Below are 72,089 nucleotides of genomic sequence, written 5' to 3'. Positions count from 1 at the left end.
AAGTCAATTTCCCAATGTTTTCCGGGGCTGGATCCTTGTGGTCTGGTTCCTGCAGGTACTTTGGACTTTTGTCCTGGATTTACTTGTGAACAAACTTCACAGCACTGTACAAAGTCTTTTGTTAATTTGTCTAAATTATGAATATAATATTTTTTGCAACAATTCAGACAATTTAGTAGCTCTGAGGTGTGTTCCTTGGTAAGGCTGTTCTATTAACTGTGTTCCTAGGGCTTTGGGTAGATAAATCCTATGATCTGGTAAAACTTTCCAATCTACATTATTACCTGAGGCTTGTGATGTTTTTGCATGTATGACTTCTTCTTCAGTGTAGTGTGGGACCGGTGGTAATTGGGGTGCCGGTATGACTACCAAAGAATTTAATGGCCCCACTGGTTTTAGTGTGGCCTCTTTTACTGCTTGGTCAGCTGTGGCATTTCCTCAGGCCTCAATTGAGTCACCTTTTTGGTGTCCTAAACAATGTGTAATGGCCACCTTTTTAGGATACCATATAGCCTCAAGAAGAGCTAGAATTTCCTCTTTTTTTTTTTATGTCTTTTCCTCCTGATGTTATTAGTCCCCCCCACCTTTTTTTGTCTTTTTCATGACTGGTACTCAGCCAGTGAGCACACCGGCCATTCCTATATAGGATCCGAACCCGCGGCGGGAGTGTCGCTGCGCTCCCAGCGCCGCACTCTCCCGAGTGTGCCACGGGGTCGGCCCAGTCCCCTTTGTTTATAAAGGGCCCCATGTATGTGGGCTGTAGCAAAAGCATATCTACTGTCTGTGTATATGTTGATGGTTTTGTCTTTTCCATGTATGAGAGCTTCTGTTAAGGCTATAAGTTCAGCCTTTTGAGCAGATGTCTCTTGGTTTAAAGTTTGAGCCCAAATGACTCATTCCAGGGTTGCTATAGCTGCCCTGCCCTAGCTGATTCTGTTGGAAATGAAGCTGCTTCCATCAGTGAACATCACCTCATCAGGTTTCATCCAGGGCACATCAGTCAGGTCAGGTCGGAGTCCTTGGAGAGCCTCTATAATTTCGAGGCAGTCATGGACCAGTTCCTTCAGGTTATCATCCGGGAGGAGAGTTGCTGGGTTCAAAGTTGTTGTCTTAAGGAACTTTATTTGAGGCTGACCTAAGAGTAATGCCTGATATTGAGTGATGCGGGCATTGGTGAGCCAATGCTCACGTGCACTTTTCAAGAGAGTTTGTTCAGAATGGGGCACTACTAGGCTTATATTCTGCCCTAGGGTTATCTTGTCAGCTTCCTTCACCGGTAAGGTGGTTGCTTCTATGGCCCAGAGACAGCCTGGCCATCTGGTGGCTACATTGTCTAGCCTCTTGGAGAGATAGGCCATAGGCCTCTTCCATGGGTAAGTACTCCCTTGGTGATGACTTGTCTTTCAGCAACAAACAGGGTGAAGGGCTTATTTACATCTGGCAACGCTAGGGCAGGTGCCATGGTAAGCACCTGTTTTAAGTCACTAAAGGCCTTTTGTTCAACCTCAGTCCATAGCAAGGAGTTATGTTTTCCTCTGGTACTGGAATACAGGGGCTTGGCTATTTCAGCAAATCTGGGTATCCAGAAGTGGCAGTAACCCACAGCACCCCAAAATTCATGGACCTCTTTTTCAGTCTTTGGGGTTGGGATCTTTAGGATTGTCTCTATTCTTCTTGAGGATAAAGTTCTCTTTCCCTCCTGTAGTTCATACCTCAGGTAGATTGCTTTTGGGGTACATAGTTGGGCCTTTTTGGCTGAGACTCAGTACCCCAGGGCTTGTAATTCCCATAATAGGTCTCTTGTGGCCTCCTTGCAAGTCTTATAGTCTGTAGTGGCCAACAGGAGATCATCTACATACTGTAATAGGGTGACCTCAGGGTGTTGTTTCCGATATGACATGAGATCTTGGCTCAATGCTTTGTCAGAAAAGGTTGGGGAATTTTTAAACCCTTGAGGTAGACATGTCCACATCAGTTGTCCCAAATATCCCCCCTCAGGATCAATGCATTCAAAGGCAAATAGAGGTTGGCTTACCTCAGCCAGCGGGAGGCCATAGAAGGCATCCTTAAGGTCTAACATGGTATAGGTCTGGTGAGATGGTGGCAGCAAGCTGAGGAGGGTGTAGGGATTTGGAATGTTGTATGGAGGGTCTCCACACACTTGTTCATCTCCTGTAGATCTTGGACAGGCTGGAAATCCGACATGCCTGTCTTCTGTACTGGAAGGAGGGGAGTGTTCCAGGCCAACTTGCATGGAACTAAAATGTTAGCCTCTTTTAGTCTCTGTATGTGGACAGCTATCCCTCATTTGGCTTCCAAGGGGATGGGATACTGTTTCACTCGAACAGGTGTAGCCTGGCTTGTAAGCTGAACCATGATAGGGGGCCAGTGAGTGGCCTAGCCTGGGGGGTTTGTTTCTGCCCACACTCCTGAGATCTCCTGTTGTAGTTCCACTAGGGTGGAACTAAAGTCAGTGGAAGGGGACTCTGTAGCTACCATATATTCTTCACTGATTGGGCATGTTATTGTTATCTGTGTAGGGGGTGCAGGATTAAGAGTCAGTTTTGCTGTTTCCCCCTGGAAGGATATGGTAGCCTGCAGCTTGTGTAATAAGTCTCTTCCCAGCAGTGGTTATGGGCAATCCACCATGACAAGGAAAGAGTGGGTAATTGTGCCCTGCCCTAGATTAGAGATTCTAGCTTCTGTCCAGGGGTAAGATTGGAACTTTCCTGTGGCTCCTTGGACTAAGGTCCTTTTGGCAGACAAATGTCCATCAGTTTCAGTTAGGACTGAGTAAGTAGCCCCTGTGTCCATGAGGAAGTCTACTGATTTGCCCCCTATTTGTAATGTTACCTTGGGCTCCTGGGGGCTCATAAGTATGGAGCCCTGGCCCTGTCAGTCCTTGGAGGTGTCTAATTGAAGGACATAGGGGTCTCTTCCCTTTAACAGGGGACATTCATTTTTCTGGTGGCCTTTTTCCTTACGAAATGCACACTGGTCCTTTTTTTAGAGGGGGCTTTGTCTTCTCAGGTGGGTTTCCATTCTTCCCAAATTGGGGTTTTATATTTTTAGGCCCTTTGGTTATTCTTTGAGATTTGGTGAGGGCCATTACCATTATTTTGGCCATTCTCTTTGTTTGTTCTTCTTCTAGGCTATCTCTGGCATTATAGACCTTCTGGGCTATTTTAACCAGCTCAGACAATAATTTACCATCAAATCCTTCCTGTTTTTGAAGCTTTTTTCTAATGTCTGGGGCCAACTGGGTAACAAAGGCAATGTTCATTGCCTGCCTATTTTCTGGAGCCTTGGGGTCCTCAGGAGTGTAGACCCTATAAGCCTCCATGAGGCATTCCAGAAAAGTGGCAGGGGACTACTTTAGCTTTTGAATGGTTTCACTTAACTTTCAGAGATTAGTGGGTCTACAGGCTGCTGCCCGGAGTCCTCTGCGGAGAGTCTGGTGATACTGATTGAGAGCCTCCTTACCTTGATCTGTATTTGGGTCCCATCTGGGCTGGCTAAGGGGGCACATGTGGTCAAGGCAAACAGGACTGTCAGAAAGTTGGCTGTTCAAACTGGTAATGGTTTTGAGGGCCTCTTGGTGGATGTGCTCATGTTCTTCTGAAGTGAAGAGGGTCTGAAGAAGTTGTTGGCAATAATCCCAGGTGGGCTGGTGGGTAAAGAACATCTCCAAAAGGGAGATGAGGCCTTGAGGTTTCTCAGAAAAGGAGGGATTTTGGTTTTTTCAGTTATACAAATCACTGGTGGAGAAAGGGACATAAACCATGAATGGTGCTTGATCTTGAGGAGTCCCTGGGGAAAGGGGAGCTTGGTGGAGAGAGAGTTGAGGCACAGGAGAAAGGTTGGTAGAGGTAGGGTCAGAGTCAGATTTAAGCCTGGAGTGGTAAGAAGTGCCACTCCAAGTATGTGGAGGGCTGAGAAGTTCAGTAGAATCAGGAGAGGATGGGTAAGGTGGAGGTGCACTAGGGGAGACAGAAATGGGGGGAGAAAGGTCAATAAGATCCTCTAATGTGTCCTGTAGGATGGGGGATACTGAGGACATGACAGTTTCCTTGATGAACCTGTGAGAGGAATAGGTTTAGTCACAAGAATTTCTGTCTTGTTGGTACCTTGTTTAGTTAAGCAATATTTTAAGCATTTTTTTAGCCAGCATGGTTTTTCTGTAACCAGTTCAATCCAAACCTGTATATATGGAATTTTGTCTGAGTGGCCTGGTTAGCCAAAACAAACCTCCCCTACTCAGTAGGTGGTAGGGAGGTCTGTAGTTCCATATGAGGGCCATCCAACTCCAAAAGTTGGCCAATCTAACTCACAAAATTTCCTTAGGTCAAAGGGGTTGACCAAAGTTCCAAAATCAGTGGCCTTCATTTAGAAGTACCTAAAATTGTTAATCATACACTGTAGGGGGGTTGCCCCACAGACCTGTTTGGAGGAATTTTGTCCTATTATGTTATATAGGACCACAGTTAATGACACACAATAACACACAACTGGCAACACACAAAAGACAGAGACAAGCGGCCACGTCCAAAATAAAAACCAAAGAACCCGGCGACATCTCGCAGGAGTCCTAGACCCGGGAAGTAATGCTGCATCTAGCCTTCTGCTTGGGTCTCAAATCAGAGCTCTGATATCCAAATGCAAAACCAAGTTTTTGAGATCTCAAACCAAGGCTTACCTCTGGCGGTCCAAGATGCAGAGTAATAGGACGAACAAAGACTCTGGTGCCAATTGAAGAATTTGGTTGCATTGGGCTGTCATCCGGGGGCCAAAGGACCCTGGGGCCGAGGAACATCTTCTCAGTGGCCTCCCCTAGGGCCTGCAGTGAGAGCAACCCTGGGGCCAATTTCTTTCTTGGTGGCCTTGCCTATGGAGACTTGCCATGTTGCCCCATGTCTGAAGCTGTGGTTTTTGGTTCTGCTGAGTGACAAGATCTTGCTGGAGCCTCCAAATGTTGTGAGGTTGCCACCCAGGAAAGGAACCAAACACTTAATTAAGAATTTTATTTATTTATTTATTTATTTGTCTTTTTCGTGACTGGCACTCAGCCAGTGAGTGCACCGGCCATTCCTATATAGGATCCGAACCCGCGGCCGGAGCGTCGCTGTGCTCCCAGCGCTGCACTCTCCCGCATCCGCCACGGGGTCGGCCCGTCCTGCATCGCCGCGCTCCCAGCGCCTCACCTTGAGTGCGCCACGGGCTTGGCCCCCGAGAATTTTAATAGAGTCTTTATTAGCCAGCTCGCGACTGTCTGCCCTAGATACTTTGGGAGAGCAGCAGCTAACCTTGGTCTGGTGGAGTTTATAAAGGCAAAACCCATATCCCCTTGGCACATGGGTTTGTCCAGGTGCACAAAGCAAGCTAGGTAGCTAGGTTACAGAGGCCAAAAGTGAGCAGTTAAAGCAATCGAGCATAAAAACTTTCATTGTGTATGGTTCTTTTTCCTATGTAATGGTTCACTGTGTATGGTTCCTGTTTCTATGCAATGGTTTTTATTTCTAGGCGAAGGTCAATGGTTTCTCACACAGAGGGGGGTAGTTTGACCATAAGAATGGAAAAGTGCCTACCTAAGATGGCATTGGTAATGTTAAGGGTTCTCTGCTACAATAGCTTAGTGGACTGCCAATGACTTATCAGAAATTGTTTTCAAATGTTTTGAGCCAGTAGGGCTAATGGGTCTCTGAGCCTCTGCTAATTGGTCTGTGTGTGGTTTGGGGAGCACTTTCAAAGTTCAGACAGTTATCAAGTCTTCCCCAATTTTTAATTTCTATCAGGACCCCTTGATTTTTTTCTGCATATGCTCTCAGTCTCTTGCACAACTCATTCTGTGTGGAGAGTTTGGGCCCTTTGTGGTTTCTCCAGAACTTTGTGCAACCGTCCAATCAGTCAGGCGTGTCTGGAGAGCTTATCAAACCTTCTGTGGTTCTCTTCTTTCTAATGTCTCCCTAAAAACCTCTGGCCAATCTTCCTGTCTGCTACTTACCCCAACCAGGACCATAGCCTCTGGTTAAGACGGCTGCAGACCTTTCCCATTTGGCACTGGATATGGGTTTTCCACCCTCCTCTCTAAATCAAGTCAGCCCTTTCTAGCAGTGAAGCTACTGATTTTGCTGCTAGTCTTTCCATTAGAACTCTCACTGACTGAGCTGGGAGTGCAGGAAGTTGAAAGGGAGCAGTCTCTGTCAAGAACAACACAGGATCTATTCCTCTACCTGAAATTCAGCAGCTGTTTATGATGCTTCTCAATTTGTGGTTTTCCACTGGCTGTTTTAACGATGAAATGGGTCTTTCCAAGAATTAAACTATGTGTGTGTGTATATATATATATGTAGTTTTCTGAGAAGAGGATTTATGAATGCCTCACTCTGCCATACTATTTTTTTTTAGGTAAGATGATTATATTTCCTCAGTGTTATGTCTGAGCAAACGTGCTCCATACTTGGGCTCCCAAGTTTACAGCCCTTTAGTTTTCATTCACATGCTTAGCCACTCTTCTCAAAGTAGTCCCATCATGCCAAAGAGCCTAAGAAAGGGCTCCGCCTGCAGTCACCTGAGGAACCTGGAAGCAATTCACTCCCTTGTAGGTTTTCCAGATGAAATATGGGACACCTGGTTAAGTTTGATTTCAGAAGAACAATGGATACTTTTTTAGTATAATTATATCCCCAATACCACACAAGGCATAATTTAACTAAAAAAATTATTTACTATTTATCTTACTATTTATCTGAAATTAAAATTTAATTGGACATCCTCTATTGTCATTTTCTAAATTTGGCAATTCTGCTTCCTTGTCCATCTGAATTTTGCCATTGGGACCAAGACATAAGCTAACACACACACACACACACACACACACACACACACACACACACACACAAGACATAAGCTCTACTTCCCTGGAAAACACGCACGCACGCACATACACACACACACACACACCCACACACACACACACACACACACACACACACACACACACACACACACAAGACATAAGCTCTACTTCCCTGGAAAACACGCACACACGCACATACACACACACACACACACACACACACACCTGGAAAACACGCACGCACGCACATACACACACACACACACACACACACACACACCCCACTTGTGAGATTTCCCCTCACATAGGTCCAGGAACTCAGTTGAGATTATCTTTACTCATCATGTAAATTCTTATTATATTGAACTTCAAAACAAATATAACAAAGTTTTGAATATAATGAAGCAATTAGGGGGCAGGTGGTCTCACTTCCTTTCTTTGTGATCTTGTACATTAGACCTTTAGACTTGTTCATCCTACGTATATGCTAGTTTGTATCCTTTGAAATACAGCTTCCCATTTCCTCCCAACTTCTCAACCCTTGCCCCTGATAACCACTGTTTTATTCTTTATGTATGTATATTAGACTTTTTTTTTGTAGATTCCACATATAAGTGCAATCATGCAATAATTTCTTTCTGTGTCTGAATTATTTCACTTAGCATAATGTCTTCCAGGTCTATTACCTTGTATATTTACCACATTTTCTTTATCCATTCATCTGTCCAAGGACACACAAGTTGTTTCCATATCTTGGCTATTGTAAATAATGTTACAACAAGTGTAGGAGTGCTGGTATCTTTACTAAGTGGTGGTTATATCTCCTTTGGGTATATATCTAGAAGAGAGATTGCTGGGTAATATGATAGTTCTATTTTTAGTTTTTTAAGAAAATTTTATACTGTTTTTCATAATGACTATACCAATCTACATTTCTACCAACAGTGTGCAAAGGGTTCCCTTTTATTCACACTATTCCCAACATTTTTTTTATGTCTTGACTTTTTGATAATAGCCGTTCTAATAGGTCTGAGGTGGTATTATCACAGTGGTTTTAATTTGCATTTTTCTGATGATTAGTAATGTTGAACACCTTTGGCAATTTTTATGTCTTTTTTGGAGATATGTCTGTTCAGGTTCTTTGCCCTTTTTTAATCAGGTTGTTTTTCTGCTATTGATTTGTAAGGGTTCTTTATAAATTTTTGATATTAACTTCTTATCAGATATATGTTTCATGAATTTATTTTTTCCAGTTCACATGTTGTCTTTTCATTTTGTTGATTATTTCCTTTGCTGTGCAGAGCTTTTTAGTTTGATGTAGTCTCATTTAAAAATTTTTGCTTCCATAGCCTGGGATTTTGGTGTGATATCCAAAAAATAATTGCCAAGACCAAAGTCGAGGAGCTTTCCCCCTGTATTCTCTTCTAAGAGTTTTATAGTTTCAGGCTTTACACTTAGGTCTTTTAACCATTTTGAGTTGATTTTTGTGCATAGTGTAAATTAAGGGTTTACTTTCATTCTTTTACATGTGGAAATCTAGTTTTCCCAGCACCATCTATTGAAGAAACTATCTTTTCCCCATTGTGTCATCTTGGTGCTCTTGTCAGAAAATAGTTGACCAAGGCTTCCAATCAAAATGGCAGAATAAATGGTCCCCAGCATCACCCTCTCCCACAATCAATCAATTCACAGCTATTTAAAAGCATGAATGCCAAGCTGGGGGCCTCTAGAGCTCAGGGGAAGAGGAACAGAGACCTATGGAATTCATGAAGGCAGGAGAAGCCATGATGAGAGACAGAAAAGACTGCTCCACCCGTTTCAAGCCTGACCGTTTCAAGCCTGGCCCTGGTGAACACATGGAGCAAGAGTTGGCAAAAGCTCCTGTCATGCCCTTCTTATAAAATTGCTTGGAGGCTGCCAGGGAGGAGGGCCTTGGTGGGCCCCAGTCCAGCAAGACCACTGACAGGGTTCCCGTGGACTCACATAGGAGTGAGGGGCCATAGGCAATTGAAAAATGGAGCCACTCAGAAGCTGGTGAGTTATCACAAGGGACTGGTGCATGACCTGTCCCACAGGAAGTGTTTGGTATGTGGGGGGTGGGGAAGATGGGCCCATTGGGAGAACACTGGGGTACAGCATGGACAGCTGATTTGCCCTCCAATCAACACAGGCCCACTCAGTGAAGACTGGTCAGGAATATAGAGCTGCAGGGGTGCGGTTTGCTGAAAAGACTCAGGCCATGACCAGAGTTTCCACATAACCCATTTTAGAAGCAACAAAAGGACAAAAGATTAGTCCTAGTGAAGAGTTTAAGTGGTGGGTATAGTGAATAATCCAACACAGAACTGAAAGAAAAAACAAAAAGCCACAGATCAAAGTTCTGATATTAATCAGTAAAAGTCTAACACCACCAAAAAACACCTATAAAACCTAGAAGGACCAGAAGGCCCTCAGGCTCCCAAGCTAGGGTGAGGGGAGGGCCATGGGCCTTGCCCACAGCCTCCCAACACGTGCATCCAGCCCAGTGACAACCACCAAGCCACCACTGGTAGTGCCCTGGGCTTCCAAGGTAGGGCAGTTGAGGGGCCAAGGGCCTCAGCCACATCCTTCTGATGTCTACATGTAGCCCAGCAGTGACCACCAGGCTGCCACTGGAAGTGCCTCAGGCTCCCAAGCCAAGGCAGGGATCCAGTTCACCCATGACCGAGCTGCTGCTGAAAACCCTCTGTGCTTCCTTGCTGGAATGAGGGGGTGCCATGGGCCTTGACCATGCCCCCCTCCTTCCTCCTCCTTCCACTCTATCCCCCTCCACTTTCCTCTGTCCCCGTCTACCCAACCCAACTGCTTTGCAACAAAATCTTAAAATGTAAAATAAACAAACAAACAAACAAATAAATAAGTTAGAAAGCACTAAAAAAAAAGGTGGAGTCTTTAAGAGGTGATTAGATTGTGAGGACTATGCCCTCGTGAATGGATTGATCCATTCATGGAGTAATGGGCATGGTTCTGATGGCTTCATACGGAGAGCAAATGAGCAGGTTAGCTCTCTCTCACTCAGCCCATTCTCACCATGTGATACCCTGGTCATCACAGCACCCTGTAGAGAGTTCCCACCCCAAAGAAGGCTCTTACGAATGGGCCTCCTGGACTGTGGACTTCCCAGCCTCTAAAACTGTAAGAAATATATTTTATTTCTTTATAAGTTAAAATATTAGTTGACTGTTTATGTTTTGATTTATCTTGGGGCTCTATATTCTATTCTATTGGTCTAAGTATCTGTTTTTATGCCAGTACCAGACTGTTTTGATCACTATAGATTTGTAATATAATTTTAAATCAGGAAGTATGATGCCTCTAACTTTGTGGGGTTTTTTTGTATGTGTGTGGTTCCATATACATTTTAGGACTTTTTCTATTTCTGTGAAGAATGCCATTGGAATTTTGATAGGGATTGTGTTAAGTCAGTATTTTGCTTTGGGTAGTATGAACATTTTAACATTATTAATTCTCTGATTCACAAACACAAAATATCTTTCTATTTATTGGTGTCTACTTAAATTTCTTTCATCAATATTTTATAGTTTTCAGTGCTTAAATCTTTCAATTCCTTGGTTAAATTTATTCTTAAGTATTTTATATTTTTTGATGCTATCATAAATAGGATTTAAAATATTCCTTTTTCAGCTAGGTCATTATTTATGTATAGAAATGCTACTGATTTTTGTACATTGGTTTTTTATTCTGCAACTTTACTGAATTCATTTATTAGTTTTAATAGTTTTTTTTCTTTTAATTGTGGACTCTTTGGGGTTTTCTACATATAGGTTTATGCTATCTGCAAATAGAGATAATTTTACTTCTTATTCCTTTCAGATTTGGATATATTTATTTCTTTTTCTTGTCTGGTTGCTCTTCCTAGTACTTTCAGTATTATGTTGAATAGAAGTGGTAAGAAGTGGCGTTCCTGCCTTGTTCCAGATCTTAGTTGGAAAGCTTTCAGTTGTTTCTTGTTGATTATGATGTCAACTGTGAGTTTTTCATAAATAGCCTTTATTATGTTGAGAAACTTTCCTTCTATACCTAAACTGTTGAGTATCATGAAAAGATGCTGAACTTCATTAAATGCTTTCTCTGTATCAATTGAGATAATTATGTGGTTTTAATCTTTTAGTCTGTTAATGTAACATATCACACTGATGTGCATATGTTCAAACAGACTTGCATGCCAGGAATTAATCCCACTTGATCATGATGTATAATTTTTCTGATGTATTGTTGAATTCAATTTGGTAATATTTTATTGAGGAATTTTGGATCAGTGTTCTTCAGAGATATTGGCCTGTAATTTTCTTTTCTTGTAGTATCTTTGGATTAGGTATTAAGGTGTTGCTGGCTTCAAAAACTTGTGTTCAGAAGTATTACCTCTAGGTCTATTTTTTGAAAGGTTTAAAAAGGATTGCTAATAATTCTTCTTTGAATGTTTGGTAGAATTCAGTTGTATAGCCATCTGGTCCTGGGTTTTCCTTTGTTGGAAGATTTTTAATTACTTCTTCAATCTTTTTATTTGTTATTGGTCTGTTCAAGCTTTCTATTTCTTCCAGATTAAATCTTGGTAGGATATATTTTCCTAGGAATTTATTTTCTCTGGGTTACCCAATTTGTTGGCATGTAATTGTTTATAACAGTCCCTTATGCTCCTTTTTATTTCTGATGTGTCTGTTGTAATGTCTCCACTTTAATTTCTAATTTTACTTATTTGCATCTTCTTTCTTTTTTTCTTAGTCTAGCTAGGAGGTTTTCAATTTTAGTTATTTTTTCAAAAAACCAACTCTTGGTTTTATTGATTTTTTTTCCCTATGGCTTTTCTGTTCTTTAATTGATTTGTTTCTCTTCTGACCTTTATTATTTCCTTTCTTCTGCAAACTTGGGGTGTAGTTCGTTCTTCTTTTTCTAGGTCCTTGAGTCATTTTTAAGGTCCATTAAGCCATTTATTTGGAATCTTTTTTCTCTTTTAGTGAAAGCATTTATTGCTACAAACTTCCCTCTTAGAATTGCTTTTACTGCATCTTGTAGGTTTTAACATATTGTGTTTCCGTTGTCATTTGTCTTGAGATAGTTCTAAATTTTTCTTTTGATTTCTTCTTTGAACCATTAGTTTTTCAGGAACATGTTTAATTGTCACATATTTGTGAATTTTCCAAAATTCCTCTTGTTATTGATTTCTAGTTACATACCATTGTGGTCAAAAACAATACTAGATATGATTTTAATCTTCTTGACTTTGTTTATATTTGTTTTGTAGCCTAACATATGGTGTATGTTCGAGAATGTTCCATGTGCACTAGAGAAGAATGTACATTATGCTGCTGTTGGATGGAAAGTGCTATGTATGTCTGTTAGGTTCATTTGCTCTAAAGTGCAGTTAAAGTCCAATATTTTCTTATTAATTTTCTTTCTGGCTGATCTATCCATTGTTGAAAGTGGGTAGTGACTACCTCGACTATTATTGTATTGCTATCTATTTCTTCCTTCATGACCATTAATATTTACTTTGTATATTTGGGTGCTCTGATGTTGGATGCACGTATATTTACAACTATTATGTCCTCTTGATGAATTGACCACTTTATTATTAAATAATGACCTCCTTTGTCTCTTTTTACAGTTTTTGACTTGAAGTCTATTTTATATGATATGAGTATAGCCTCCTCTGCTCTCTTTTGGTTACCATTTGCATGGAATATCTTCTTTCATCTCTTCTCTTTCAGCTCATGTGTATCCTTAAAATTCAAATGGGTCTCTGGTAGGCAGAATATAGTTGGATTTTTAGAAAATGTATTCAGCCACTCTCTGTCTTTTGATTGGAGAATTTAATCCATTTAGATTCAAGGTTGTTATTGATAGGTAAGGACTTAATCCCACCATTTTGTTAACTGTTTTCTGGTTGTTTTTAGATCCTTTGTTCCCCCTTTCTTTCTCTCTTGTGTCTACCTTTGTGATTAGATGATTTTCTGTAGTTGTAAGCTTTGATTCCTTTCTGTGATCTCATGCTTCTAGTCTCCAGAACTGTGAGAAAATAAATTTGTGTTGTTTAAGTCACTCAATCAAAGGTATGTTTTTTTTTAAAAATTTTTTTTAAAATTTTTTTTTTTTTTTTTTTTTTTTTTTAATTTTTTTTTTTAATTTTATTTTGTCGATATACATTGTGGCTGATTATTGCTCCCCGTCACCAAAACCTCCCTCCCTTCTCCCTCCCCCCCCTCCCCCCCAACAATGTCCTTTCTGTTTGCTTGTCGTATCAACTTCAAATAATTGTGGTTGTTATATCTTCTTCCCCCCCCCCCCGGTTTTGTGTGTGTGTGTGTGTGTGTGTGTGTGTGTGTGAATTTATATATTAATTTTTAGCTCCCACCAATAAGTGAGAACATGTGGTATTTCTCTTTCTGTGCCTGACTTGTTTCACTTAATATAATTCTCTCAAGGTCCATCCATGTTGTTGCAAATGGCAGTATTTCATTCGTTTTTATAGCTGAGTAGTATTCCATTGTGTAGATGTACCACATTTTCCGTATCCACTCATCTGATGATGGACTGGGCACAGACTTCATGAATACGACCCCAAAAGCACGGGCAACCAAAGGAAAGGTATGTTTTAATGGTAGTTTGAGCTGAGACAGATTTTGGTAATGAGAAGTGGACTGATGCTGTAATAAATACCTAAAAATGTAGAAGAAGCTTTGGCATTGGGTAATGGGCAGAGAGGCTGGGAGAATTTTGAGGTGCATGCTAGAAATATGGACATTAAAGGGTCATGCTCATGGAATCCATGTGTTGTACCATGTTCACCACCATCCTGAAGCAGTAGCCTTTACAGAATGGTAGAATGGCCTTTTGAAGATTCAGTTACAGTGCCAGCTAGGTGGCAATACCTTGCAGGGCTAGGATAAGGTTCTCCAGAATGACGGATATGCTCAAAATCAGTGTCCAATGTATGATGCTGTTTCTTCTATAATTAGGATTCAAAGGTCCAGGAATCAAGAGATGGATTTGGGAATGGTATCACTCACTATTATTCCTAGTAATTAACTAGCAATATTTTTGCTTTTTGCTCCCATGACCTTATTCTCTGATACCTTAGATATCTTAATTCCAGAGAGAGAAATGCTTCCACCAAGAGACACAACAGTGATTCCATTGAACTGGAAGTTAAGACTGCCACCTGGCTGCTTTGAACTTCCTCATGCATCTGAATCAATAGGAAAAAAAAGAGAGTTACTTGATAGCTTTGGTAGTTTATCCTGATTGCCAAGGGGACATTGGACTATTACTATACAATGGAGGTACAGAAGAGTATGTGTGAAATATAGGACATCTCTTAGGGTGTGTCCTGTGATTAAAATCAATAAAAAACTACAACCCAATGCAGGCAGGACTACTAACGGACTAGATATTTCAGAAATAAAGGTTTGGGTCACTCTACCAGATAAAGAACCATAAGCAGTAGAGGTGCTTGCTGAAGGTGAAGGGAATATAGTATGAATAGTGGAGGAAGGTTTTTATAAATACCAGCTATAACCATGTGACTTGTTACTGAAACAAGGACTGTAATTGTCATGAGTATTTTCTCCTTATTATGTTATGAATGCAAGTGTGTGTGTGTGTGATATGTTTGTTTTCTTTTCTCTCTCATTCCCTTGTGATGTAATATAAGGTGTATTCATTTTATATCATAATACTTAAGTGTTATTAAGTTTACATCATAGTATTAAAGTTATAGATAACAAGGAATAGAATAAACATCACCTAAGGAATTTACCTCCTCTTCTGGGAAAGGGGTTAGTTTAATTTCGGTTGTCTGTGGGATAGTTGTATCATTTTGGGTAGAATTATCACCTTGTTATTGTCTTTATTTGGAGATTAAGTGTGGTTTAAGAAGATGTATAGGGGTGGCAAGTTGACAAGAGGTGGACTTGTGATAGTTAACTTTATGTGTCAGCTTGACTGGGCCATGGTGTGCCCCGGCATTTAGTCAAACATTATTTTGGGTGTGTCTGTAAGGGTGTTTCAGGATGAGATTAACATTTGAATCTACAGACCGAGTAAAGCAGATTGTCCTCCCTAATGTGGGTGACACTCATACAATTGGCTGAAGTGTTAAATAGAGAAAAAAGGCTGACCCTCCCAAGAGTGAAAGGGAACTCTCCCATCTGACTGCCTTGAGTTGGATGTCTTTTTCTCCTTTCAGACGAGAACTTCCACCAGAAGATCTCCTCATTCTCAGGCCTCCAAACGTGGACTGGACTTATGCCATAGACTCTTCTGGTTCTTAGGCCTTTGGACTCAGACTGGAACTATACTATTGACTCTCCTGGGTCCTCAGTTTGCCAGCTGAAGATCTTGGAACCACAGTGTCCTAAGATGGAGGTTATTTTATTGATGAGAGCTTTCTTCTTTTTTAATTGTAGGCATTACAGTAATAAAACTTCTCTCTAATCACAGCTTTATCTGCATATTGTAAGTTTTAGTATTCTGTGTCCTTATTTTCATTCATTTCAAAGTTTTTTCTAATTTCTCTGTGATTTATTTTTTGACCCATTGGTTAGGTGTGTGATGCTTAATTTCCACAGGTTTGTTAATTTTTCAAATTAAAGAAAATCTCAATAGATTTGTAACAAGTAAAGATATTTAATTAATAATAATAAAAACAAAAAAAAACCCACCCACAAATAAAAGCCCAGGATCAGATGACTCCACCAGGTAATTTTACCAATACTTTCCTTAAAGAAAATTGATACCAGTTTTCTACAAATTAATACAAAAAACAGAAGGAAGGGATCATTTTGTAAATCATTCTATGAGGCCAGTATTAACTTGATACCAAAAACAAATACATTATAAGAAAACTATAGATGAATATCTTCCATGAGTGTAGACACAAAATCCTCAATAAAATACTAGCAAATAGAACCGAGCAGTATATCAAAAGCTTTATACACTATGATCAAGTGTGATTTACTTTAGAAATGCAAGATTGATTTAACATCTGAAAATCAACTAATATAACACACCATATCAATAGAAGAAGAAACAAAACTACATGATTATATCAAGACGTAGAAAAAGGACATGATGAAATACAACACCCTTTCATTATAAAAACACAAACTAGAAATGGAAGGGAGCTTCCTCAATCTGATAAAAGGCATCTACAAAAAAGCCACAATTAACACCATACGTAATAGCGAGAGACTGAGGATTTCTCCCTAAGATCAAGAACACGACAAGGATGTTTGCTCTCACCACTTCTGCTCAACATTATACTTAGATTCTAGCCAGGACAAAGACCCAAAATCTGAAGTAAAAGGCATTCAGATTGGAAAGGAAGGAGTAAAACTATATCTATTTGCAGATGACATGGTCTTGTATATAGAAAATCCTAAGGAATCCACTAAAAACTATTATAACTAATAAATAGGTTCAGCAAGTTTGCAGAATACAGATAGATATATAAAAATTCATTTTATTTCTATACACTAGCAACAGACTATCCAAAAATGAGATTATAAAAAGGTAATTCCACTTACAATAGGACTAAAATGATAAAATATGAATAAATTTAACAAAAGTACAAAATATATACTCTGAAAAGTACAAAACATTGTTGAGGGAAATTAAAATGACCTAAATAAAGGGAAAGATATCTTTTGTTTATGAATCAGAAGACTTAATATTGTTGAGATGTCACTACTACCTAAATTGATCTACAGATTCAAAGCAATCCCTATGAAAATTCCAACTGGCTTCTCTGCATAAATTGATAAGCTTATCATAAAATTTACATGAAAATTCAAGGCACTCAGAATAGCTAAAACAACTTTTAAAAGAACAAAGTTGGAGAACTCACATTTCCTGATTCCAAAACTTACTGCACAGCTGCAGTAACCAAAACTTTGTGGTATGATAAAAGGATATACATATATATCAATAAAATAGAATTAAACATCCAGAAATAAACTCTCATACTTATGATTAATTGATTTTTGACAAGGATACCAAGTCAGTTAAATGGGGGAAAGGAATAGACTTTTCAACAAATGGTGCCAGGACAACATCCACATGCAAATGAATGATGTTGAACTCCTTTCTTACATCATACCAATGAACTTGAAATGGATCATAGACCTAAATGTAAGAAGAGAAACTATAAAATACTTAGAAGAAATAAGAAGAAACCTTTATGAACCTGTGTTGGGCAAAATCTTTGCAGATGTTACAACAAAAGCACAAGCAACAAATAAAAAAAAGACAAATTGGACTTTATCAAAATTTAAAACATTTATACCTCAAAGGAAAGTAAAAAGAAAACCCACAGAGTGAGAGAAAATACAAATCATATATCTGATAAAGAGCTTGTATCTAGAGTATTCAAAACATTCTTACAACTCACCATTAAGACAAATAACCCAACTAAAAATCCAGTTTTAAAACTGACAAAGATCTGAATGGATGTTTCTTCAAAGAAGATGTACAAATGTCCACTAAGTACACGAAAAGGTGCTCAACATCAACAACCACCTGGAAAATCCAAATCAAAACCACAGTGAAATTCCACTTCACACCCTCTAGGATGACTATAATAAAAAAGGCAGATAATGGTAGATAATAGCAAGTAAAAAAATGGATTTTTAATTTTACATTAGTTTTAGATTTATAGAAAAGCTGTGAAGATAGTGCACAGAATGTCCATATATGTCATTCCCAGTTTCTTCTATTATTTACAACTTCGTTTAGTATGGTACATTATCACCTTTAATGAACCAATATTGATGCATTATTATTAACTAAGGTCTAAACTTTATTCAGATTTTCTTAATTTTTACCTAGTATCCTTTTTCTGTTCCAGGATCCCATTTGGGTTACCTCATTGCATTTAGATGCAATATCTCCATAAGCCCCTCTTAGATGAGAGTTTTTTAGACTTCCCTTGTTTTTGATGACCTTGATAGTTTTGAGGAGCACTTGTCATGCATTTTGTGAAATGCCCTTTAACTGAGATTTGTCTGATGTTTGATGATTAGACTGGGCTATGTGTTTTTTGAAGGAAGACGACAAAGATTAAATGCCTTTCTCATTATATCATATAAAATCATATCATAGATACATAATATGAACATGACTTATTACTGTTGATGTAAAATTGATTGCCTGCTGAAATAGTTTTTGTTGGTTTCTTCATTTGTAAAGTTACTCTTCTTCCCCTTTTTTATACTGTGCTTTTTGGAGAAAAGTCACTATGCACTTAAAAATTGAGGATTTATGCTCCACCTACCTGAAATAGTGTAACTACATAAATTTTTGGAATTGTGCATGGGAAATTTGTCTATTCGCCCTCATTTATTTGTTTACTGAATATATCAGTGTGAACTCATGGATATTTATTTTGTACTTTGAATTATAATACAAAAGTAGGACTTCTGAGATGTGACGAGTTTAGGAGTTATCACTCCTATCCTTACAACAAGAAATAGCTGAACAAAAGGAAAATTAATGACTTTTCTTGGACCCATCAGAAAATTGATGTCACAGGGAAAACTGCCACACCCAACTTTGGGACAAGTGAATACAGAAAATCACAGCTTCTTGTATCAGAAGCTGCTGGAGCAATAAACTGGTAGAAAGATGTCAAAAGTAATTTTGACGAATTGCTGGAGGATGAGCGTAGACTAGCATGAGAGTGAAAAATGCTTTAGGGCAATCTTAGGGAGGCCTCACACTTTATCCCCAGGAGTCCCACATGTTCTTATAGTGAAGATCCAAGAAAAATCCCTAGTGGATCTGGCAGGAAGAGGGGAAAAGATAACATTGTAAAATAAGCCCATATCCTCCATAACAGAGGACTTCTCTGCAGGGGAAAAAGACTACTAGAGCCATATCCCACCTTGAGGAAGGATATTTCTCTGACTCCAGGATGTTGGTTGGCCCTGTGACCTCAGTTCTCTGATGGGTCCAAGAAAAATAATTGATTTTCAGCTTGTCCAGCTTTTGCTTTTTTTTAAGAATAGGAGTGACAACTTCTGAGCTCTCTTCTCCTGTTGCAGATGAAAGAAAGTATCTGAGTTTTCTTTTGAGGTCAGTTCTTAGCGACATAATTTTTTTTTTTTTACTAATTTGTTAGTTTTCTAATCTCTTTATACTCATTTAAAAATGTTCATCACTTTTACTTAATATTAGTGAGAGGCTTTGTCTGTATTATCAGGTATTACAAGAAGTGGAAATTCAATCTCTTGGATGGCCAGGTTAAAAGAAATTCCAGTTTCTCTTTTGGGGACTTATGAAATGTCAAAATATCTCAGGGACTTAGTCCAAACACCATATGGAAAGAGGAAGAGCTTATGCATCCATCAGTGGGCAACATTTTTCAGCTGTCAATACTTCTGTTCTTGATATGTGGTATCACTGTTAAAACAGGTGAAAGCCCGTGATTCAATTCTGCCTAGTCCATAGATTTAATAATGCCCTTGCTACCTAAGTGACTCTATCTAAGGGAACGTAATTCTATTGCTTGCATTTATAGGCCTAATGTTCTCACTTGAACTTCCTAGTTTACTGGCACATTAGGTTTCTCTTTCCAAAGTCTGCCATGATGCCATATAATTGGGTCTGCAGAGTCTTCTGCCTTATCTACGTGCCATCCTGGAGCTGATATTTCACCCTTGCTTTTCTATACTCTGGCATTAAAATAAATAAATAACAATTTTACTGACTTTCCTTTCTCTCTGTGCCCAAATATATATCATTTCTCTTATGGGAAAAGTTCTCCTTTAGAGACCTTTGTTGCCATTTATACTGCCAACAGACTATAAGACCTCATTGGAATTTTCTTAATTTATTAGAGAGTTCGAAAAGTGTTGAATGTTAGAAAAAAGTTGTTGGGATATTTCTTTTAGAACTCTAATGCGAAAGAACTCACGAGTTGGTAAAGAGTTTGTAAAATGACAAAATAATTCCTGTCAAATTCTTGACTTACATTTATGTTACTAAGAAGGTTCTCTAGAGTGACTCTTTCTAGATGATATAAAATCTACCGTCTTTACCGTTAGATAGGAAAACTGTTGCTTATTTTATTTTATTTATTTTTTTTGTGCTGGCTGGTGCAGGGATCCTTGGTGTTCCAACTTTTAAATGGAATTTTCTTTCATTAAAAGATAAGTGATATATAATTTCACCTTTTTAAAATTGAAACATACTTGATTATTCATATTTGTGAGGTGCAGAGTTGAATATCAATACCTGTGTACAGTACATGATGATCAAATCACCTTTACAAAACGTAATCATTCTTTCTCTTACCTTATTTCCCGCAACATGCCTCCTCTCCTATTCCCACCTCTAATAACCACAGTTCTGTTCTCTCCCTTTGAAAGTTCAACATATTATTGTAATTGTTGTTTCTTTCTTTCTTATGTTAAATTCCATTTAAAAAAATTAGTATTGGGTTGAATAGAGAGAAAGAGTTAAGAGCAGGGACTCTGGAGCCTGAGTGCTTGGGTTCAAATTTCATTCTGCAACTTCCTTCCTATTTGACCTGGGGGAAGTTTCTCAACTCAATTTTCTTGTCTGTAAAATGTATAAATAACAACTGTGCTTGCTTCATAGGTTGTTACAATAATTAAAGGAGTTAATATTTATGAAATGCTTAGAGCAGGGCCTTGCACATACTATGTGCTATACAAAATAGGTGAATTAATGTGAATTGATTTTTCTAGAAATTGGGATAGGTGAAATTTTAACCAAATCATGTTGGGCACCATAGTCTGTGCTTTTTCTGTCATTTAAAGTTGGCTCACTTCCTGGACACATACTCACCCAAACCAAGCACCCTCTGTAAGCTCACTCTCAGCTCCTGAGTCCTAAGGGCATATACCATGGGGTTAAGGGCTGGGGGAATGACAATATGCAGCACATTGAGGAGAACAGGAATGAGGGGAACACTTCTTCCTACCAGATGGGTGACAGAGACTACAATAATAGCTGTATAGAAAAAGAGAATGAGGATGAGGTGGGAGCTGCAGGTACTCAGGGCCTTAGATGTTGCTTCAGAAGAGTTCAACTTCAGCACTGAGTGAAAAATCAAGGCATAGGAAGCAAAGACCAGAGCCATGTCACTCCCAACCACAACCCAGATGAAGGCCAACTGGTAAAATCTGTTAATGGTGATGTCATCACAGGCCAGACTGGTGACCCCCAAGTTAGAGCACAGGCAGTGGTCAATCTCATTCCTGGAGCAATAGTGTCTCTGGGCAGCCAGCACAGGCACTGGGATGGTCAACAGGCCATTTCGGAGCACCATGGACAGTGCGGCTTTGATTATAAAAGCTTCAGTGACTATGGAGGGGTACTGAAGGGGATAACAAATGGCTACATATCTATCCACTGCCATGCAGAGGAAGATGCCTGACTCCATGCACATAAAAGAGTGGATGGCATAGATCTGAGCAAAACACTGAGGGAGGCTGATGGCCTTGGCATCAAGCCAAAGGATGGCTAGAATCTTGGGCATGATGGTGGTAGCCAGGCCAATGTCCACTATAGCCAGGACACCAAGGAACTGATACATCGGCTGCTGCAGGGTAGACTCATGGTGGATAATGATTAAGACAAGGAGATTGGCACCAAGAGCTAAGAGGTAGAACAGAGCCAGGGGCAGAGAGAGCCAATGCTGCCACTCATGAATGCCTGGGAATCCCATCAGGATGAACTCAGATACTTGAAACCATGAGCTATTGGTCATATTCTGGGTGATATCCGTATCATGGGTGTCTTGTTCTCAGCATCTGCCTGTGGATTAAGGGAAAACAGAATAAGGCTGTGGTTAGTTTAACTGGGGTCAAAATTTGTGTAGAGGAATAAGGCTTACCCACAATAACACTGTCCTTTTTTTTTTTTTTTTTTTTAACATAATGTATTCTCACTCCTCTTGCCATCTTTGGAAAAAGTTGAGGTAAGAACAGAAGGGCCAAAATAGATTCTAAGATAAAGATTTTAGTAGAATAAAAGTGAAGATTTACTAGCTTTATTTTCCTGAAATTCTGGGTGAATTTTTTTATGTGGGAAACATGGATGCAAAGAAGGAGATGAGTACATTTTAAAGAGCCTTATTTTTAGCAGGTAAAGTTAAAGGGCAGAGGTGTTGTCTCCATTTTTGGGGATCTTCAGGAAGAGACTAAGTAGCCATAATGGAAAGCCCAACCATGCTTTTCTTATAAACAGTGCCTTGCAGTTGGCATATGGTTTCTGACACAGACCATCTCATTTAAACTTCATTATGCCAGGTGTTATTTACATATGAGGAAACAGAGGTTGGATGAGTTGTCTACATAAGAAACTACAGCAAAAATTTTAATCTTTTGCACTTAATTTCAGCACTCTATCAAATTATAGCCAATAGGTTAGTGCCCTTCAGGAATGTCATTTGCTTCCTTTTCTGATTATGAAAGTAATGTTAAAGACATACTTAAAGTTGTGTTTTCAAATAGTTAATTTTATTAATAAAAAATGTAAGGAGAAAAAATTACCAGCAAACTTCCAACCATATCCAGATTTTTCTATGGGATAGTATGGAAATAAAGCAGGACTTTATTGCACACATTTAAACTTTTTTTTTTTTTTAAAGTCATTTCGTGGCTTATTGTTGGAACTTTAACACTTGGTGCTCTCTATTCTTGATTTTGTTCATTCTTGAATTGTTGGAGAATATTTTCAAGTGATTGTATTAAAATGTGTACTTGGGCATTACGCTTTGGGAATCCTTGAATATTTTAGAATTCTTTTTTTTTTTTTTTTTTTTTTACCTTTATCCATGAATAATACCATGCCTTGTAAAACATTTAGGTATCAATATTAATTTTCCCTAATCTCTGCCTTTGCTTCATTTCATGGCATTAAGTGTAAGATCCTCTGAGGAGAATGAATGACTATACCACTTATTGACTGTAATAAGCATATAAGGGTACTTCAAAATGTTCATGGAAAAATAGAACTAAAAGATAATATGAATATTTCCATGAACTTTTTGAAGACCCCTGTTGGGAAAATATAAAAAATGGTCAGGGCCCCTCAGATGTTCAGAATCTTGCCGAGCATCTGATGTGATTGCGCATGTGCCGCCCCGCCCACTCCCGCCATCTTTCCCAGGGAGCTTCCTGGTGCTGAGACCTCACGGCGCTGCTGCTGGGATTCTGGGCCTGTGTTCTGTGCCTGTGAACGTATTTTGAACTGTGGCCTTAAGTATAAAGGACTAACGGCTGTGATACGCGGAGCTTCTGGAGACGATCTGGGAAGCCGTTAGGGCGGCTGCTCCTAGCTCTGAATACAGCCTATTGTTTCTTCACCCACGGCTCGTAGACCTGCGTGTGAAGGGTTCGTGACCCAGTCTGGACAACGGGCGAGGGGTCTGTGAGCCCGAGCCCTAGCTTTACAACCGCTTGTATATTACTGATGAAATTAACAAAGAAAAATAAATAAAACAACAGCACTTTTAGAAAACAAACAAAAACTAGATATAAAAATACCAGCAACCAAAGGTAGTGATCTTTAACATTTAGAAATATTTAATTTTCAGCATTTTTCTTTGTAGTCTTCTTACATAGTTGATGTTTCATGTAAGCAGGATTTTCATAGTGTGCCTTTTCTTAACATAGTATACATAAATTTCTCAGTTCATTGGGAAACTCTTTATAAACATATTTTTAATGACCACTAAATGCTATCAAATGGTTTTATAACATTTCCCTCAGTTTTTGTTTGGTTTTACATGCTGCAAATATACATACATATATACATTTGAATATGTGCATATTTTACCTTTACAAGTCATGTTTATACTATTTTTCTTTTATGTTTCTTCTATCTTTTAAGTTTAAATAAGACTCTTTAACCAAGAATTTATGAATGGTCTCATGGGAGTCTGCGAACTTCCTAAGTTTATATGGAAACATTTTTCTATATTCACATTATTCTGAAACGAGGATCTGTTTACAACCCACCATCCAAACAAGAAACAATTACAGAATATCATTCTTTACTCAAAATTTCGACCAATATTCACTTCACTATGATTTTTAATTTTTGATAGTTGACCTTTTGGTTTTGTGATGCAACTTATTTACATGGAATTTCTTTTGCACTAATGAGAGTTACGTAAATGCATTGATTTCAAATAATTAAACAATGGCTTCTACATCTCTTACCGAGTGATTATTATGCCTCCTTTCTCACAAAGTGAATTTTTATATACACAAAATTCCATTTCTGGGAATCTACTGTTTTTATTTCTTTCTGGTTATTTTTGTGTTACCACCAAACTGAATTAAAATATTTAGTTTTATGATTTTATGATAAACAATTTACAAAAGGACTATATTCCTCTTATTATTCTCTTTAATTTAAAGCCATTTCTTCATGCACTTATTCTCCAAATTAATCTTAGAATTCCGTTGTTGAATTCTAAAATAGCATGGTTTTGGTTGGATTATGTTAAACCTGCAGATTAATTTTGAAAAATACGTTGACATCTTTATTTTATCAAGTCTTCTCATTCATAAATATGGACCCTCTCTACCTTTATTTAAACCTTAAAGAAACCCATTAAAGTTTTGTACTACACTATTATTATTATAATTCTTAGTATTTTGTGATTTCTTAGTGAGTATGATTGTTTTTCTGCATCATGTATTCCAAAGTGTATTTCTGGCATATGGAAATCCATTGAATTATATTTTTTAGTGTTATTATGTTAGTTTTTGTTATTTCCTCTTGTATTTATCTACTTTGCTAAACTTGTGGCACTTTTAAATGTTTTGTGATTTTTTTGTGTGTGTTATATCAACTAATTAATTGTTGGTGATAAACATCTTGTATTGTTTTGTATATTGCAATTGTATTTGTTTTGTTCTTTTGTCTTGTATATCACTTATTTTGCTAAACTCTCATCAAATCTTAAAATTTTCCCGTTGATACACTTAAAAAAATTTTTTTTTCTAAGTAAAACAAAAAATTGCTTGCGAACAGTGATATTTTCTCTCTTTACAAATATTGATATTTCAATTTTCTTTGCGTCTTAGTGAAATGATTGGAAATTCGTGATTGATGTATTGTAAAATAATTATGATATCAAACATCTTTGACTTTTTGGTTGAATTTAATTTAATGCGAATTCAGCTAGAATTTACATTAAATATGATGTCTTTTGTTTTTAAAGTTACATGTCTTTTATCAGACATAACATTATTAATTCCTTTTGCTTGGAGTTACTCTTTGTTCTGGGAATCTTTGTATATAATTTACTTTTCTAGATCCCCTGGCTTAACATTTATTCACTGACAATCGTAGAAGTCTGTCTCATTTCTCTCCTGTTTCCTGGTCAGAGACCTTAGTCCCTACAAAAATGAAGAGCCTGAGAGAAGGGAGGAACTAAAAGTGAAGAATCAAACAAGGAAAGCTGACCATGGAAGCCAAAGATAAGACATGTAATCACATTCAGAGATCAGGACAGAATTACAAGACATGGAACATATCAACCACCTCACCTCTCAAAATGCAGATCATTGACTGGTTTACTAGTTATTTCAGGAAGGGCAAAGAAGACGCTCCCAGGCTGGCTATGACTTCTGTAGCTGTTTCTACTTTCCTGGCTGCAGCTGCGTATGCTCAGCCTTTTCTTGTTCAGATCAGATCCCTGTTCTTGCTCAACACCCCTGGAGTCTGGGGTTTTAGTATAAAACCCTGAAATGTCTGGTCCTGTTGTGCTGTTCACTAGGCCCTGCACACTCTATTCCAAGCATCCTCAAGGGCCTAATGATGTTAACATTGCAATGGGAATAGGACCCAAGTGCTCTTTGGGGCTAGCCAAATTTCTGGGGGTATACCTATTCAGCCCTAGTCCCAGGGGCAGCCTACCAAACAGAAAGATTTTCACTCCAGGCTCCTCAAGCATTAATTTATCCCTGTCTGGTGAATATGCCCCTCATTATAGGAAGGTTCTGAAGTCAAAATATTTCTTTATGCCATATCCCTTCCAGAGATTGCCCGTATTTGTTTCTTGTTTCACAAACTTTCAGTAACCACTTTGTTTTCTTTCTCTTCTTTATTTCCTGAATACTTTTTATCTGACTGCATTTACTTTTGCCTCAACACCACATAGAATTGCTCTTGCTAATGATCTTAAATTGTCAATATAATGAATGCATTTAGAATTTAATCTTACCAGAATCCTCTCCAGTATTTGTTCGTGTTGATTGGTTCTTTTTTTCTAGAACCATTTCCCTCTTTTGTCTTTCATTGATAGCATATTTTTAGTGTTAATTAAACTGGAACAACAGAGTGATAAAATTATCTTCACTGATAGAAATGTCGATCTTCTCTGGGAAAGACTGTTCTCCATGGTAATTTTCATCAAGCAACTTACCCATAAGAAAAATAAGTCTTCTCAGTGGGTTTCTTCATGGTATTAGAGGAACTAAATGATAATAGTAATAGAGTGGGATGGAATTATACCCACTCTTGGGTCGCAGACAATAAATTAGTGATATGGTCTTAAATAAACCTCAGATGATTGACTAATAAAAGGAACCCCTGTATGGCATGCTATATAATGGATACATTTATGAGCTTGGACAGGGAGAATTCAAAGAAGGGCATGTTGATGCTCATCAGGAAAACGCTCTTTTGAATTTAAAGGTAGACTAGACCCAGCAATGAATGCTCTAATCCACTTCCTGGAAGAGTCTTCCTGGGTTCCTGAGGTGAGTGGTTGCGAAGCTATTCTAGTGATGCTATGATGGGACATAAGTGGATGGATAGATAGATAGATTAATGGATAGATAGATGGGTGGATGGATAGATACGTCTACACTGACTCCCTCTGAAGCTCAAAATTGATCTGTTTGTTAACAGGGACAATGAGAGACTTAAGGCCACTATGGGCTATATCCAGACTGATGTATAATTAGCAAATGGATTTTATTGGCCCCAGAAGGGTACTGATAGTTCCTGATTGGGATAGGCAGATGTTCCGGATTTCAATTTTCAAAGAAAGAAATGGAAACAAATGATTTAAATATCATCAGAGGATTAGAACAGAAAATATTTTAATTTGGACTCTCTGTATAGTCTCATATCAAAGAACTTATTTTATTGCCTTATATGGAACCTACAAAGAGGGGGTTAATTTATTAGCTGAAGTGATTGATCCCAGTCACCAAGGGAAAATTAAATTGCTTCTAAACAGTGAAGGCAAGTAGACTATGTTGGGAGTATAGAGGGTTATCTGAGGTGCATCTTAATATTTCCATGCCCAATAGTAAATGTTAATGGAACCAACTAAAATAGAGCAGAATGACTTGGGATTCAGGCCCTTTGGGAATGAAAATTTTGGTCACTTTACCAGGTCCTAGAAGAGGTGGAGGAAATATGGTAGATATTAGTTATGGCTTTGTGATAAACTACAGAAATGAGAACTGTAGTAGTATTGAATATTTTATTTGCTTTTTATACATATGCTTTTATTTCTATATGCTAACCATTTTTTCTCTCTTGTTTATTTTTATTCTATATACAAGTTATTGAAAGTTAGTTTTACAATTTAGTCTTCAGGCAACATAATATTCAATGGGATTCTGACCGAATTTGAGGAATAACATACCCAGCAATGCATACAATGAACCTTGGGTCTATACATCTTGTTCTTTTGGGGGAAAGGGTGAGAATTTCTTTATTTCTAAGAAGTATCAAGTTGTTTTGTTGTTGTATGGGAGTTCAAATGTATATAAAGGGTGCATGTGGAAGCTGAGTAGTTAAAGGTGGGAAGTATGCTGGTAACTGATGTATTACATTTCAACTGCAAATTTATCCTTTTTGCTTGCTCGGTAAAAATGGATCTGGACACTTTAAGTGCTACTCTTGCCAGCTAGAGGGCACTGAAGGAAAATTTTCTTTTCCAGTGGAGCTAAAAATCACATAACATGAAATTTACACTTTAACCATTTTAAAGTGTTTCAACTCAGTGGATTCCAGTACATTCACAATGATGTGAAGCCATAACCTCTGATTCCAGAACATTTTTGTCACTCGCCTCCCCCCCCCCGAAAAAAAACTCTATTAAGCAGTCACTTCTCATTTCCTGTTTCCCCTAATCCCTGAAAACCACTAATCTGCTTTCTGTCTCTAAGGATTTGTATATTTTGGACATGTAATAAGATGAAATTATATAATATGCGACCTTTTCTTGCTTTTTTCACTTAGAATAATGTTTTCATGGTTCATCCACATTGTAGCGTGTATCAATACTTCATTAGTTTTTATGGCTAAATAATATTCCATTTATAAATATACCAAATTGTGTTTATCCATTCATGAAATGATGGACATTTGGATTATTTCGATTTTTTTTTTGGCTATTGTGAATAATACTTCTGTGAACCACATTTTTGTGTGGGCATATATTTTCAATTCTTTGGGCATATATCTAGAAGTGAAATTCTTGGCTCTCATGGTAACCCATGTTAATCATCTGAGGAACTATCAAAGTGTTTTTCAAAGCAGCTGCACATTTTACGGTCATCCAGCAGTGTGTGAGAGTTTTAATTTCTCCACATCTTTACCACCACTTGTTATTGCCTGCTTTTAAAAAAATTATTGTAGCCATTTTAGTAGATATGAAGTGGTATCTCAGTGTGGACTTGCATTTCCCTGATGCCTAATTATATTGGACATCTTTTCATGTGCTTATTGGGCACTTGCATATATTTTTTGGAAAAATGTTTATTCATTCCTTTTGTCCATTTTAAATTGGACTTACTTAATTGGTTTGTTTGTATTTTTACTATTGAGCTGAAAGTGTTCTTTCTCTCTCTCCACACACACACATACACACACATGCTAATATGAGAGTACCTTGAAAAAGTTCATGGAAAGATTTGTATTATCTTTTAATTCTATTTTTCCATGAAGTTCCCTCAAATATATGACTATATCGTTTCTTATCAGATATATGATTTGCAAAAATTCTTTTCCTATTTTGTGAATTGTCTTCTTACTTTCTTAATGATATCCTTTGAAGAACAAACATTTTTAATTTTGATGAAGTCAAATTTATCTATTTTTTGTTTGTCTTGTTTTGTGCTTTGGGGGTCATATCTAAGAAGGCCTTGGCTAAACCTGGTTGTGAAGATTTACCCTTATATTTTCTTCTAGAGTTTTGTAATTTTAGCTTTTACATTTAAGTGTAAGAATTCATTTTTTTATATGGTGTGAGGAGGGGTTCAACTTCATTTTTTTGCATGTGGATATTTAAGGATCCCTGCCCCATTTGTGGAAAAGACTATTCTATCCTCACTGCATGACCTTGGCACCCTTGCTGAAAATCAGTTGACCATAGATGTATGAGTATATTTTTGGACTCTTACTTCTATTCCATTTAAATATTTGTCTATCTTTATGCAAACTCACATTGTTTTGATTACTTCGAAGCAAATTTTGGAATTGGGAAGTGTGAGTTCTCCCACTTCGTTCTTCTTTTCTAAAATTGTTTTGTCTATTTAGGGTCATTTGCAATTCCATATAAATCTTTAAGTCAGGTTGTCCATTTGTCTTAGTCCATTTTCTGCTACTATAACAGAGAACCACAGACTGGATAATTTATAAAGAAAATAAATTTATTTGGCTCACAGTTCTGGAAGCTGGGAAGTCCAAGAGCATGGTGCTGGCATCTGGTAAGGATCATGCTACAACGGGGGATGTAAGGGATAGGGAGCACATGAGACAGATAATTGGGCCCAACTCATCTTTTTTTATCAGAAGCCCGCTCCTGTGATAATGAACTAGCTCCCATGATAATGGCATTAATCCATTCATGAGGGCAGAACCCTCATCACCTAATCACCTCTTAAAGGCCCCACTTCTTAATACTGTTACAATGGCAATTAAATTTCCACATGAGTTTTGGTGAGGACATTCAAACCGTAGCACCATTTCTGCAAAAAAAAAAGGCATTTGCTATTATGATAAGAATTGCATTAAATGTGTAGATCATTTTTTGCAGGTATTGACATCTGAACCATATTAATTCCTCCATCATGAACACCGAAGTCTTTCCATTTATTTAGGTTTTCCCTAATTTCTCTTAGAAATGTTTTGTAGTTTTCACTGCACAAGTCTTGTACCTCCTTGGTTAAATTTATTCCTAAATGTTTTGTTGCTTTTGGTGCTATTGTAAATGGAATTTTTTAAATTTAATTTTTGAATTGTTTGTTGCTATTGTGTAGAAATACAGCTAATTTTTTATGTTAATATATTCTGCAACTTTGCTTAGTTTGTTTAAAGCTCTAATTCTTTGTGTGTGTGGATTCTTTAGGATTTTCTATTTGTAAGATTATGTCATTATTTAAAATTAAGTAGAACATCAGAGATACTTTTACTTCTGCCTTTTTTTTGGATGCTTTTTATTTATTTTTGTTGCCTAATTGACTTAGTCAGTCTAGGAAATTTTTGTTAATTTTCTTCATCATTTAACAGAGTTCATTCTTGTTTTATTGATTCTCTGTATTGTTTTTCTCTTCTCTGTTTTTTAATCTCTACTCTAAATCTTTATTATTTTAAGTTTTCTTTTTGTTTTGGTTGTAGTTTTGTAGTTTTTACTTCTTTTTCTTGTTACATAAGGTGAAAAAAGTTAGGTTATTGATTTGAGATTTTTTTTTAAATGGAGACATTGTAAGTATAAATTTCCTTCTGAGCACTGCTTTTTCCTGTGTTTTTGTATGTTGCATTTTCATTTTCGTTTCTATCAAGAAATGAAATTATTTTATAATTTCCCTTTTGATTTCTTCTTTGATTCATTGGTTTTTTTAAAGAAAGTAAGTTGTTTAATTTTAACACACTTTAAAAAATTTTCAGGTTTCCTTTGGTTATTGATTTCTGACTTTATTTCATTGTGGTAAGAGAAAATAATGTGCATGATTTAAATTTTTTTTTCAGCTAAATCTTATTATATGGACTAGAATATGGTCTGCTTTGGAGAACATTCCCAGTGCTGTTGAGAAGAATGTGTATTCTGCTGTTGGGTGGAATGTTTTTTATATACCTGTTAGGTCTAGTTGGTTTATAGGTTTACCTAAATTTTTTATTTCTTTATTGATCTTCTGTCTAGTTGTTCTAACCATTATTAAAAGTAGGGTGTTGAATTATCCAAGTGTTATTGTTGAACTTTCTGTTTCTCTCCTCAATTCTGTCAGTTTTTGCTTCATGTAATTTGAGGCTCTCTTGTTTGGTGCATATGTGTGTATTGCACATTATTGTAGTTTCTGGATGGATTTACCTTTTTATTATTATACAATGTTCTTTATCTCTCATAACAATTTTTAAAGTCTCTTTAGTCTGATATTAGCATAGTCATATACTAATATAATACAGTATACTTTTCTTTTGCTTACTATTTGCATGGAATTCTTTTCCATACTTTCATTTTCAACCTGTTTGTGTTTTTGGCTTTAATGTTAGTCTCTTGTTAGTCTCTTAAAAAACTCATTTTGGCAATTACTGCCTTCTAATTGAAGAGTTTAATCCATTTACATTTAATGAATTACTAATAAAGAAGGACTTCTTCCATTCTGTTATTTCTTGTTACATGTCCTTTCTTTTTGCTCCTCAGTTTTTCCATACTGCCTGCTTTTGTGTTATACAAATATTTTGTAGTATACCATTTTGATTTCCCCCTCTGTACTTTTTTCTCTATATTTTAAATTATTTTCTTACTCTTGCCTGGGGATTACAATTAACATCTTAATTTATAATAATATAGTTTTAATTATTATCAATTTAATTTTAATAGTATACAAAAACTTTGCTCCTGTTTAGCTTCATCCCCCTTTATCTTGTTGTTATAAATTACATCTTTATACATCGTCTTCCTGAAGGACTCCCTTTAGCATTTTTTCATAGGGTAGCTCTAATAGCTATGAACTCTCTTTTTTATTCTGTTTTTGTTTGTTTTCATCTGGGAATTATTTGGGAATGTTTTACTTTTTCCTTTATTTTTGAGGATAGCTTTGCTGGATACAGAAATCTTGGTTAACAGTTTTTTCTTTTAGCACTTTTAGTAAGTCATCCCACTGATTTCTAGCCTATATGGTTTCTGATGAGAAAGCAGCGGCTAATCTTATTGAAGATCCCTTTTCTATGACAAGTTGCTTCTCTATTGCTGCTTTTAGAATTTTTTTTGCCTTTGTCTTTCTAAAATTTGATTATAATACATCTTGTAAATCTCTTCGAATTTATTCTACTTGGAGGCTGTTGAGCTATTGAATACGTAAATTCACATTTTTCATCAAGTTTGTTAAGTTTTCTGTGATTATTTATTTAGATATTATCTCTTATCTGTTCTTTCTTTCCTCTCTTTCTGGAGATTTTATTATGTGTATGTTCATATGATTTATTGGTGTCCTACAGGTATGCTAGGTTCTGTCCACCTTTCTTCATTCTTTTTTTCTGTTTACTCCTTAGTTAAGGTAATCTCAATGGATCTGTCTTCAGTTTATTTGATTCTTTCCTCTATTTGCTCAAATGTGCTATTGCACCTCCCCATCCAGTGAATTTTTCAATTTACTCATTGTACTTTGCAACTCCAGAATTTTTATTTAATTTCTTTTTATTATTTTTTTCTCTTTATAGATATTCTCTACTTGGCAAAACATTGTTCTCCTGGTTTACTTTAGTTCTTTGACCAGGGTTTCCTTTCACTCATTAAGTATATTGAAGACATTTGATTTAAGGTTTTTGTCTAGTAAGTCCTAATACCTGGGCTTCCTCAGACAGAATTTTTATTAATTTATTTTCTCCCCTGTGTATTAATGTATTTTTCCTCCCATATTTTCTTATTTCTTTGCATGCCACATAATTTTTGTTGAAAAGTGGACATTTTGAATATTATAAGTAGTAACTGTGAAAATCAGTCTTTGTTGATGGGCTCTGTGTTTCTTTAGAAGCACACCTTCAACATTCAACCATGCAGTTTACAGCTCTGCCTTGATCTTTATTTCCTGCCTGCACAGAGCATGAAGTTCAGCCAGACGTGAGGGCTCAGGGACTTTTCAGCTTTTTTCTGAGGTGCACCCAGCCCTGGGCATGCAAATGGCCCCCTCGACTCCCCCAAATATGTGGAAGCTTTTCAAAGCCTTTATTTCCAAGGCATCTCACTTCCCAGTGTTTCTTCCCAAACTTCCTAGTATGTCTATTGTTTCCCCAATAGACACTGTCATTCCTTGCCTCAGCTGATGGAGGCTAACACATTCATCTTTAAATATTCTTGAAAGGCCCCCAGATATCTGCCACTCCACCCTGGAAGAGTTCTGAGTTAGGTAAAATAAAGGCAAGGCCTTTGCACCTGTCCTTCAGTGAACCACCAGAGAACCACAGTTCTTTAAGAACAAGGTCAGCTCTGCTCCCTCTGGGAGCATAAACTTGTACAGGAAACATGAGACTGCTGTTTTCAAGACCACCATTGAACTGGAGAGGGAGGAATGGGGCCACAGTGAGTTAGGGTGCCACAAATTCTCTTCTATTGAGATTCAGTCATTTTTTTCATGATCAAGTGTCCACCTGTTGCTGCAAACATTCAGTTAGTTCCAATAAGTCAACTCTGAAAATTTGTGCCAGTTTATTTGCTGTTTTGGTAGAGGGACAGGCTCCTGGAGTTCCTTAGTTCACTATTTTCACTGAAGTCACTGGAAAGGGATTTATTTCTGATGTGCTTTCTGTCAGGCTTAGATGTAACATGTATAGCTCTTCTGGTGCCCAGCTCATGCAGTGTATCTGCAGTATAAGATAGCCAATAGCATTCACTGGCCAGCAGCTTCCCCTAGTATCCCTCTGGGATGGTTTTGTAGCAGAGAGTCTTTGGTGAATTATCTCCTTGTGCACAACTTTCCTTGGCACCCTATAGTGTGGATTTCCAGCAAAGCATGATGGCATTTTCTTGCCTTTTCACTGTACTATTCTGTGCCCTCTCCAATAAGGCTGGATCTCAGCACAGAAGTTTTCTTCCTTGGGCATATATCTCATCTCTAGTGGCTGTGGCTGATCTTTACGTCTGCTATTTTTGTATTCTTTAGAATTTTATCTGCTTATTAGTCAACCCCTTGATATTCCAATCCGTTCTTATAGTTAATAACTTTTTATATTAACTTATCCATGTTCAAATTATCATGTGGTTTATTTCTCCTTTTTGGATCCAGAATTATATATTGGAGGAATGACGCATACTAGAAATTTCAATGAATGATGAATTTAATAAAGCTTCACAGTCAAATAGAAATGAATTTTGATAGTGTAGTTGTGAATACTGAGTTCTAAAATATTTTTGAAATATAAGTGAAATGCTTTAAAAAATCAATAATAGCTCAGAACTAAAATTTTTAATTATTTCATTAAAATTTAATATTCTAGTTATTTTTGCTTTTAAACAAATCACCATAAACATAGTGGCATCTAACAACACCTATTTTATCACACTCACTGATTCTGTGCATCAGGAATTCAAGAACCATGCAAAGGGAATGGTTTACTTATTCTGCATAATATCCGTAGCCTCATCTCAGAAGACTTAAACAGCTGGGGGTAGTCAAATGGTTAAGGACTAGAATCTGTTGAAGGAATCTTCTCTCACATGTCTGGCTTCCTGGGCTATTGTGATTCCAAGGCTGTGCTCAGCTGGTACTGTTGACTGGAGTACCCATATATGGCCTCTTCATGTGGCTTGTAATTCTCTCTGCATGGAAACTGGATGCTGAGTGGAAATGTCTTGGAATGAGCATCGAGGGAGCCAGCATTCCAAGATACATAGGTAGATGCTGCATGGCTTTTTCTGGCCTGAGTTTCTGCCTCATTCTGTTGATTGAAAGCAAGTCACTGAGGCTAGCTCATATTCATGAAATAAGGGAATTAGATTCAACCTCTTGATGGGTAGTTAGTGCTTTAATGTGTTGTTACATTGCAGAATAGTATGTGAGACGGGAGATATTATTCTGGTCATCTTTGGAATATTCCATACCTAGTGAGATGTTCTGTGGAGAATAAAAGAGACATAAAAATGCTAAAGTGCTTATCTTGAGCTTGAAATTGGAAGGAGAAAATACGTTATAGCTATTATATAATTTGGGCATACTGATAAATAAGTATGAGTTTGAATGTGTTCGTGAAGCTGTGAACATAACAACCTATCAAACAGACATATTTAATAACACTTTCAAATCAATGAAATGGGGGAGTGGTAAGATCTGTGAAAGAGATCAAATCAGGAAAAGTCAGGAGTAAAAAAAAGAAACCACCAGAAAACATAATGAAAATAAACAAGATCGCAGGGGCAAAAGCAAACATAGAAATTATGATAAATGTGGATGGACTAATGCCCCTATTTAAAAAGTAAATTCCTCAGATTTGGTCAAAAAATAAGGACTCAATTAATGGTGTTTCCAAAAGATAGACTGAAATTAAAATGGCAAAGGGATATGGAAATAAATGAAAGGAAAAGACAAATAGGCACATACTAGTAAAGTAGCATAATGGTAGTAAAATCATATAAAGCAAAACATATGGGCAAATATGACACACATGACAAAGAGGATAGTTCATACAAATAAAACAGAATGCACATCCTTTTTTATGCTCGTGGCACATAGACAGCAGAGAATAATTAATTGCACAAATCTTTCTGTTGTCACAATTTTTGCTGAGACAAGATGAATGTTAAGTGTACACATATTTTCAAAAGAATTGAGAGACACATCTTCATGTAAGTTGTTGAGAGTGTCCTACCATCTATGGCTATACTGCCTGAAGACTCCCAATCTCATCTGATCTCGGAAACTAAGCAGGGTCTGGCCTGGTTAGTACTTGGATGGGAGATGGCCTACAATCTGGGCAACTACACATAAACGCATGCAATGTGTTTTTGAAGAAGCAAATAAATTAATAAAAAATTATATATATATAGATCTCTCTCTCTCTCTCTCTCTATGTAAAAGTCTGGAAGCAGCTTTAAGGGTGGCTCAGCATTGCCATTTACTAGTTTTATCTAAACTGCCCAAGCCTCAGTATTGCCACTTACCAACCCAAGCTACTATTTCTTTGAAGAAAAGGATTAACAGTGATATTTTAGCAACTTCCTAACTAAGAGGAATTATATGAAATTACTTGATCCGTTATGGGATCATCAAGTTACAGCCCTTTTCTGTGACTGTGTTTCTCCTACCTCTTTTTATTGGATGATTCATTAATGTGAATCAGTGGCCACTATCGAGGAAGGGTGAATCAGCTGCTCTCTTTGGAGGAAGTTTATAGTCTCAGGTAAGTTTCCAAGCATAACTCTAGTATGGCCTGTCCCACGACATGGATCGACTTCCTGAAGCTCTGCTATGCTGTCCAACATCCACTACCCTGTGAAATAAGCTCATGGCTTCTGATGTGGCTACTGTCCCAGTGTTATCTTCTAAGTGGCTGTCTGAGGTGGACTCATATGCAAATTTCCTGAGGTCATTATTCAGATCATGGTCCAGGATATTTTCTTTGATAAACAGGATTCAACAGACCATGTTATACCCCTGATTGACCACATCATGAATAAAGCATCAATTAAGCACCTATTATATGCAGAGTTTTGTATGAGGCTCAGAGAAAGTATACAATGAACATGTGTCAGGGTTCTTGTACTCAAAATGTGTGCATTTTTGTTAGGTGAGCAAACAGTAAAAATTCATTTAGATTTAATTAACTGGTTGTTTGGAACTATTTTTTAAGGGCATTTTATTTTTTAAAATTAAAAAAATGTTTTATTGTGGTCAAATACACATAACATAAAATTTGCCATCTTAACCCTTTTTAAGTGTACAGCTCAGTGACATTAAGTACAACCACATTGTCGTGCAACCGTCACCACCATCCATCTCCAGAATGTTTTCATCTTCCCAAACTGAAGCTTTGTCCTCCTAAACACCAACTCCCCACTCCCTCTCCTGTGACTTTGGCAGCCACCATTCTACTTTCTGTCTCTATGAATGTGAAGACTCTAGGGAGCTCATGTAAATGGAATCATACAGTATTTGTCCTTTTGTGATTGACTTCAAGCATAATGTCTTCAAGGTTCATCCATATTGTAGCATGTATCAAATTTTCCTTTCTTTTTAAAGTCTGCATGATATTCCATTGTATGTGTAGACCATATTTTGTTTATCCATTCCTCTGTTGATGGACATTTGGGTTGCTTCCACTTTTTAGCAATAGTGAATAATGGTGCTATGAGCATATGTGTATATGTGTTTGTTTGAGTACCAGTTTTCAATTCTTTTGGGTATATACCTAAGAGTGGAATGGAAGGTAATGTGGTAATGCTATGGTAATATAGAATTTTGAAAATTCTATGATTTTTTGAGGAACCACCAAACTCCTTTCCACAGTAGCTGCACCATTTTACATTCTCACCAGCAGTGTACTAGGGTTCCAGTTTCTTATGTCTTCATCAACATTTGCTATTTTCTGATTTTTTTTGGTTATTATTCTAGCCATTCTTGTGTGTGTGAAGTAGTATCTCATTGTGGTTTTGGTTTACATTTCCCTAATGACTAATAATGTATTGGCCATTTCTATATCTTCTTTGGAGAAATGTCTATTCAAGTTATTTGCCAATATTTGGATTAGGCTGTTTGTCTTTTTGTTGTTGAGTTGTAAGAGTTCTTTATATATTCTTAATACTAGACCCTTATCAGATATATGATTTGCAAATGCTTTCTCCCATTCTGTAAGTTTTTCTAAATTATATTTTTAAGTAATTTGATGAGTTGCAAAGTTGTGGTCAGTCTCTAATATTCTTAGTTCTGTGCAGCATTCCTAATTTGTAAGGGAGCTTCATCAGTGCACGGTGCCTGGATGCAGGTAGTGTGCAGGTATGAGCAGAAGGGCTGGTGTGCCTCGGCTGGGTACCCAGCACAGTAAGGCATTTTCTAGGACCCATTTTCTTCTTTTCCTAGAAAGAAAACTTTGCCACTTAGTTAGATCGTTTTTTTCATTCGTATGTCATATTTCAAAGCATGCTTCCTTTATTATCTCTTTTGATGTCGTAGCATGCTTGTGAGTTAGCCCAGCAAAATATTATTATTACTTCTTTTAACTTGAAGAATTGAAGCATAGGAAGGTTTTATAAGTTGTTCAAGTTCTGGAACAGAGCAAGACTAAGAGGGAGAATAGTGCTATGGTTACTCAATCAGGCTTCCAAGGACTTGAATTCCAGCTCACCCACTTAAAAACTGTGCTGTCAGGGGCAAATTATATAATCCCCAGGGCCCCATTTCCCTTAGCTATAAGTTGGGAATAATATTGTACCTGCCTCACAAGGTTATTGTTAGGATTTAATCAGATTATATACATATATATACCTTATCAAAGTTTCTGGTCTGTAAGAAGTACTTATCACTTGTTAATCATTAATTTATTACTGAGATTTTCTGGTACAAAAATGGAATTTTTCTCTGTCCTTTGTAATAAAGATTTATTGTTTTCTTTTTCTTATTATGAAAATTACATATGGAAAGCACATAAATATATGAGTTAAAGAAAATTCATGTAAATGTTATTTTTAAAGGCTTTGTTTTCTATTGCAAGTAATATTACAATGAACTTTTTTAAGAAAAAAGTTTTTTCTTGCGTTAGACTGTTTCTTCTGGATATTTTTCTAAAAACAGAATTGCTGGATAAAATAATTTGAACATTTATGAAGATTTTTTTTTTTTCTTATGTGCTGCCTTTTTTTTTTTTTTAAAAAAAATTTTATTTTCTCGATATACATTGTGGCTGATTATTGCTCCCCATCACCAAAACCTCCCTCCCTTCTCCCTCCCCCCTCCCCCCCAACAATGTCCTTTCTGTTTGCTTGTCGTATCAACTTCAAATAATTGTGGTTGTTGTATCTTCACCCCCCCCGTTTTTGTGTGTGTGTGTGTGTGTGTTTGTGTGTGAATTTATATATTAATTTTTAGCTCCCACCAATAAGTGAGAACATGTGGTATTTCTCTTTCTGTGCCTGACTTGTTTCACTTAATATAATTCTCTCAAGGTCCATCCATGTTGTTGCAAATGGCAGTATTTCATTCGTTTTTATAGCTGAGTAGTATTCCATTGTGTAGATGTACCACATTTTCCGTATCCACTCATCTGATGATGGGCATTTGGGCTGGTTCCAACTCTTGGCTATTGTAAAGAGTGCTGCGATAAACATTGGGAAACAGGTATACCTTCGACTTGATGATTTCCATTCCTCTGGGTATATTCCCAACAGTGGGATAGCTGGGTCGTATGGTAGATCTATCTGCAATTGTTTGAGGAACCTCCATACCCCTTTCCATAGAGGCTGCACCATTTTGCAGTCCCACCAACAATGTATGAGAGTTCCTTTTTCTCCGCAGCCTCGCCAGCATTTATCGTTCATAGTCTTTTGGATTTTAGCCATCCTAACTGGGGTTAGATGGTATCTCAATGTGGTTTTGATTTGCATTTCCCGGATGCTGAGTGATGTTGAGCATTTTTTCATATGTCTTTTGGCCATTTGTATATCTTCCTTAGAGAAATGTCTACTTAGCTCTTTTGCCCATTTTTTAATTGGGTTGCTTGTTTTCTTCTTGTAAAGTTGTTTGAGTTCCTTATATATTCTGGATATTAATCCTTTGTCAGATATATATTTTGCAAATATTTTCTCCCACTCTGTTGGTTGTCTTTTAACTCTGTTAATTGTTTCTTTTGCTGTGCAGAAGCTTTTTAGTTTGATATAATCCCATTTGTTTATTTTTCCTTTGGTTGCCCGTGCTTTTGGGGTCGTATTCATGAAGTCTGTGCCCAGTCCTATTTCCTGAAGTGTTTCTCCTATGTTTTCTTTAAGAAGTTTTATTGTTTCAGGGTGTATATTTAAATCCTTAATCCATTTTGAGTTGATTTTAGTATACGGCGAGAGGTATGGATCTAGTTTCATTCTCCTGCATATGGATATCCAGTTATCCCAGCACCATTTGCTGAAGAGGCAGTCCCTTCGCCAGTGAATAGGCTTGGTGCCTTTGTCAAAGATCAGCTGGCAGTAAGTGTGTGGGTTGATTTCTGGATTCTCTATTCTATTCCATTGGTCAGTGTGTCTGTTTTTATGCCAGTACCATACTGTTTTGGTTATTATAGCTTTGTAGTATAGCTTAAAGTCAGGTAGTGTCATGCCTCCAGCTTTATTTTTTTTGCTCAGCATTGCTTTGGCTATTCATGGTCTTTTATTGTTCCATATAAATGTCTGGATAGTTTTTTCCATTTCTGAGAAAAATGTCTTTGGAATTTTGATGGGGATTGCATTGAATTTGTATATCACTTTGGGTAGTATGGACATTTTCACTATGTTGATTCTCATTTATGAAGATTTTGATAAATTTTACCAAAATTGCTCTTTGAGGTGTTTGGTCGAATTTACAGTCCCACTAGCTGTGTATAAGAGTGTTAATCTTGAGTGACATCACTAGGGCCATTTCATTTTTCTATTTTTATTTTTTAGGTAATAGAAATATTCATTGTAATTTTAATATGCATATTTTGATTAGTGAGGCTGACAGTTTTCAGTATTTTATCAGCCATATTTTTCCTATATGAGTGGTAAATGCACATAATAACCAGGTCTCTGGAGAGCTAAAACCTCTGTCCTTTCTTGACACCTCAATGGATTCCTAAAGCTGGAGTTACTTGGTGGAAACATCTTCAACCAGACCAAGCAGTCTCTGAAAGCCCAGTCTGAGCTCATGCATCCTGAGTACATAGACCACGGGGTTGAGTGCAGGGGGATGACATTGTGCAGCACGTTAAGGAGTACTGGAATAAGGGGAATCTTTTTCTCTGCAAGGTGTGTGACAGCACAATGATACCTGTGTAGAAGAAGAGGATGAGGATGAGGTGGGAGCTACAGGTGCTCAGAGCCTTGGACATTGCTTCTTGTTCAGCCTCAGCACAGAGCTAAGGATTAGAGTATAGGAAGAAAATACCAGAGCCATATCACTCCCAACCAGGATCCATGCTAAGATCAGTTGGTAAAATTTGTTCACAGTGATATCATCACAAGCCAGGCTAATAACCCCCAAGTTAGAGCAGAGGCAGTGCTCAATTTCTTTCCTGAAGCAGTAGTGTCTTTGCGTAACCAGTACAAGTACTGGGATAGTCAACAGGCCATTTCTGAGCACCTGTGGCTTTGACCACAAAAGCTTCAGTGACTATGGAGGGGTATCGAAGGGGGTGACATATGGCTATGTATCTGTCCACTGCCTTTCAGAGAAAGATACCAGACTCCATACATAAGAAGCAGTGGATGGCATAGATCTGAGCAAAACACTGAGGGAGGCTGATGGCCTTGGCATCAAACCAGAAGATGGCCAGAATCTTGGGCATGATGGTAGTGGCCAGACCAATGTTCAATACTGCCAACATGCCCAGAAAATGATACTTGGGCTCCTGTAGATGGACTCATGTTGGATGGTGATCATGATGAGTAGATTAGCACCGAAAGCTAAGAGAAACAGCAAAGCCAGTGGCAGGGAGAGCCAGTGCTGCCACTCAGGAATGCCCGGGAGCCCCATCAGGATGAACTGGGAAATCTGGAGGCTGGAATTGTTGGTGATATTGGCAGCAATATCCATGGCACAGATGCGCTAGTCTCAGTGTCTGTTCATACAACTGAAATAGGAGGAGGTTGTGTTTGAAAATTTAGCTGAGGGTTTTGATAAGAGCTTCTTAATGGTGACCCAGTTCCTTTTATTCATGAATGAGCCTCAACTCTTTTTTGGCTTCTGGAGATATTTTACAGAGGAGCAACAAAGAAAACCCAAATAAATTCAAAACAGAAAAGTTGGGATAATTGTATGTCATCACCTCTTGTGTGCCAAATAAGCTTGTGCAAATATATCAACCATAGTCTTTACCACTAACAGATAAACATTAATATTTAGTTTACTTACTTCCATTTTCTGTTTCATTTTTTAAACAGTTTATATCATTATACTGAGTTAACTTTGTATCTTGCACTTGTCTTTTATCAGTATGTTCCAAGGCATTACAAGGGGTCTTCAAAAAGGTCATGGAAGGATTCATGCTATCTTTTAATTCCATTTTTCCATGAACTTTTTGAAATACTCTTGTATAAGCACTCATTAAACATTTATTGCATGGATAAACCTAAGACTTTTTAATATCATTAAAATGTGTAATCTTGATTTTAATGGCTGCTTTATATTCCTGTATTTGAATATTCTATAATTTACTTACCAATATTTTGCTTTTAAGATTATTTTCCTATGCCCAGTGGCAAACACACAGCTTTGACTTTAATAGAAAAAGAAAAAAAAGATTATTTTCCTTGAGTAGAATTTAAAAAGTGACAAAAAAGTGATTCATAGAAAGGGCATAGCCATCTTAAAATTTTATTTTTAATAGCATTTTGATTTTAAGGTGTAATATGTGCATGGTACAATTTCAAATAAAATGAAAAATACAAATAGTGAAAAGTAAGACTCCTGTGCTTGGGCCTCCCAAATCCCTTTCCTTTTCACCAGAGGCAGTCAGTAATACCAGTTTCTTGGGAATCCTTCCAGACACAGTTTATGCACGAATAAGAATAGGTATTTTTTTCATAAAAAACAAAAACAAATGTTAGCATATTAGTCATACCTTTTTCTCCTTTATTTTTTTTCTTTCTTTTTTTGAACTTAATATTTTGGAGACTATTCCATAAAACCATATAGATATGCCTCATTATTGTCAAGTTGGATAATTTTCTACCACCTGGATGTCCCATAATTTAATGGGAACGTTCAGTGTTTTATTACTATGAAAATGATGCATTAAATGTACTTGTTCTTATATCTTTGCATTTGTCTGTGTTTATCAATAGAATAATTTCCACAAACTGAATTTCTGAATCAAAAGGAAAGAAATAATTTTGGTTGACATTGCTAAATTGTCTTTTAAAGAGGTTATTCTGGCCCTGTATGAGAATATGGGCATTTTGAATCCTCTTGATATATACCGAAATGTTGCTTTACAGATACATTATAGCACCTTGCACACACAGAATTTGCTCGTGACTGTGTCTGTTTCATCATATTTATGTCAACATTGGGAATTTTAATTTTAAAATATTTATTAATAGATAAATAGAGAATATTTATTAATAGCAAAAATTTGTTTTTCAGTTTTGGTTTAGTTTTCACTACATTGTTGAGTGAACTTTAACATTTTCAAAGATTTATTTTTTATTTATATGCTTACTCATTAATTTTCTATTTTGTCTTATTGTCTATTTATTATTTGTTTGTCTACTTATTATTGTCTGTTGTCTATTTATGTCCAACATGTCTCAGTATTAAATGAAATAATGTTTTTAAAGGGCTTAGCAGAGAGTCTGGCAGCACAGCCTTATTAATTTTTATGGGTTTCACTATATCTTAAGAATATTACTCTATCTTTTAATTAATTAATTAGTTAATTAATTAAATCATTTTTTATTTTTATTGAATCAAAATCGATTATACATATTTTGGGGGTTCAACATTGAGATATATTGATCAAATCAATGTTACTAGCATATATAGTTAGAAATCATAATTATTCTTTATGCCCCTTGTCCAATCCCTCTTCATCCCCCTTTCTCTCTCCCCACCCCCCTCTAATCACCCTAGATTTCTTTTCTCTCTCTGAAAAAATAATAGTTACTCTGTTGATTTGCTGCCCAAATGATCTGTCCAATGCTGAGAGTCGTGATCAGGTCCCCCAATACTATCATAGAGCAGATGCTTCTTCTGTCACTCTGCAATGGGCTCTGTGGAGGGAGACATCCTCCTCCTTTCTTTATCTCTGCTGGTGACTCTCCTTGTGTCAATGCACTCTGGTGGCTGGTGGACCATCTGTATGGTGGTTGTGGCGTCTAGCTGCCTTCACGGCAGCCATGGTTATCGTGGTAACTGTGGTGGGCCACCTACATGGAGGAGATGTTTTTGGCATGTTCTTTGGTGCTGGCAGTGTGCCTGGTTGTGGAGAGAGTCTGATCTCCGGCTCCTTACCCTGGGTCCCTGTGTGGGCCCTAAGGCATTGCGGTGGGGTGCCTGGTTGTGGGAGGGGTGTCCGGTCCCCTTCTCCATGCTCTGGGATCCTGGGCAGGCCCCAAGGCACTGTCATGGTGTGCCTGGTTGTGGGAAGGGTGTCCGATCCATTTCTCCATGCCCTGGGACCCCAGCTGGGCCCAAAGGTGCTGGCACAGTGTGCCTGGTTGTGGGAGGGGGGTCCTGACCCCTTATCCATGCTCCGGGTCCCTGGGCGAGCCATGAGGCACTGGCACAGTGAGCCTGGTTGTGGGAGGGGAGTCTGGTCCCCTTCTCTATGCCCCGGGTCCCCAGTAGGCCCTGAAGTGCTGGTGCATTCGTGCCTGGTTATGGGAGGGGAGGTCCGGTCCCCTTCTCCATGCTCCAGGTCCCTGGGTGGGCCCCAAGGTGCTGGTGAGGTGTGCTTGGTTGTGAGAAGTGGGGTCCAGTCTCTGGCTCCATACCCCGAGTCCCCAGTCAGGTCCCAAGGCACTGGTGAGGTATGCCTGGTTGTGGGATGGGGATCTGGTCCATTTCTCCATGGCCCAGGACCCCAGCTGGGCCCCAAGGCACTGGCACAGTATGCCTGGTTGTGGGAGGGGGGTCTGGTCCCCTTCTCCATGCCCTGGGTTCCTGGGTGGGTCCCAAGGTGCTGGTGAGGTGTGCCTGGTTGTGGGAGGGGGGTCTGGTCCCCTTCTCCATGCCCTGGGTTCCTGGGAGGGTCCCAAGGTGCTGGTGAGGTGTGCCTGGTTGTGGGAGGGGGGCTCCAGACCCTGGCTCCATACCCTAGGTCCCTGGGCAGGCCCCAAGGTGCTGGCGAGGTGTGCCTGGTTGTGCGAGGGGGGTCTGGTCTCCTTCTCCATGCCCTGGGTCCTCGGGTAGGCCATGAGGCACTGGTGCAGTGTGTCTGGTTGTGGGAGTGGGGTCCGGTCCCTTCTCCAGGCCTTGGGTCCCTGGAAAGGCCCCAAGGAGCTAGCATGGTGTGCCTGGTTGTGTGGGGGGGGTCCGGTCCCCTTCTCTATGCCTTGGGTCCCTGGGTGTTCCCTGAGGCACTGGCACTGTGTGTGTGGTATTGGGAGGGGGTTCTGGTCCCCTTCTCCATTTCCTGGGTCCCCAGGTGAGCCATGGGGTGCTGGCATGGTGAGCCTGGTTGTGGGAGTGGTAGTTCTGGTCCCCTTCTCCATGCCCCGGGTCCCCAGGTTGGCCCCAAGACACTGGCGCAGGGTGTTTGGTTGTGGGAGGGGGAACTGGTCCCCTTCTCCATGCCTCGGGTCCCCGGGTGGGGCCCTGAGGTGCTGTCATGGTGTGCCTGGTTGTGGGAAGGGGGTCCAGTTCCCAGCTACTAGCTCAGGGCCCCAAGGCAGTCCCCGAGGAGTTGGTGTTGTACCTGGATGTGGGAGTGGGGTCCAGTCACCAGCTCCAATCCTTGGGTTCCTGGATGGGGCCCCGAGGTGCTGGTGGTGTGAGTGGCTTTGAGTGGAAGTCCTCTTCCTGGCTCCATGTTTCATGTCCCCTGGTGGGCCCCAAGGCATTGGTGGTGTGCCTGAGCCAGAACTAACTTTTTGTCCTTTGCTTACTTTTAACACGGGGGAACTTCCTGTGGGAACCAGTACTTAAGCTCTGTGGTTGAACTAAATTGCTGCTTTGTTGATCTTTCCCTAGGGAAGGCTTTTTGTGCAGCTCAGGGTTCAATGGTTGACCTTGTAGGCACTTCTGGCTCTCCAGATACTCGGTGCACCTGGGTTGTGTACAAACTCTGATCTGGGCCTGAGTTTTTTTCATCAAACTGCACTCCATACAATTCTGCATTCCTGACCAGTCTCCTCTGAGTGGTCCTGTGCTGATTGGGGGGTGGATCAGCTGTCCTTGCTGTGTCCCAGTGTTCTCCCAGTGGGCCTGTCTCCTCCATTGCCCATGCACCAAACACTTCCCATGTGATGGACCCTGTGCCGGTCCCTTGTGTTGACTCACTGGCCTCTGAATGACTCCCCTTTTTTGGCTGTTCTGGCTCCTCACTCCTGTATGGGTCCACAGGAACCCTATTAGTGGTCTTGCTGTCCTGCAGGCCACCAAAGTACTCTTCTCCCTTTCCGCCTCCGAGTAACTCCATCTAAAGGGCACAGCTGCGGCTTCTGCCGGCTCCTGCTCCATGTGTTTCAGCATTAAAGCGGCCGCGGCCTGAAACACTGAGAGCAGCTATTTCTTTCTCTCATTGTGGTTTCTCCTGCCTTCATGAGTTCCATAGGTCTCTCCTCCTCTTACCCTGAGCTCCAGCGGCCCCAGCTTGGCTGATGTTACATTTTTATAGTTGTAAATTGGTTGATTTGTGGGAGAGAGTAACGCTGGGAACTGTCTATTCTGCCATCTTGACCAGAACTCCAAACTCTGTTTTGAATTCTCTGGAAATGTTTTCTCCAGTTTATTTTCCATCAAATTCTATTTATCCTTAAAAAAAAAAATGTACACACATGCATATATTTAAACTTTTATGTAGTCATGATAATTAAACTCTTTAAATTATTTCCTGACTTTTAAGCATTTAATAATGTAAATCCAGTATTTTAATAAGAATTTACTTATATTTTCTTAGGGGAATTGCCTCACATGATTGTGAAGAGGAATCTTCTTGTCAAATGACTTAGCTGATAACATAATTGTTAATTTTCTTCCAGAATATGTATGCTTGCTTTGAAAATAACAAAATGAAGTATGCTATGCAAGTTTCTATGCTTTGTGCACTGTGGCAAGGGGAGGAGGGATAAAAAATTTACTTAAAAAATAATTTTTAGGGGCCGACCCCACGGCTCACCTGGGAGAGTGTGGCGCTGGTAGTGCTGAGGCCGCGGGTTCGGATCCTATATAGGGATGGCCGGTGCGCTCACTGGCTGAGCGTGGTGCGGACAACACCGTGCCGAGGGTTGCGATAGCCTTACTGGTCAGGGAAAAAAAAAAAAATTTAACCAATTTGAAATTTATCACGAAGGAGAAAGTATCTAAATTATTTTCCCTCACAAATAGCTAAACCATTGTTCTGGTACTGGAAAAGAAATGGTGATCAACATCCTCGTCTACTCCAAACTTTAGAATGCCTCTAGAACTCTCTGTTCGGTATGGTGCTGGCTAATGCTTTTCTGATAAATCATCTTTATTGTAAGTTTAGGTGATTTGATGTTATTTCTAGTTCTTTTTTTTTTTTTTTAAATCAAGCCTTGGTGAATTAAATAGTTATCTCTGGTCAGGAGTCTTGGACCTGTAGTTTAAAAGGAAGGATCTCCTGCTTTCACCATTCCTTTAGTATTCATAGAACGCCTTCTCTGTGTCAGACTCCATGATGCAGGGGTGTGTTTGCGCTTTCCACTGGTAGGGATTTCTACTCTCTCTAACATGTCCAGAGAAGAGCTCAGTCTCACTTTTTTCACTTGTTCTCCAGATCTAAGGCCTTGTCTCTGCACATGTGAGGATCTTGAGGGAAAAGAGGACCAGAGTTGGAAGGATCAAACTAAGAAAGCAAACCAAGAAAGCCAAGGAAGGAAGAGATGGAGAGGCAGGGTGAACAGACAGAGACCTAGGAACACAGAAAGAAAACTGCTTCTTTACCCTCACCTCTGGCTACTCACTGCTAGGAGGTCCAGGAGGGATCTTCTCCCAATGAAACTGCTTTCTGTAGCTGCTTCTGTTCTCTTGGCTGCATCTCTCTTTTATGCCTTTGTTGCTGAGAGTATATCTCTTGCTCTCTCCTGGGGCTTGAGCTGTGGTACAAATTGGAGCCTCACGATGCCCTGAAACTTCTCTGCTACTCTCTGGGTCAACCATGAGGCTTTGTCTAATTTTCTTCCTGTGTGCTCAAGGGCTTGTTTTTCTACCACCACCCCAAATGGCCCCCAATGGTGTTAGAGGGGTATCAAACACAATTCAGGGAACAGAAGTACTCAACCCCCAGTCCCATGGGAAGCAAGCACTGTTAGACGGTCATCCCTGTCTTGAAGAAGGTTTAGGAAGACATGTCCCTCCTTCTGTGTGAGTCCTTTCATGCCCGCTCCTCTTCCCCAACACACACAACCTCCTTAACCCTCTTCAGAGAGTATTTTTCTGCAGATGCATCCTCTATGCTTTATCTTTTACCATTTCCTTTTCCATGGATTATCTCTCCCATATACAAACATATATAAAAATGCAGATGCCTCCTCTGCTGGATATCTCCTATTTGTCTGTCCAGATCTATTTTCCACCCTGCTCTGTACTCAGAGAGGTTAAAATCTATGGCCTGTGGTTTACAGTTGGATGTGGCCAATGTGAGGCACTGGCAAGATCAGAGAGCAGCGGGAAAGACAAGTTGAGGGTCAGTTTCCCCCACACTCATCCTACTGGATCACTCTTTGTCAGCGTCACTGATCCTATCAGGTGGTCTCTGCCCCACCTTCCATGGACTCTTGTGAAGATATAGGTATGTCTGTTTCCTTCCATTTCTCCTTAAGCTTAGGGATGGTAATGACTTTTTAAAATTTTTAATTGTGTTTATTTTGGGTGAACAACATGATGTTTTGATATACATATACATAGTGAAGTGATTACTACAATTAGGCAAATTAACATATCCATCATGTCATAGAGTTACCTTTCATTTGTTCTTTTCTGGGTGGTCAGAGTAACTAAAGTTTATTCTCTTGACCAATTACCAGTATGCAATACAATATCATTAACTATAGTCCTCATGTTATACATTAGACTCTAGACTTACTCATCCTACATAACTGCAACTTTGTACCCTTTGACATACATCTTCCCATTTGCCTTCCTCTTTCTCCCCTACCCCCCACCCCCTGTAACCACAGTTCTACCCTCTGTTTCTATGTATGCTCTTTTTTTTTAAAAAAAAATTATATTCCACATATTGGTGAGATCATGCAGTATTTTCCTTTCTGTGTCTGCCTTATTTCACTTTTGAAATAGTGGCTTTTGATGTTGCCAGCCCTGGTACCTTTCACTGTTCCGTCTTATTATTTTTTAAAACTCTGCCCATATCTTCGGAATATTCTCTTCATTATACTCTCTTCAATGACCTCTTCTGCATGTGCCATGTGTTTCCTGCTGGGACTTTGACCAACATGTTTCCTGATCTCAGCTATCTTCCTCCCTGCACTCTGCTTCTGAATCTGCTCCCCCTCTTTTTTTTCTTTTACTAAGCAGGCTGATAATAGATATTCAATAAATATTAAGTTGTGACAGTATTTCTCTTTGCTGCCATAACATCATACTCTGAATACTCCATTATATATATTAATATGAGTATATAGCAAAAATACTGGTATTGATTCCACCTACTTTAATCAACTCTCTTATTAATGCTACCAACTTCAGTGCTGCACTTTTTAGGGTCCTGAATTTTTTTTTTTTTTTTATTTTCTAGTTGCCTCTTAAAAGCTAGTGTTGTCCAGGACTTTGTACAACCTCGTCCCTTCCCAGTGTACATTATTTTCTTGGGTAATATCCACTACTATGGCTTTGTCAATGGACATCAACCAAAAATCATTATTTAAAATATTTTGGAGGTGTAATTCTATACCAATTTATTTTTCACTTCCTCTTTCCTATCAAGAGGTGCATTTTTGCTTATTTCACTCAACGTAAGTTTCTCCAGGTTCATCCATGCTGTTGCAAATTGGAGTATTTCATTCTCTTTTATGGCAGAATAGTATTCCATGGTGTATATATACCACCATTTCACTTTCAATCATACAGTCATCCATTGATGGACATTTAGGTTGGATCCATGTCTTGGCTATTGTAAACAGAGCTGCAATAGGGGCAAACACCACATGTGCTCACTCATGTGTGGGAGTTAAGAGAGAAAGAAGGAAGGAAAGATAGACCACAGTAGTGCACTGGTCTTACAGAGGGAGGGAACATTCCTAGGGCTACAAAGTGAAGGTGGCGGGGGAAGTGGGGAGAGGAGGGAGGTTGGGGAATAATTGGGTGGGGGAAAAACAAACAAGCAAAAAACTCCTCAAATTATAGTTTTAAAATGGATACATTTTATGTATGGATTATGACTCAATAAAGTTGATTTAAAATTAAAAAAAAGAGGTGCTTTTTAAAAATTTGTTCCTTGAAGGGCCCAAGGCTGATTCATGAGACTGGAAATAAGATACTAAACCTTGTACATAGATAGATATTAAGGTCATGTGGGATACTAAATTTAGACTGGATGGCAGAGAGTAAGAAGGTGGCACACATTCTGAAAGAAAAAGAGCCAGAGCATTAGGAAAGCTAAGAACACATAGCAGAGAGAGTGAGTATAAAAACATCTTGAGAAATTTTCAAGATGGGGTACAATGGCCTGCAGTGACTTTTCAAAAAATTTTATCTTGTTAACTTCCTGTATGAGCTGTGTGGAAACAGGGAATTGTATTTTTGTAGGAAGCTTTCATTTTCTGATTTATGACACTCTTATCAATTGAATGAGAGGGCTCACGTTCTACACATTAGATATGAAGAAAGTCTGTAAAGCCCAACAGATTAGAGGATGCTTCCCTCTCCATAGCTCTTAGACTCAATAGGGTGCAATGAAAACTTGAACATCCACTGGCTAAGACTTATATGGCCAGGTTTCTCCAAGTCCTTATAAGCACAAGAGCTATAGTTGATAGAAAACTCTGATTATCTGTCTATGAAATGTGAGGGGACTTCAATACGTTTGTGGAAAAATGGAGTTAATAGATAAAAATTAAAAAAAAAATTTCTTTGTCACTATAAGCTTCATTGAGTTCAAGACACTTTTGTAAGTGATGATACCAGCCATTTAGTCCATCCCTAAAGAGGGGGAACTTAACCACATCAAGTGCAGTCTTTTTCACATAATTAACAGAAAAAAATGGGTGCCCTTCACAGATTTTTTAAGATCAAGAAACAAAAAGAGGTCGGAAGGAGCCAAATGAGGACTATGAAGTGGGTATCTCATGACTTCCCATGGAAGCTCTCATAAAATTGCCTTGTTTGATAAGAGGAATGAACAGGATCTTTGTCGTGGTGGAGAAGGACTCTCTGGTGAAGCTTTGCCAGATGTTTTTCTGCTAAGGCTTTAACTAACTTTCTGAAAACACTCTCATAATAAGCAGATGTTTTTGTTCTTTAGCCATGCATAAAGTCAACAAGCAAAATGCCTTGAGCATCCCAAACAACTGTCACCATGATTTTTTTTTTTCTTGACCACTCACTTTTTAAAATTTTTTTATTTTTTAAAGATGACCAGTAAGGGGATCTTAACCCTTAGCTTGGTGTCGTCTGTACCACGCTCAGACAGTGAGCGAACCGGCCATCCCTATATAGGATCCGAACCCGTGGCCTTGGTGTTATCCACACCACACTCTCCTGAGTGAGCCATGGGCTGCCCCTCATTCACTTTTGTTTTGATTGAACTACTTCCACCTCTTGGTAGCCATGGCTTTGATTGTGCTTTGGCTTCAGGATCATACTAGTAAAGCCAAGTTTCATCTCCTCTTACAATTCTTTGAAGAAATGCTTCAGGATCTTGATCCTGCTTTTTTTTTTCAAAAAAATGAAACAAAAGAATTACTGAAAAAGAGGAGAGTCAAAAGATAATCCTATACATATATAAACACTTGGTTTATGACAAAGATAAAACTATAAAACAGTGAAAGGACGGTCTTTTTAGTAATATATACTAAGTCAATAGGCTATTCACAGGGAAAAATGAATCTTGATTCTTTGCGTATACACAAAAGTCATTTCAAGACTGAAAGTGAAAGGTTAAAAACAATGAAACTTCTAGATGAGAGCATACAAAAATATATTCACAACCTTGGGGTGGACAAAAATTTCTTTCTTTTTTTTTGGTATATAAAGTGTTATTTATGTACATTAGGACAAGCAATCCATTCAGGGTTTTAACAGTTTTTAAAGCTAAGTCACAGTACAGCTGAATAAATGGGTTGGTTATGATGAGGTATTATTTTGACATTTTGGTCTCTGAAGGTGTTTCTCCAGTATCCAAATCCAATGTGTTCAACAACCAGAAAAGGCCGGCAGCTTCTCATATCCTACTGAATTCAATACAGAATGCCTGCACTTCTATAAACAAGTCCTCCACATTAATAATTTTGTTATGGATCAAGGATTGGAGAGACACACACAAGACACACCGAATTTCTTCACACGTAGAGATGCAATTTGATATGTAATGGTGAATAAATTCAGGAGGTAGATCAACAGCTATAGTTAGTCCATTTACAACTTCCATTGAATGTAAGGACATGTCCACATTGACTAGGATGCAGAAATACTCAGTGATCTGGCTTGACTGTATTAATTTCAGCAACAATTCTATAGCCACTGGAAGGAAGTTTTTCACTAAGTCAGGAAGTTTGGCTGGAGTGAGGCACATATGACGAACAAGTTTGGGGTCTTTTTCCAACTCACCAAGGAGCTGTGTTTGTTGTGGAGAAGATAAGGGGCTTTTGAAGGCTTTGACAATGATTCACTTGATCTCCATACCAGTGCTGTTCTTGACACACATAGACTTATTTCACTGGATCGCATGTTCAGGCTCCATGAGATTCAGCCAAGCCAGTTTCTCCTGGCAAATGTGGAAGGGAAGTGGTGGGCAAATAAACTCTGGCCAAAAATGTTTTTCAATAGTTGGTGTATTAGTCAGGGTTCTCCAGAGAGATGGAATCAATAGGATGTGTTATTATTATACGAGAGGGATTTATTAGGGAAATTAGCTCACATGGCTATGAAGAAAAGTCCCACGATAGGCCATCTATAAACTGGATGCCGGTAGTGTGGCTCAGTCCAAGTCCAAAGGCCTCAAAACCAGGGAAGCTGATGGTGTCCTTGGTGTAAGTTCTGGAACCCAAAAGCTGAAGAGTCTCAAGCTCTGATGTCCACGGACAGGAGAGAAGAGTGTGTCCCAGCTCCCGTGGATCGAGAGAGAGAGCTTCACCTCTTTCCTCTGTCTTTTGTTCTTTCCAGACCCCCAGTGGATTGGATGGTTCCCACCCAAACTGAGGGTGGGTCTTTCGCACCCAGGCCACTCAGACTCTCATACTAATTTCTGCTGGAAACACCCTCATGGACACACTTGAGAAGATTGCTTTATCAGGTTTCTCAGCATTCCTTCATCTAACCAAGCTGACATCTAGAATTAACCTTCACAAGTGGTCTTGGTCCACTGACTAAAGCTTTCATGATCTGAGAGGCAACTGAACTGTCAAATCCAGAATTAGAAGAATCCAGGTCTGGGTCACTGAGAATACTAGGAAAGCTAGCTTTATTTTGGGTTGGCATTTCAGACTGGCATTCACCCAAAGCTAGTTAAAGCCTGCTAATGTCCACCGACTGGTCCATGTTTTTGACATCCATCAACACAATCTGGCGAGGCGTCTTTTTGAAGAATTCCCTTGGGGGTGCCAGCATCAGCTGGGAAAGAAAAAAATTTTTCTGGTGGAGTTACAGGATGTAAAAATCCTTTTTGCAGAAGTGGACTCATTTTGCACATGAGCTTTTTGTACATGGTGGTTTTCGTTTAACAAAGTTTTGAGAAAATGTTTCCAATAAAATTGTTTGACGTGCCACCCTTTACTTAACCTGCCCTAGGGCCCTTGATTCTGGGCCCTGGCTGAACACTAGAACCCCCTGGGGACCCCTTAAAATACTGTACTAGTATCTGGCCCCTCCTCCAGAGGATCTGAGGCCGGTATTAAAAAATGAAAACACCTCCCCAGGTGACTCTAACATGCAGTCTGTGATGAGAACCACCGGTGGCATTTCCCAGACTTGCCAGCTCCTCTCTAGACCTACAGAAACCTACCAAAAATTTCTTAAATAGGACATAAACAGAACATAAAACACGAATAAACTGGATTATTTTATTTTATTTTAAAATTCATTTTATTGAATCAAAATTGATTATACAAATTTTTTGGGTTCAACATTGAGATATGTTGATCAAATCAATATTATTAGCATATATATTTGTTACAAATCATAATTATTATTTATGCCCATTGGCCGATCTCTCCCCTCCCCCTCCCCCCTCTAATTACCCTAGATTTCTTCTCTCCTTCTGAAAGAATAATGGTTACTCTGTTGATTTGTTGCCTAGATGATCTGTCCAATGCTGAGAGGTATGATCAGGTCCCTCAATATTATCATCAACAGCTGATGGTTCTTCTGTCCCTCTGAAATGGGCTTTGTGGAGAGAGATATCCTCTTCTTTTCTTTATCTCTGCTGGTGACTCTCCTTGTGTCAATGCACTCCAGTGGTTGGCAGACCATCTGCATGGTGGTTGTGGCGTCTAGCCGCTTTCACGGCAGACATGGTTATTGTGGTAGCTGAGGTGGGCCACCCACATGGAGGTGATGTTTTTGGCATGCTCCTTGGCACTGGTGGTATGCCTGGTTGTAGGGGGTGTCTGGTCCCTGGCTCCATGCCTTGGGTCCCCAGGCAGGCCCCGAGGCACTGGTGTGGTGTGACTGGATGTAGGGATGGGGTCCAGTCCCCAGCTCCAAGCCTCTAGTTCCCAGACAGGCCCCAATGTGCTGGTGGTGTGCGTGGCCCAGGACTAATTTTTTGTCCTTTACTTACTTCTAAAACGGGGGAACTTCCTGTGGGAACCAGTACTTGAGCTGTGTGGTTGAGCTAAATTGCTGCTTTGCTGCTATTTCCCTAGAGAAGGCTTTTTGTGTAGTTCAGGGTTTAACAGTCGACCTTATAGGTACTTCCGGCTCTCCCGAGACCTGGTGGGTCTACGTTGTTTAGAAACTCTGATCTGAGCTTGAGGTTTTTCATCAAAGTGCAACCCATGCAATTCTGCATTCCTGACCAGTCTCCTCTGAGTGGTCCTGTGCTGATTTGGGGGTGGGTCGGCTGTACTTGCTGTGCCCCAGTGTTTTCCTGGTGGGCCCGTCTCCCCCACTGCCCGTGCTCCAAACACTTCCCATGGGACAGGCCCTGCACCGGTCCCTTGCGATGACTCACGGGCCTCTGAATGGCTCCCTTTTTTCAATCGTTCTGGCTCCTCGCTCCTGTGTGGGTCCACAGGAACACTATTAGTGGTTTTGTTGTCCTGGGGGCCGCCAAGGCCCTCTTCTCTCCTGCTGCCTCCAAGTAATTCCGTCTGAGGGACACAGCTGTGGCTTCTGCCAGCTCTTGTTCCATGCACTCATCAGCTCCAGCTTTAAAGCGGCTGTGGCCTGAAACACTGAGAGCAGTTTTTTTTCTCTCTCATTGTGATTTCTCCCACCTTCATGAACTCCACAGGTCTCTCCTCCTCTTCCCCTGAGCTCCAACACCTCCAGCTTGGCTGTTTTTATAGTTGTAAATTGGTTGATTTGTGGGAGAGAGTGATGCTGGGAACCGTCTATTCTGCCGTCTTGACTGGAACTCAAACTGGATTATTTTTGGATTAAAAACTTTCATTTCTCTTGGGTAAGCACTTAAAGTTACTGGGTTCTATAGTAAATGTTTGTTTGGTTTTATAGAAACAACTCTGCCAAATTGTTTTCCCAAGTAATTGTATCATTTTACATTCCCACCATCAATGTATGAGAATTCCAGTTGCTCTGCATCCTCGTCAGCACTTGGTATTGTCAGTGTTTTTAATTTTGACCATTCTGATTGGTCTGCTATTGTAAATGTGGTTTTAATTCACAAGTATTTGATGACTGATGATACTGAACATATTTTCATGTGCTTTTTCGAGTTTGTTGGTTCTTCAAATTTTTTCCTTTGAGAAGTGTCTGTTCAAATATTTTAGGAGTTTTTGTTTGGGCTTTCTTTCATATTATTTCTTTGCAGGAATTCATAATATAACATGGATTCCAGTCTTTTCTTAGACATATGTAGTGCAAAATGTTTTCACTCGGTCTGTAGCTTGCCTTTTCGTTTTCTTAATGGTGTCTTTTGAAGAGCAGAATTGTAAAATATTAGTGAATTCCAATTTATCAATTTTCATTTTATGGTTCATATTTTTCATGTGCTGTTGAAGAAATCTTTCCCAAACACAAGATTGCAAAGATTTTATCTTATGGGTTTTTTTTCTCCCCCCAAAGTTTATTGTTTTAGCTTTTATGTTAGGTATAAGATCCACTTTAAGTTAATTTTTGTGTGATGAAAGGGGAAGATTAAAGCTTATGAATATCCAGTTGTTTCAGCATGACTTATTGAAGAGTATCATTTTACATTTTCTTTACCTTGAGACTTTACTAAAAATCCCAATGGGCTATATATGTGTGTGTGTATTTCTGGACTCTCTTTTCTGTTCCATTGATCTATATATATCTATCCTTATACCAGTATTACACTGTCTGAATTATTGTAGATTTATAGTAATTCTGGAAATCAGATAATGCCAGTTCTCCAACTTTGATCATTTCTAAAGAGTTTCCAAAATTGTTTTGACTATTCTATGGTCTTTGACTTACATAAAACATTTAAAATTAGCTGTACAAATTTTACAAACAGAAAAGCCACCTGAGATTCTGTTTGTGATTGCATCAAATCTATAGATCAATTTGGGATGACTTGACATCTCAGTAATATTAAGTTTTCCAATAAATGAACAAGGCATTTCTCTCATTAATTTAAATCTTCTGTCATTTCTCACAGCAATGCTTTCTAATTTTCAGTGTAGAAACTCATATATACTTTAGTAAATTTATCCCTGAATATTTTATATTTTTATGCTATTGTAAATAATAAATTTATAAATTAACTTTTCCAGGTTTTTGATATCTAGTATATAAAAATACAATAAATTTGTTATTGACTTTGTATCTTATGACACTGCTGTATTTACTTATTAGTATATATTTTAGGCTTTTGTGCATATGGTCATATTGTCTTTAAATGATAACTACTTTACTTGTTTCTTTTCAATATGTGTAAATTTGTTTTTTCTTTTTCTTTTCTTATTTCCGTTACTAGGGCCTCCGGTACAATGTTGAATGGAAGAGGTGAGAGTGGGTGTTCTTGCCTTAATCTTCATTCCAGGGGGAAAGCCTTCAGTATTTTACCATTATGTGTAATGTTAGCTTTATGTTTTTCATAGATGCTGTTTATCATGTTTGGGAGGTTCCCTATTATTTCTAGTATGCTGAGAGTTTTTTTTTTAAATATTAAATGTTGGCTTTTGTATAATAGATTTATTTTTGCCTCTATTAAATGAGATGTATGGTTTTTCTTCTTATTTTGTTAATGTCGTGAATTAAATTGATTTTTTTTCCAGTAAGTGGAACTGAACCCTTGGTCTTGGTGTAACAACACTGTGCTCTAACCAATACTGTACTCTAACTAACCAGCCAGCTCTCTAAATTGATCACTTAAATTATAAATTATCTTGCATTCTTGGGATAAGCCCCATTTACTTCTGATATATTATTCTTTTTATATATTGCTGAATATGATTTGCTAATAATTTGTTAAGAATTTTTATGCATCTTTTATGAGGGATATTGATATGAGTTTTCTTATCCTATAATGTGCTGATTTTGTTATCAGATTAAAACTGGTCTCATAACATGAGTTGGAATGTGTTCCCTTTTTTACCCCTATTTTCTAAAAATTTGCATAGAATTGTTATTATTTCTTTCTTAAATATTTGATAGAATTTATCAGTAAAGCCTTGATTAAATTTCCTCTTTTTTACTACATTGCCACTGCTCTACTCCAGGATCTTACCAATTCTTCCCCACTCTAATATCACCAGCTTCTTCTTATGCCCAGAATACTATGAAAGAAATATATTATAGCACTAATGCATTAATATCACTGCCCTACTTAAACAGCTTCCTTGTCTGTTCTGTTGTCTTCCTCGACCTTTTATTTAACATATAGTGCTCTTTTTTTTTTTTTTGACTGGTAAGGGGATCTTAACCCTTGGCTTGGTGTCGTCCGCACCATGCTCAGCCAGTGAGCGCACCGGCCATCCCTATATAGGATCTGAACCCGTGGCCTCGGCGCTAACAGCACCACACTCACCCGAGTGAGCCACGGGGCCGGCCCAAAATGTAGTGCTCTTTAGAAGAGCATGTAGGGCTTCTTACAGTCTGGGCCCAACCTTCCTTTCAAAACACTCCCTCTCCATTGCTCCCTTATCATGGATCTCTTAGATGTTTGTAGTGGATTGAATTATGTCCCCCCAAAACTCATTGAAGCTTGAAATGTGTCCCCCAAGTTTTATGTATTAGAAACTTAGCTCCCTTGTAACTATTGATAGGGTGGGAACTCCTATTATGGCAATTGAAAGGTGGAGCCTTGAAGAGGTGATTGGATTACAGGACCATGTGTAGTGAATGGATTAAAAATGGTGGTCAGCGGCATGGTTCTGAGGGCTTTAAAAGAGGAGAGTCTGTCTTTCTCTCTCTCTGCTCTTTCTGCTTCCACCATCTTGCAATGTGAGACCCCTGGGTCACTGTTGCCACATCCAGATGGACTTTGGACTTTTCAGCCTCAGAAACTGTAAGCAATTAACTTCATTTTCTTTATAAATTACCCAGTTCCCAATATTTTGTTATAAGCAATGGAAACAGACTAATACAATGGTCATCAATAATTTCTTACTTCCTGAGTTTTGGTGTCCTTTTTAAAGCTAGTGAGTCATTCTGGAACATTCTATTCCCACTCTTTAACTTTTCTCTCTAAATGTTGCCTCATTTGTGAAGACATTCCTGATCCCCAGAGATATAATTTGATGGTCTCTCTTCAAGTCGTTTCCATTTTTTCAAGGTGTGGCCACAAATTTTTGCTTGTACCCCTGTGTATTAGTTCGTTTCTTTTGCTTATAACAAAATACCTGGAACTGGGTAATTTATAAACAAAACAAATTTTTTTGCTTACAGTTTCAGAGACTAGTAAGTCCAAAGTCCAGGGAAAATATCTTCTGAGGCTCGGCAGTGGCGACAGTGACTCAGGGGTCTCACAGGGCAGAAACGGCAGAACAGAGAGAAACTAACCTCTCATCTGCTCTCCTTTTGTAGCCCTCAGAACCATACCTATGACCAACATTTTTAATCCATTCACTATGGCATGGTCCTACAACCTAATCACCTCTTTAAGGTCCTACCTTTCAGTTACCATAAAAGGATTTCCCACCCTCAATTGGTACAGTGGGGATTTTTTCTTTCCAGAACCTTAAGAGAAATCCAGGATATATATGTACATATATTTGGTCTGTATCATTGATCCAGATATTCTCGATTGTGTTTGGAGCTTCAGCCTTATCCACCTCTCTTGATGTTTTATACAATTTCTGACTTCAGATGAAGGTTTAAGAGTTTCAGTCATGTGGTCCATATTCACACTAATTGAATGTCCCTGTTCTAAGACTTTTCTTTATTTTTTGGGCCTTGGTTCCTGTTATGGTTACCTGTCCATCTCCTCAGTTCCTCTTGAATGGTTTATGTATTGTTCTTGTTATTTGTCCTGCTACTCCCTCCTTCTCCACTGGGTTTCCAGGCTGGTGTCTTGCTATTTCATAATACCTGTCTCCTGCTGTCTCAGAGGTATCCTAGCATCATCTGTCCTAACTTCATTGTTATCAAGCTTGGCTTTTTTTTGACATAAAACTGGATGTTTGATGTTAATGTTCTTAATCTTGACACCTGCTATGTCTTCTCATTCTCTCTGGACTGGGTTAGTATCCCTAGAACATGGCTCTCCTAAGTGGATGATCTGATTCTGGGTAATGACCATTCCCAATCAACCCCGCACTGTTCTCTTCTGATATATCCTGTGTTGACCTCTGTCTTTCTGATAAGGGATTGTCATTCTGAAAACACACAGGTCTGGCTGAGGATAAATTTGTATGCATTTGTTCTTGCTTTTCCTCTGGCTTCATAAAACAAAATATTTCCTGACCCGGAACTTTTTCCTGAACTTGAAGAATTCATGAAGAATCATGCATGCCACCATAAGTCTTGTCCAATGGAGGCTGAACACACTCAGTTATCCAATTCCTCTCTACCGAATGTAATGTCCAAATTCTTCATAGTCTTAGATACCCTCGCACAGATTAATCTGATACTGTTTCCAGGAGTGATTTTGGTGGCTAAGAAGAGAGTCAGTTGCAGGGAGATCAGTTAAGAAGGCCAGAGTTGTTGAGTAATTTCACCAGTGTCAGATAACATATGGTAACAGTACCTACGGGACTTGGCTTAGTCTTGTACCTACCGTTTCAAGCGTAGGCCCAGGAAACACTTGCTATTTTCTTCAATCTTATTTGTTGGCCAGGTTCTCCCTTTTCATAAAAGCTCCCACATATTCATCCCTTCATGGTCTTATCTACATGTTAATCCACTCATGGTCTCCTAGGTAATGTTCTAGGCTGGTTCTGGGCATGCCCTTCCTCATCTCCCTGCTTTCTCTCTCACCCTCCCTAGATCAGATCTTTCTGGACCATCAAGCCAGGTAGTTCTATTCCCCATGACAGAAAACCTCCCCTAGCTCCTGGCTGCAGAGTGTTGGCCCCCTCTTGGCAAGACACCCTGGAGAGTGCTGTTCAAAATATTCTCTGTTAGGGCTGTTCCCTTGAGCCCCAATCAGAGGAAGAGACCTTGTTAGAACTTTGTTTGAAGAGGAGGCAGAAATACTAATTGGTGTCTAGGTAGTGGGAGCTTTATCTTGGATCTCTACAGGCAATGCTTAAAAGGGTGTTCATTAAATACCTGTTTTTGGGATCTGACTGGTAGCTTAGCTTCTCATCCCCTTGTAGGTCAATCGGTGCAGCTCCTCGGTGAGTAATGTCTAAGGATAGGCCCAAGGAAAAGAAATATACACAGGCTACATCCACCTATTAACTCTCCCCCAATTTTCCCAGATCTGCAAATCTGATAGGTTGTCTAGGGGGTAACTGCATGCTCTTGATGTCACTAGGAGAAATCAGAAATAGAGCAATACTGTGTCCATTGTCAGGAGCCTCTCTGGACCTTTGGTGTTGTATGAAACAGGCGAGGGAGGAATTGGGTATGTGTGAATTCCTCACTCTAAAGCAGGCAAACATCCTTCTAATCCTGGGTTAGCAATGGGCCATGTGGAAGCCTGCTTCTCTTTAAAAGCCCACAGGATGAGTCATAAGAAAACACTTGTGAAGGCTTCTAAATCTTGAGTCCCTAATTCCTTTGGTTCCAGATCCATTGTCTCCCTTTACCTACTTCTCTGGTGGAGGTAGTAGAGTTGAGCTTACTGAGTCAGAACTTTCCTTGAGGCACAAGGATATGCTTAGGGACATTTGGGCCCTGAGGGGAGAGTTGGGGCAACAGGTATAATGATTTCTTACAATGTTCTGAAGACAGAAGCTTAAGGATGGGCTGCTTTGAGGATAATTTGTAGCAGATGTTCAGGTTATCAGAGTCACATTTCTTAATACTACTCATTGCTCTCCCAATACCACACTCTGGGGTTGCTGAGAGGAAAAAAGAAGGAAGCAATGTGGGGGAGGATATAGTGTTTTTGGCTGGGTCTCTCCAGTTCTACACATCATCCACCCATGGGATGTATCTATCTGGTTGTCTTTGCCCAGTCAAATGGGTTGTCTCTCGATTTTGAAAGTTTCTATAGTCATAACCAGACTGCTCCTAATTCACCATTTATTACTTATAATTCAGTGACTATAATAATAATAACAGCAATAATAATATTTTCAGCATTTGCCAGAAATTTCAGATATTACATCTCGTTTCATTCTAACAATGATTCTGTGAGGTAGATTTTAGTATACTCATTTCACATTTAAGGAAACTAAGATTTGAAAATGGCTAGATGCTTTGCTTAATGTCACACAGCCGATACATGGCAGAAATAGACTCTGGACAGGGATCTTGACTCCTGGTTGAATTTATTCTATGACTCCATAACTATATGTCCAATCACTGTCTCCTATTGTCCCAGCCCTCACATCTTCTGTTGTCATCACATAGTCTCCTCATCAGCTGTGGTTTGAAAATACGGGCAATAATCATGTGGTTTCTCTCAGAGCCCAAACTTTCTTGGCTGTTTTAGAGCTGTGCTGTTTCTTCTTTCTTGGACTATGCTCTGTGGGAAGACTTCCACTTCTTTCCTTGATGCTTAGAGACCTCTTCTTGCTGTTGTTGAGGCTGTAAGATCAATTTGGCTGCACCTTTTATGCCCAGAGTGTGAATCACTTTTCTTACATTCCAAAATCTTTTCAAATCCTCGAGCCAGGTATCTTTGTGTCCCCGTGTTCGTCTTTCACTTGACAGGATTGTAGTACTTGAGGTATTGGGGTTGTTAATCCCTAAATCATTTCTTCTGTGCCCTGTTATTTGATGTCTCTATACTGCCCACCCTTGGCCATCCTGTCTCTGTGTTAGTGGTGGCCACTGCAGGGTCCTGTAGGTTCTTCTTCGACCCCACAGTGGCCACTGATAACACAGAGACAAGATGATGTCCACCTATCTTGGGGGTCAGTGAATGTGAGCTGTGGTTTGATTCTGTTAATATAGAGAGCTGTGACCCTGGGCAACTTACTCCTTTCCAGACCTCAGTTTTCTAACCTAAAAAATGATGGTATTGGACTTGGTACGTGTTGGGGACATGCATACAATTTTAATGCGATAGCCTGAAAAGAGGAGCCGGAGGGCACACCTGCTGATTTTCTCAGTAAGGTGGCTGTTATATAGAATTCTTTGGCTTTCACATTATTATTATCAAGAACTTCTGTTTACTCCAGGTCACCATAACTCTGAACTTTGTGTTTAGCTTTGTACAGCACCACCGAAAAGGAGAAGGAGATATAGGAGGTGGTGAAGTCAGACAGCCATTGAGATACTGGGCAGAGAAGCAAATGAAACGGATGGGAATAATCCAAGGAAGAGCCTGATTAATGTCGAAGCCATCAGGGACCATATTATTCTATAAACTTGTCAGTCAAGTAAAGCTTGGGAGAGCGGGATGTCTTCAAATTAAGGGATTTTCCAGATGTTGGGATTTTTGGCAGTTTCAGATGAAGGTTAGTGGGATAAATCTAGTTAACTAATTTAATCTGAGGTCAGTACAGATTAAATCAAGCACCAGCATTCAGAACTAGAGAATCGGAGCTTGATGGGAATAATTTTTATTCAACAACAATTCCTGGGCATCTGCTTAAATCTGGCTGTGTGAATTGCCCCAAGTACCACATATTGTGAAATATTTCATCCTGGAACCTGGTTTTTGAACTTCTTGTCCAACCCATTTCCCACTGGTAACATCTTATTCAATGCATTTCCCACTGACTTGCCTTTTCTGTGTTTGAAGATCTTGCAGAAATATTGACTCAACTGAAAATTATTTTTGACTTTTTTTCTGAGAACTCTGGGGGAGAGTGATTTCATAGTGATGGTGATAGTGAGACCATACATCCCAAGCTCCCAACCCCACAACATTGAATCTCACTTGCATCCCTTTCTTTGCAGTGGCCCTTTGTTCTTTCATGTGAGATGATGACGATGGTTCTTTCCAATAGTTCTTACCTTTTACCACATACTTTCTTCTTGGCTGGCATCCCAGGACTGACCGCTGCCCACATTTGGATCTCACTTCCATTTTGCTTCATGTTTTTCCTGGCACTGACTGGGAATGGTGTCCTGCTTTTTCTCATCTGGACAGAGCGCAGCCTTCACCAGCCTATGTTTTTCTTTCTCGCCATGCTCTCATTTGTTGACCTGGTCCTCTCCCTCTCCACGCTGCCCAAGATGCTGGCCATTTTCTGGTTTGGTGCCACAGCCATCGGCTCCCACTCCTGTCTCTTCCAGATGTTCTTCATCCATGCGTTCTCTGCCATGGAGTCAGGGGTGCTGGTGGCCATGGCCCTGGACCGCTTTGTGGCCATCTGTAATCCACTGCGTTATGCAACCATCCTTACCCCAGCTGTTGTCGCCAAGGTTGGAGGCCTGGTGGTGCTGCGAGGTGTGGGACTGACCATCTCTTTTCCAAGCCTGGCTCATCGGCTGCCCTACTGTGGCTCACACACAATTGCCTTTACCTACTGTGAACATATGGCAGTAGTGAAGCTGGCCTGTGGGGCCACCACTGTGGACAACCTCTATGCCTTTGCCGTGGCAATCTTTCTTGGTGTGGGGGATGTGGCCTTTATTGCTTACTCCTATGGGCAGGTTGTGAGGACTGTGATGCATTTTCCTTCACCTGAGGCACGTGCTAAAGCAGGCAGCACATGCACAGCACATGTCTGTGTCATCCTTTTCTTCTATGGACCAGGTTTTCTTTCTGTGGTCATGCAGCGATTTGGGCCACCCACAGCTTCTGCTGCCAAAGTTATCCTTGCCAATCTCTACTTGCTCTTTCCCCCTGCACTGGACCCCATTGTCTATGGGGTCAAGATGAAGCAGATTCGGGAGCGGCTGTTTACAATTCTGAGTCTCAAGCAGATGGAGCCCACCTCATTATGGTTCTTATTCATTAGACCTCAGGGACCAGGGAGGACCCACCCCCCCCACTGGTGGGGACGGTGAAGAGAAAGCAAATGAATTTATTCTGAGTGTTTGAAAGTTGAGAAATGTCTTTTGAGGCCTATGGTATTTAGATATTGGGATGGAAAACTAAGAAGGACTGAGATATCTCAGTTGGTCAATCAACAAGTAATTTTGTGATATCTTTTTCCTCTAAGTTTATGGTTTATATTTGTTGATGAGATAAATGCATTAGGCAATTAAGAAACAGTTAGAACTTCGATGGAACCTGGATTCAAATGACCTAGGAGCTCAGGGAAAGATTAACTGGATGCCTATTTTGTATATATGAAAAAATGGGGCACCTCCCACCTCTATGGCATTCACGCTCTGCCTGTCCCTGGGAGTGGACAGGCCTCTCTACCAGAGAACTGTGGCTTCAGAGAAAGAGGAGTGGAAAACCATGGAGATAATTTAGAGTTCAGGTTTATGAGAGAAACTTTTAAAATATTCATGCTCTATCTGACTCCAGAATTGCAAATAAAGCTTGGTTTCTTATTCTGTGTACTTTTTCAGTCCTCTTTTGAGAGGGATGACCCTCTACGACTCATATAGTATTATATATTTTTAATCCCTGCAAGTAATGATAATTCTTCTTCTATTTCATCATTTTTAGTCTCAGGTAGAGATACCTGAGTTAACCCTACTCCTAAGTATATTGCACATAGTAATTATTGTTCTAATTCTTGTTCTGTTGGTTTGTTTTCTGTCTTTATTCCTAATTCTCTAGCCTTTCCTGGTTTCTACCATTGACACTCACTTTAATGTGTGTGTAATATTTTTAAGCATTTACATATCCTTGAAATATATGTAGCGTTGTTTGAGTGTTACTTGTACGTATACCCGTAAATGCTCTTCTTTAGTTCCTCGGATGTGTTTGCTCCCTCCACCGGGGTTGTCTAGGCTCCTCCTCATGGAAATGCATCTCCCTGTTCTTATCTTTGCCACTTCTACTTATCTTGAACCTCAATTCAAACCTCAGTGCAGAAGATTTTTTAAACTACTTAAAGTAACTTGTTTTCTGATCTCAGGGCACTGTGTATGTTTCTTTTATTAACCATAATAATTTGTATTTATACATATGTGTATTTTTGATTGGATGAGTGATCTGTCCCCCATCCCTACTAGATAGTGATTTCCATTGTATTCTGAGTATGTTCCTGGCATTTGATATGCTATTAATAAATGTTTGTGTAATATAAAATCTCATTATTTTAATAGACTGTGTTGCTGCTAGTGTATTTCTTCATCAGTGACAATAACATAGTATGTGTTTTTGAGCAAAAGGATACATACATTTTCATAACAGTAGTCTTTCATTATATTTTGGTGAATAAATAAAATAAAGCATTGCCATCACAGTCATTACAATGCTACTGTCTTCACCACCATCACTGTGACTAACATCACTTTAACTTAGTCTTTTCAAAGGTTATAGTTTCAAATGGTGGTATTTTGGACACTATGCAGAGACACTGGAGAGCATAATTCCTTTTATAAGACAGACTCACTGCTGTGAGGTCTCTAAGTGTTTTGGGCAAACTAGTTTTGAACAGTCCTACTCTGAATACGTTGTATTAGTGAAAAATCTTGCTAATAAGTGCAGTTCTTATGTTTTCCTCTCTTTTTCCATGGTACCCTGAGTTCTTGAGATTAAAAACTTTGCACATACACTCTCTCATTTAATGCTCACAACAGGCAAAGCTGGTGCTATCATTACTCCCATTTAACATCTGATGAAAACGTTATACTTTCTGCTAAGTGTGGACCATTTATTTTCTCATACGTCTTCTACCTCTGGTTTGGTGGTGTCCTTGTTTTCAAACAGGGTGCTCAGGTTTTTTCTTTCTTTTTTTTTTTTTTGCTTGTTTGTTTTTGTAAAAACAGAGAAGCAAACAAGCAAGCACAGACTGGTGCTTCCTTGAGGTTCATGTCATTCATGTATATCCTTCTCCACCACTCCTAGTTGCTGTTATCGCTCCTGTTACTCTCGTTCATTAAATGGTGATATGGTCAAGATCTTCTCTATTTTTTGGCCACCTGTGATCCTAGTGGTAGACATCAGTATTTGTGTGGATAAATCATTGAACAATCTAGTTTTTCATATTCTTGATTTCTTTATCCCCGGAGATACTTATATCATCCATCCACCCCCATGACATATCTTTGAACCTCTCTGGACCACTGAATTTGCCTCCTAACAGGTCTCCCTCCATCCATGCTCAATCCTTTCCTATCCATTCTCCTCAGATGATATTTTACTAATAAGATTCTGATCATGTCTCAGTCCTCTGCTTAAGATCTCTCATGGCTTTCCACGGCCCTTAAATGTGGCCTGAAAGACCCTGCATGCTCAGGTTTCTGCTTATACCCTATGCTCAGTTCCTGAGTACTACAATCCCAGATTTAAAAAATTCTTTTAGGTCTTTAAAACTACCAGGTTCCTTTCCTTCCCGCCTCATGTATTTTGTACTCTCAGCCTACCCCCACACCTCCTTTCACTTTTAACCAATTTTTCTGGTCACTAACTTGAATTAGGGCAGGCTTTCCTGAGCACCCTAGACTGGGAAGATGTTCCTATTATATATCATCCCATGACCCATAAGGATCAATTTATCATATTGTTTGTTGTTCCCATTATTTAGTAGAGTGATTGGAATTGGTAAATATTGAATATTTATTGAATATATAAGTAAATGGAGCTTTACACCAGGTGTGAATGGAATACCTATTGACTGGATGAATGAAAGAACTATGCACTTGAAACATTGTTCCCAAGAAGAATGTAGCCACTGGGTGGAGTGGTAGCTGCTTTAGTTAAAGATGGGACCAAGGGAAAGTCTGCCTGGTGATGGGAAATATGATAGAGGAGGTCTCAGTTCTTCTCATTCAGAGCATCCTGGGATGGATTGTCTGAGAAATCCTCTTTATCCCACACTTGCCATGACAATGGGGTCGATGTCCTTGGGTCTGTCACAATCCTACATATGAGAAAAGCAAAGTGCTCAACTCACTTGACGCATTTGCCTTAGGAATAAATGTTTGTTCTCTAGAAACAGATTATAAAGCAGAGATTTACATGCAGAAAGTATATTGTGAAGTATGCATGGGAATGATGGCTGTCAGTGAGTGAGACAAGTTAAACTATGATCCAGTTGTCTCAGATGCCTCAGCTAACCCCATGGGCCCTCTTGAGCTGAGATGACCCTTCAGTGTTATTTCAAATTGAAGAGAGAGGGTCATATCTTTACATTCTTGCATCACCAGTCATTGGGTGTGAGCTGCACTGGAGAAGGAAAAGTAGTCTTGTGTGAGGCAGCTCTCTCTGGCCAAAAGAGAGTGACTCAGTTATGAGCTTCCAGCAACCAATACTTTTAGCACCTGGAGGAATGAGCACATTGAACCACAGCATCCATTAAAGAACTTACTGGGGTCCAAGACTGTTCCTCAAGAATGAGAATGAGGTATCCTAGCACAGCCATCAGGATGCACAGACTTAGGAGACATGATCCGCACTGGACAGACGTGGGCTGCCTGGTCTGTGCAGGTGCCACTCCCTGCTCTGCCTCTCTGTCCAACCACCCGTCCCTGTGGGCAGATCCCTGGGCCACTCCCTTAGCTCTTTGTGCCTCCAGCCTCTCTGGAGGTTAACTTTGGCCTCATCCAGGTGTGTTTGGGAGTCCTCTGGGACCTGCTAGTTATTGATAACATCCTGCCTGCCCAGTACCTTTTTCATAGCCGCCGTCCCTGCCTTGGGGAAGTATCAAGAGTGGACTTTCCTTTTAGGGTGAAGATCACAAAACTAGTGATGAGTTGGTACATGGGAATTCATGTGTGGAAAATAAGGTCAGTTGTGGGGCTTATGGGTGCAGAAAGACTATAGACAGCTGACTTCTGCCTTTCTCACAGCCTTTGTGGTAGGGATTACTTCTTGGCTTGCCTAGTGTGGCTCTGAGTCTCCCAACACCTCTGATTGAAGACCTCTTGGTAGTGTTATTTTCCCTTGAGTCAGAGTAGTTGTTCTCTCCAAGTCTGACCTGGGCACCATCAGGGAGATTAAAAAACATAGAGAGGGATGAGGAGAGGGCACATTGCTGCAAGCTAACCTGTGAGCTTACAGATACCTGTCAATCTCATTAAACTTTCATCGCCAGCCTGAGGCATTTACAGGGCATTCAGCATGGGCTGGTTGACATCCTCAGTATCACATATAGTGCATGTAGATACAGCTGATTTACCTCCTTTACCCAAGTCTTGCCTGAGTTAGTACTCACGTTTAATATTTTTGGAAAACTTTAGCTGCACAGATTCTGAGTGATGTGTTTGATTTCCTCTTTGACATTTCAGAGACTGCTCTGCAGCCCTTCTGAAAAAAAAAAATCCTCTTTATCATTTGTACTCCCAAACTAGGGCAGAAGGTCACCATGGAAATTGAACTAGGGACTCAGGGTATTCCTGGAGCTGAGAAAGGAGGTCTCTAGTGCAATCTTCCTGATGCTAGGAATTTTCTCCTTTTCCAGGTTCTCTCCATGTTGCTAAGTCTCCATCAAGGTTGATCCTAGACTTTAAAGGATGCATCCTCAAAGACAAGCCCAGAGACCAGGAGAACAGTGCCTCTGTACCAGGCATATTTTATTGTCTATGTGTCTCAGAGTCGTCTCCTGGAGCTCTGCCTTTCAGTGCTCAATTTCTGTAATTCCTCTCTTATTAGGTTATTTTCATGGACCCACAATTTCTGTGTCTTCCCCTATTCTCTCTCTCTGTCCTTCTCTCCTTTTTTCCCCACTATCATAGAGTCCAGGCCACTGTTAAGAAGGAAATTAAGGAGGGAGGGACAAGTCACAGCCCATAGAGGAGCCTCGCTGTTCGTTAGAGGAAGTGGCAGAAATGACTATTAGTGACCACAGAAACACCCTCGTTTTCACACACATCTAGGATTCCATCATAGCCTCTTCTGGCAGAGAGATTCAGCAGGGCTCTTTCTGCCATGAAGCAGCCACACAGCATACTTAAGGTGAGGATCCTGGAGGCTCAATTGTACTCCCTTCATAAGACACTCCACTGGTCTGCTACATCTTTCCTATTCCTTAAGTTCCTTATCTGTCTTGTCAAGTTTCCATAAATCCTGTTTTTTTAAGACACTCATATACTTACTTCTTTATTAATTAATTTAATCATATGGATGTTTGTTTATTCAACCCGTGTTACTGAGTAAAAAATAGAATCCACGCACATCTGGAGCTTACCCTGGGACTGCTGGATAATCAAGGCATAGTCCCTACTCTTTAAGGACTGACTCGCTGATGGGTTTTACAGTGTGAGGTAATCAGTGCAATGACAAAGCAGTGAAGAAATTATGGTAGGGCAGGAAAGGAGACGCATCTTGCTGTGTTACAGAATTCTAGGACAACTTCATAGAAGATGGTCTCTTGTATTGAACTTACATGAATAAGTAGTAGCAGTTGAGCCACAAAAGTGCTTTGCTAATTGTCCTCTACTTCCTGGTCAGAGAGCTAAATACATTTTCACCTTTAGGTTCCTGGGAATAAAGTCCCTCCTGCTTTTCTTCTAAGAATCACAGAGGGACCTCATGTCTACTTTAACACTTAATAAGCAGCTCTAGGCTTCTACTCCAGGCTCACAAGCCATGCAGCATAAAGAAGAGGCAGCTTATGCTCAGGTGCATGTGTTTCTGCTTCTCTCCTTTACCCACTGTAGTTTGGCATCAGTCCCCCTGCTCTGATGATGCTGCTCCTACTAAAGCCATGAGTACCTTCCACAAACACTGACTTCTCAGCTGAAAAATGAGATGTAGACTGAAACTTGCATTAGAAGAGGGGAAGCTGAGAAAGACAATCAACTTTCTCACTCTGTAGATTGTTGCACACTGAAAGGTGAATTTCTGTAAGATTATGAGATTCCCGTGGACATCTCCATAAAAATGTCACTGTTACATTAAGTTGAACCTGTAACAAAAACAAAGGCTGAGCTGTATATACCCACAAGGAATTTCAGATTTTATAGCTGTCATATGCAGAATTTGTGGGAAATATTATAGTCATTATTGATTTATGAAAAAAGACACTCTGAATGGTCTACAGATGCACAAGAAATGAGTCATTCTTGACTCTTTTTATATTTACATATACATGTGCACTTCCCCCTCCATCATAGAAAAATACAATTATTTCAGACTGCATTTGTCTTTAAGACAAACATACAGACATAAACATATCCAGTTTTGAATTTTTTGTTTGAATGCTTGAGGAGTGAATCACATGGAGAAGGTTAAACAGAGCACTTAAATTATTCGGTACTTCATGTTAACACTGGGGTGTCAGAGAAACTGAATTACTATAACATATTGATAAAAGACAGACATTTCAAAAGTTTGAAACAGAGAAGTAGTGTTATAGAGACAAAGTAAAAAGGACAAAGTCCCTTCATTTTATATTTGGTCATCTTTTATTATTAATGTTGACAATAATAACTATAATTTATAAAATAATCTATAGATCAGGACTCTAAATACATAATTTTATTAATATTTACAATAAACCTGTAAGGCTGATATTATTTATTCTACCATCAGATGAAGAAATCCAGACTCATAATGTTTAAGTAGGCTGCCAAGGTTTTATTCCTAGAATATGAAAGAGAGAATTTAAACCCAAGTATGTCTGCCTCCAAAGTTTGTATTTATCTTACTATACAGTGAAGTCTCCACAATGCTATATTGAAATTATGAAGTTTAATGAGATATAGTTCTTCCTCTTGTAGCAAACCACTAAGACACTGAAAAGATTTCTGTAATAGAAACAAATAAAAACATTGTGGATGAGCAAAGAGGATCATAGAACAAAGTTCTCCTAACTTAATCTGTGTTGACATAACACAGTCAATGAGTCCTTCTGAGGGGCAGGAGACAGATAAGAAGGACCAATTCAGATAAAGGAGGAGGAAGGAAGAATACTAAAAGACAAATGTAAAATAAACTCACACAACTCTAAGCAAAACATACATGAGAGAATATGTCAACTGTAAGAAAAAAGTAATATGTAAATGATAACCTTTGAAAACCCTGTATGCCAGTCTTAGAAGTATGCTTTTATACCATGAATTAAATTCACTGAAGAATTTAAACCGTAGGAGTGACATGATGCCATCTGCACTTTTGGGAAAACCTTCTGACTTTAGGGTTGGAAAGTGGATTGGAAAGGGATTCATAGAAAAGACAGAGAGATCTAGTAAACAAGCTAGGTGAGAGAAGTTGGTAGTGGGTACTAAGGCAATGACATTGGAGGCTGAGAAAAAGGAGTGAGTATATGAGGGGTTAAAAATAAAGTCAAGAGGAATTGGTGAATGAGTAAAAAGGGATGAGAGATGAGAATGATTTAAGAATAAACCAAGTTTCTAGACTGGTAGGTAGATAGTGATGTTATTCACAAAAATATTGACAAAAAGTAGGTAGAACAGGTTTGGTTAACTTAACCCAGTCTTGTACACGTTGAGTGTGTGGGATGGCAATCAGGAAGCAAATGGTAAAACAGATTTGTGTTTCTGGA

At 39.1% G+C, this 72,089-nt stretch overlaps 2 protein-coding genes and 2 pseudogenes across 2 annotated transcripts; 1 reads left to right on the top strand and 3 right to left on the bottom strand.

Annotated features, from left to right (window-relative positions):
- Positions 1-20,699: 20,699 nt before the first annotated feature.
- LOC134377316 (olfactory receptor 56B34-like) lies at positions 20,700-21,647 on the bottom strand. The gene has a single exon (XM_063095970.1). It carries the CDS (start codon positions 21,645-21,647, stop codon positions 20,700-20,702), a length of 948 nt encoding a protein of 315 aa, XP_062952040.1.
- A 19,009-nt stretch (positions 21,648-40,656) lies between these two features.
- On the bottom strand, positions 40,657-41,604 carry LOC134377301 (olfactory receptor 56B4-like; annotated as a pseudogene).
- A 10,402-nt stretch (positions 41,605-52,006) lies between these two features.
- On the bottom strand, positions 52,007-53,572 carry LOC134376380 (CCR4-NOT transcription complex subunit 11-like; annotated as a pseudogene).
- A 9,932-nt stretch (positions 53,573-63,504) lies between these two features.
- On the top strand, positions 63,505-64,527 carry LOC134376378 (olfactory receptor 52K1-like). Its single transcript, XM_063094957.1, has one exon. The coding sequence runs from the start codon at positions 63,505-63,507 to the stop codon at positions 64,525-64,527; it is 1,023 nt and encodes a 340-aa protein (XP_062951027.1).
- The last annotated feature ends 7,562 nt before the right edge of the window (positions 64,528-72,089 follow it).

Source organism: Cynocephalus volans, chromosome 4 (assembly GCF_027409185.1).
Source record: "Cynocephalus volans isolate mCynVol1 chromosome 4, mCynVol1.pri, whole genome shotgun sequence".
Lineage (NCBI taxonomy): Eukaryota > Metazoa > Chordata > Mammalia > Dermoptera > Cynocephalidae > Cynocephalus > Cynocephalus volans.
This window is presented reverse-complemented; position numbering and strand designations above follow the sequence as displayed.

Bases quoted from the DNA above. Each gene is read 5' to 3' on its own strand.
- LOC134377316 (XM_063095970.1), bottom strand. From the start codon at position 21,647: ATGACCAATAGCTCATGGTTTCAAGTATCTGAGTTCATCCTGATGGGA.
- LOC134376378 (XM_063094957.1), top strand. From the start codon at position 63,505: ATGGTTCTTTCCAATAGTTCTTACCTTTTACCACATACTTTCTTCTTG.